This window comes from Cyprinodon tularosa, unplaced genomic scaffold (genome assembly GCF_016077235.1).
Source record: "Cyprinodon tularosa strain WSP-4 unplaced genomic scaffold, ASM1607723v1 ctg367, whole genome shotgun sequence".
NCBI lineage: Eukaryota > Metazoa > Chordata > Actinopteri > Cyprinodontiformes > Cyprinodontidae > Cyprinodon > Cyprinodon tularosa.
Window position 1 is genome coordinate 614,552 of NW_024039082.1, and position 72,089 is coordinate 686,640.

The window sequence follows — 72,089 nt, forward strand, 5'->3', positions numbered from 1 at the left end:
AAACTAAAACGAGCAGTTTCTGTTTAGAGCTCCTTTAAAAACATCCATCTGCTCATCATTCTGATGCTGATAATTTTACAGACAAAAACGTTTAACTGAACCGACAAAAATGATGGATTGTTATGTAGTTACTGCTCTGACTTTATATCATTCAATATTTAATTAAGCAACATTTGTACTGTCATAGTTTATGTTGTCCTGTGAACACACACCCAACTAGCTGTGTTTGGACAAAAGATGAAAGTGTGATTCGACCTCAAATTATGGTCAAGCAGATGACTGTGCACAGATATGGGATACATTCCAAACAACCTCCATTCAAAAATATAAAAATTTATTAACAAAAATACTTCAACTCCAGGTCTAACATATTTAAGTTAAAAAAAACCTTGACTGGTGAAACTCAACTAAACCAAGTAGCTACTATGTTCACACAGAAAAAAGTGCAATTAAAAATATTAATATCAATAAAATCATGCAATGATATCTCAGTTCAGCAGGGAGTTTGTGTTTGAAGGTTAAATTTTAACTCAAAGCGATTGGAATTAGGTCAAATTAGCTTTAAATTTCATTTAGAGTACCTGTTGAGTGTTAAAACCAATTTACAAAGCAAATTCAGGATCTTTATCATTATCTGGTAAATAACATTTCATTAAATTATTTTTTTTAATGAAAGATCAACATCCATTTAGATAATTTATCCTAAAATTATGTGATGGTTTTGGACAATTGAGGGTTCATCTGTCTTTCTGCCCTTTGGCTGAAAGGTACTCCTGGGGACTTGAAGAAAGAATTTTGGAGAGTAAGCAAACCTGGTTCTGCAAGCATTTTGCATGTCTGGTGAATTTCACTTAAATTTCTTTAGAGTGAAATCCCTCAGCCTGCAGGGAAAGCCAATCAGATATCTGATAATGCAGCCTGGGCAAGTTCCACAGAAAGAGAGTGAGAGGTGGGGATCTCGAGCCTTTATAGCAAACGCAGTAGGAGGCCTCATACTGTATAGGCCTTTTCCAATAAGCACCCTACCTACTTCTCACTTCATTTGCGTGAACCTGCAGAGGGTTGGCCATATTTAGCCCCATCTGAGAGCAATTAGGTATGTGTGTGAGTGGCTTATGTTTCCCGCTCATGCGGCAGGTGCAGCACCAAATTGTTGTCGGCATAGAGAACGGGACATAACCCCTGCAAATGCATTTTATACATTCACTGAGGAGAGATACACCTTACCAATATCAAGGCTATTAAAGTAAGCTTGAATATCATATCATTTATCCTTACAGGGTTAAAAGGTTAAACTCAACAGCACATATTGAGTCACCTGTTGATGCAGCAGTATTAATGCACATAAGGTGCTTGCAGGTCCATAAGAAGACTTTAAAAACTACTCAGGTCCACTGAAATATTTTTATAAAAGAAAAAAATATATAAAAACTGGTGCTTTATTATGTAATACATATACTTTGTGTATTACTTCATAAACTGTAAAAAAATAAATACATTTAATGAATAGAAACATTAGCTGTTATCAAAACCAAAAATCCTCAACATCAGTACAACTAAAAAACTTTACATTTACAGACTCTAGTGTTGAGAGTAAATCCTTTTTAATTAGGTCAGTCTAATAGGATGGGTTTGGGGCAAGTTCTTATATATTTGTTGCTTTTGCATTCATAATGTTGATGTTTTTCATTTGTTTAATTAAAAAGACATTTCTGATACTGCCACCTGTGGCCAACCAACAAAACTGCAGAACTCACTCTCATTTTTCTTGTAGCTTTCTTGTGTAGTAAACAAGTTTCTTTTCTTCTACTTTTTTTTTTTTTTGTTTTTGTTTTTTTAAATTTTCTCACCTAACATGGAGTCGCCATTGTTGTCCGAGTTGAGCTGTAATCCTTTTGGGTTAAATAAATTCTATTTAAATGTGTCTTTTGTATATGAACACCTCTTTTTAATTAAATATATAGTATATATATTTTTTCTCTTTGAATATTTGTGCCCCTCCCTCCCTTCGTGGTGAAGGGTTTTGAGTGTTCCAATGACCTTAGCAGCTATGCTGTCTGGGGGCTTTATGCCCCCTAGTAGGGTCACCCAAGGCAGACAGGTCCTAGTTGAGGGACCAGACAAAGAACAGCCTAAAGACCTCTTATGATGAGTAAGACAAATGGACCAAGTGTTCCCTCACCTGGACCGGGGTCCCATTCTGGAGCCAGGCCTGGAGGTGGGGCATACTGGTGAGTGCTTGGTGTCCGGGCTTTTACCCATGGAGCCCAGCCGGGCACAGCCCGAAGAGGAAACATTGGGTTCCCTTACCAATGGGCTAACCACCAGCGGGAAGGGCCTAAGGGGTTGGGTGCAATGTGCGATGGGTGGCAGTCGGGGGTTGGGGACCTTGGTGTTCTGATCCTCGAATGAAGAAGCTGGCTCTTGGGAGATGGAATGTCACCTCTCTGGTGGGAAAGAGCCTGAGTTATTGCGCGAGGTTGAACGGTTAGTCGGACTAGAGATAGTTGGACTAAACTTGACGCATGGCTCTGGTTCTGGAACCAGTCTCCTTGAGAGGGGATGGACGTTCTTCCACGTTGGAGTTGCCCCTGGTGAGAGGCGCCGAGCAGGAGTGGGCATACTTGTTGCCCCTCATCTTGGTGCCTATACGTTGGGGTTCATCTCGGGGAACAAGAGGGTGGCCTCCCTCCTCATATGTGTGGGGGGACGGGTTCTTGTGCTCATGCGCCAAACAGCAGTTCAGATTACCCACACTTTTTGGAGTCCTTACGGGGGGTACTGGAGAGTGCCCCTCCTGGAGACTGCCTTGCTCTTCTGGGGGACTTCAACACACCGGGGGCAATGACAGTGAGACCTGGGGAGGCGTGGTTGGAAGTAATGGCCCACCAGAAATTAACTCGAGTAGTGTTCTGTTGTTGGACTGCTGTGCTCATCATGGATTGTCCATAACAAACACCATCAGATAATTGGGAGGACTCTGCAGGAACCGACTGCATACTGAGGAGGTAACTCAGCCATTCTATTCAGGTGTGTTGGACCAAGGATGGATCTAAAAGTTGCAGGATACCGGCCCCCAGGAACTGGAATTGCCCACCCCTGCCCTAGGCCATAGTTCAATGATCGAATTAGTTTTTTCATCTTACCTGTGACCGTATATCTTAGATACTCGGGTGAAGAGTGGGGCGGAGCTTTCCACCAGCTACTACATGGTGGTGAGTTGGCTCAGATGGTGGGGGAGGACGCTGGTCAGACCTGGTTGGCCCAAACTTATTGTGAGGGTTTGCTGGGATCGTCTGGCAGAGTTCCCCGTGAGATGGAGCTTTAACTGCCACCTCTGGGAGTGCTTTGAACATGTTATGAGGGAGGTGGGGTACAGTAAGTCTAAGTGGACCATGTTCCATGCCTCTAATGCTGAGGCGGATAGTCGGAGCTGTGGTTGGTAGGTTGTCGGTGCATGTTGCGGCGCAAACCCTCGAACATGCTGGTGGACACCAGTGGTGAGTGAAGATGAAGAAGGAGTTCTATTGGGCTTTATTGACCTGGGAAATAACTTCTGTTACACACTCCAGATACAAACATTTTTACATGTATATATATACAATAAACCACACAAGATAATATTAATATATACACATATAACTCCTATATATGTATAAAAAAAAAAAAAAAAAACTGTTTTCTCACCCCTCGCGGGGTGGTATGTGTCATCCTCAAGCTCGGTTCCTCTACCAGAAGATATATATATATATATATATATATATATATATATATATATATATATATATATATATATATATATATATATATATATATATATATATATATATATATTGTATATATTGTATATATATATTAAATATATATATAATAATTATATATATATATAATATATAATTTCCTGGTTTTTAAGAAATTATATATATATATTTTATGCTTCCATCAAAACTGTACAAAACTACAGAACAGTAAACAGGACTTCAAAGTACTTCATAAACTTACATTTTTTCCTAAACATAAGACAAAAATAAAGATGTACTGTTAAAATAAAGTGCACACTCCGTTATGAAATACGGACTTAATTCAAATAAAATGAAGTTACTCACAAAATAATAAATAAATCAAACAAAATTACAATAGCTAGGTTTTGCAGTCATCTCAACAACATAACATTTTACATGTAGAACATTCTCAAAATGCTTTAATATTCCTTTGCTTTGAACAGGAACTGCAGCAGCAGCGCAGTCCACATGACTTAGTTAATTTCTTTGTCTTGTTTGCACTAAGCCAGTGAGACGCTAGTTTCTTCTGGATAACATAGACAGAGGACTCGGGTTTTGTCAAGAGAGCCTTCTGGCATAACTTTAAAAAGAAACTTATCATTCAGGATATGTTGTCTGCTGACCATTTTTGACCATTCAAGGCACAGGTCTGTTATGCTGTGGACTCTCCTGCAAACTTAGCATTCCTGGAACTACAGAAAGCGCAAAGGGTAAAACAAACAGTACAGAGAGGGCTGCAGAAAAATGAAGAACATGAGCGAACAATGCGTTTGTTTTGATGCGCGATTAACTTGCGTAAAAAAAAATGTCGGCGTTATAGTCTAAAGCAGTTGTTAATAACGCTTTAAAACTGAAAGCCCTAATATATATATATATATATATATATATATATATATGCATATGTATAACTATAAATTCAGATAAAGTGCTAGTGACATGCAAAAACAGTGCAAGGAATGAATAAATATAAATTTCAGAGGGGGTGGTGTCTGAATCACTTGACGGAGGCGTTTTAGAGATTGATGACCACAGGCATGAATGATTTCCTGTGGCACTCTGAGGTGCATCTAGGTAAAAGGAGTCTTCTACTGAATGAGCTCGTCTACTGGACCAGTGTGTCATGGAGAGGATGTGAGTCATTGTCTAAGATGGACTGAGGCCTGGACAGCACCCTCCTTTCTGCCACGGTGGTCAGAGTGTCCAGCTCCTCCCCAACAACAGCACCGGCCCTCCTGATCAGTTTGTTCAGTCTGTTGTTGTCAGCGACCCTTAGCCCACCCATGCCCCAGCATGTGACAGCAAAGAAGAGCGTACTAGCCATAACAGACTCATAAAACATCCTCAGCATCGCCCCACAGATGTTAGAGGACCTCAGCCTCCTCAGTAAAAACAGTCGGCTTTGGCCTTTTGTAGACCACCTCAGTGTTTCTAGTCCAGTCCAACTTATTGTTAAAGTACACTCCCAGGTACCTTTACTCCTCCACAGTATCAACAGGAACCCCCTGGATGTAAAAAGGGGTCACAGGTGTTTTCGTCCTTCTTAGATTCACTATTGGCTCCTTAGTCTTTGTCACGTTCAGCTCACACCAAGTGACAAAGTTGCCCACAACAGTGCTGTATTCACTCTCCTCACCCCTTTCAATGCAGCCAACAATTCTGAGTCATCAGAAAACTTCTGAAGGTGGCAGGACTCTGTGCAATAGATGAAGTCCGAGGTGAAAAGGGTGAAGAAGAAGGGGGAGAGGACAGTCCCCTGGGGGCCCCCAAGTGTTGCTGGCCACCCTGTCAGACACACAGTTCTGTAGGCGTACATACTGTGGTCTGCCCGTCAGGTAATCAACAAGGACATGATGGGAGCTTCCACCTGCATCGCAGTCATCCTCTCACCCAGTAGAGGCGGGCGGATGGTGTTGAAGGCACTGGAGAAATCAAAGAACATGATTCTCACAGTGCTTGCCGGCTTGTCCAAATGATTGTAGACTCTGTTCAGCAAGAAGATGATGCGGTCCTCAACTCCCAGGTGGGGCTGGTAGGCGAACTGTAGTGGATCAGTGAAGGGCTGCTCCAGGACTAGCCTCTCAAAGGTCTTCTTCATATGGCGCGTCAGTGCCACCGGTCTGTAGTCCCGCGGCGTCTTTGGCACAGGAACGATGCAGGACGTGTCCACACCACAGGGACTCTCTGGAGGAGCATGCTCAGGCTGAAACCTAGGCTAAGTACTCCCCACAGCTGATATGAACAAGCTTTGAGCACCCTGGGGAATACACCATCGGGGCCTGCAGCTCTGCCGGAGTGGAATCTGGTTAGCTGTCTTCTCACCAGGTCAGGAGTGAAGACACTGTAGAGGTAAAAATAGGGGGAGGGGTGAGGTCCTCAGGTTGTGGAGGACATGATGTGAAGTAGGGGGAAGGGGTGGAGTCGGTGGATGTGGATTGAGGTGGTGAAGAGCAGACAGGGGGTCTGTAAGGAGGAGGAGTGGGGGAAGGTGGAGTGGTTGTTGTAGGGAAGCCAGCAGTACAGGGTTGTGGGGGATGGGCCTCAGTATCAAACCTATTGAAAAATAAGTTCAGTTCATCGGCCCAGTCCACGCAACCCTCCAACCCCACACCAGTGGACTTCTGGAACCCAAAGTGGCAGGTGGCTCGCCTGGTCGCTGAGGCAAAAACTTAGGTGTGGGAAGAGTTCGGAGAGCTCTTGATTTACTGGTCGATCTATGTTCCTACTCTCATCTATGGTAATGAGCTTTGGGTCATGACCGAAAGATTGAAATCCCATATTCAAGTAGCTGAAATTAGTTTTCTCCATAGTGTGTCTGGGCTCTCCCTCAGAAACAGGGTGAGGAGCTCAGTCATCCAGGGAAGACTCAGAGTAGAGCCGCTACTACTCCACATCTAGAGGAGCCAGTTGAGGTGGCATGGGCATCTGGTTAGGAGGCCTCCTGGACGTCTCCCTGGTGAGGTGTTCCAGGCACATCCCACTGGGAGGGGGCCCAGGGAGAGACCCAGGACACGCTGGATGGACTATGTTTCTCAGCTTGCCTAGGAGCGCCTTGGGATTTCCGTGGAAGAGCTGGCCCAAGTGGCTCAGGAGAGGGACGTCCGGGCCTCCCTATTGAAGCTGCTACCCCCACGACCCAACCCCGGATAAGCAGAAGAAGATTGATGGATGGATGGATGAATATTTGTATGGCAGAGCAGAACAGTTTTCTTTTTCTTCATGTATAGCAACCTGAATGGTCATGGTACGGAATTGTGCTAATTAAAAACACTCTCTGTGTCTTACAAAGAGCCCAGAATTTAAAGTATAATACAAATGAATACAAAAAGTGTGGATTTTAAACATACTTACAGTACAACTAAAAAGCAAAACACATGCCCAAATGCAAAAGGTTGAAACAAAAGCAAAATAAATTGAAGGAATAATCAGAAAAGAAAATGGGAGCTAACATACCACAGTCAAAGTGGGTGATACTGTTATGTTTGCAGACCTGATCAGGTTTCAAAAGAATCTTAAACATTTACAGAATTACGGACTATCATGAAGAAAGTTGGACAAAACACTTTCTTACTAAACGACGGACGTAAGTGGAATGTTTCAAAACTTGCACACTTCCCTAAACAAACCATAGCTGGTTCAGAAAAGATAGTTTAATACCTTTTTACTGTCAGGAAAGACTAATGAATCTGCTACTACACTTAGAAGAAATCAGAGATCTAGAAATGCATCAAGAGAGTTGACAGGTTTTGTAAGATAATGTCAAAACTGTAAATCACTACTGTTCAGACTGGTATTAGTGTTCTATAAGACAAGTTGAGATATACTACTGTTCGGCTAAAGTAAAATACAGTAAAAATAAAGAGGTTTAAATATTCATACTATAATCCTTATGCTTAACAGTGAAACTTTTAATTTTATTCCAATACTGACATTTATTTAATGTACTGTTGCTGCCTTAGCTTGTTCATAAACTTTTCAGATTGCTATTGGTTTCTTGAATTGGTAATTTTACAAACTTAGCTTTCTGCTGTGAGTTACACAGTTCAAATGTTACATGCAAGTAATTGCTTCAGGAAAAGGAAAAATGTTATGTCCTGTAATAGCATGAAAAGTACAGAAGGAGAATACGAGAGTAAAGAGAAAACTGAAGCTGAGCTACATCTGATGCTACTTATTTTCCACCTCTTCAATATAGCAACAACACAACAGTTACACATTTATTTTGATTCTTAATCTTTTTCCTTTGAATATTATGTGTTATAATTGGTTCAGATATATTTTGCTCTCAACTGCAATTATTTTCCCCACCTTTGTTTGATCTTAGTTTCTGTTGTCATCATAATGTCTCACCTCTTTTGTAATTACTTCTCACCTCCTGAAGAATTCTTCTTATCCTCAAGAGGTTAAAACCAAATTAAAATCCCATATCTAATTACTCTTCTTTCTTGTACTTTATGTGATTTTCTCATCAGTTCTACAGAGGCCTTGGAATCCAAACTGGAGGCCTTGCAGTGCCACTTCACCTGGGATCTAGAACCTACCAAGTCCAAACTGAATAATCTCAGGTATGCACTGGAGGACATCGGCACAGATGAGGGAAACGTCTGGCTGGGTCACATCTCCAACCTGCAGGGATTCATCCAGTATAAGCTGGGCTCCTCTGACAAAGCCCTGAGCATCTTCAGACGAGCCAATGAGACCTTCCAACATCTTAAAAACTCTGATAAAGGTCCCTGGTTGATAGTGAACTTTGGGAATCTTGCTTGGCTGAACCATCTTATGGGCGAAGATAAGAAGAGTCAGGATTACCTGTCAAAGGTTGAAGCTCTAATAAGAGAATACCCAGCTCCACCTGAGGAAGATCTCCACCCAGAGGTCTGTGCTGAGAAGGCCTGGACCCTGATGAAGTTTGACAAAGAGAAGAAGCTGCAGGCTGCAGAGCTCTTCCAGAAAGCCGTGAGGATGCATCCAGACAACGTGGAATGGCAGACCAGCTGGGCCATATTATCAGCAGATCCCTTCCTAGACAACATGGAAGACATGACTCTTGATGTCTTTGAGAAACTGAGATCTGCCACTGAACGAGATCCAGGAAACTTGTATGTTGCTGCTCTTTATCTGAGGGCACGAGCTGCAAAAGGAGAACAAATAAGGAGAGAAGCTCGTGTTTTGGCTGAAAGGATCCTAGAAAGATCTCCAAGCAGTTACCATGGAATCAACCAATTAAGGCGACTGTACAGGGACTATATATCTAAAGACGAAACTATTAAGTTAGTCGATGAGTACCTGAGGAGATATCCTGACTGTCGTCATGCAAAGAACTCTGCTGCCATTTGCTATAAGATGAAGATCCTTTCACCAGACTTCACACCCAGTAGTCAAAGCGGCATGGTCACACGAGCCATTCGTCTCTGGGAGGAGAGAATGGATCTCTATGGTGAATCTAATCTTAAAGATCAAATAACTCTAGCTGATTTATATGCAAAGGTGGATAAAGAGAAAGCTGATCAGATTTACGGAGAGATGTTGAAAAGAAAAAATCTGGATTCAGCAGAGGAACAGATGCTTTACACTTATCATGCTAAATATTTATTCTTCAACAGAAAAGATAATTCCAGGTCTATTGAGCACCACATGATGGCGGCAAAGATTCCAGTAGAATCAAAGTATCGACAGACAAGCATCAACGCTCTGGTGAAGACCTTGAACAAAACCAAAGACCCTAAACTGTGTGAAAAAATCAGGGAGATTCTGACCAAAGACAGAATCAATGAATAATAAAGAGATCTCAAAGAAAGATTTTATAGAGTTCTGGTTCTGCAGAGTTCTGCCCCAGGCTCATTCAATATAAAAACCTGTTTATTAGATTAGAATATAATCAAAAGTGGGTTCATATCTAATTAACTAGTTTATAAGTTTTTTTTTTCAGAAGTAATTTAATTGTAAAAGTAAAAATCAAATTTACTGAATAAGGATGTAGATGCTTACCACACTTTTTAGATAATTTAAGATCTTGAAATTCATTTACCATCATAATTTAATTTATAATTCTTTATCACTTTTATTTATCAAATAACATGATTGAAAGTTTAATCAGATCCTTTTTGATATAAATTCAAAAATGAATTAATGGGGGAACATTAGTGAACTTGGCTTATGACCTAAAGTTTAGCTTAGGAATAGTCAATGTTTGTTAAATTATATTAAATCTGTTTATACTTATTTCAAATATTCTTTCATAAAGAAAACAGAACTATTCCCTTAAAAATATACAATTATATATGATTTATTTAGAAATAATTTTGCATTTCTAACGTTATCTTTTTTTTTTTACATTGTGATTTGTTGTGAAATAACTGTAATTCAATACATTTTTAGAAAGACAAAAAAATGTAATATTTTGTTTTTATATTGATTTTTCTCAGTTCATTTCAGATATAATTTGATTGTGGCATTTTAAGTTTATATTTTTACTTGTTATCTTTTCCTGTGTGGTAAGAAAAGGTCTTTATTTGATTAGATGTAAAAAAAAAAAAAAAAAAAATAAGTAGAGTCAAATTAAAATCTATTTAAAAAACAAACAGCAGGCTCATTATTGTTTGCTGTGAGACTGGAATCACCTTGTAGAAACACACCCCAAGAAAACTGTTGTTGGCATAAGATTATAATAAAATTAATAAAGCTTGTTTGTGATTCTTGACCTTTGACCTTATCTGAACATTTGATTTGGAGCTTTGGACATTTAGAATGAGAAGCCCTGATGTATATGAATGTATATGAAAGGTAGAAGTGGGTAGAGAAACAAAAAATGTAAATTAATTAAGAGTAGCACTACTTATAACTGTACATTTTTTTTCACACGAGTGAAAGTGAAATGTAGTCATCCAAGAAATTACTCAAATAAAAAGTAGGCTATTTCGTAAAAATGTTATTCAGATTATTGTTGGATACTAACATGTGATTTAATGTTTAGAAATAATGCATAGAATTTATGCACAAGTTCTGAAATTTTAAAGACTGAAATACATAAACATGCAAACAAATGTCATAAATATAATAGAACAAATTCATGCAGAAAAAGTTATTTTACAAATTTTTCACCACAAAAAACTTAGAAAACCAATCCTTACAGTGAGAGCTATATATATGCAAGGACAGGGTAAAAAACTTCCATTGATAATATCTACTGTTTACTGCGTTTACCTGATCATTTATTAGTTAATATATTCACAGTGGACAGAGTAGTTAAGAATTTTCCTCAAGTTGGAGTAGCAATACTTTTCAAGATGTATTGCATATTAAATTAAATTTAGAAGTATGGTACAGTAGAAATACTCCACAAAGTAATTTTCTTTTCAAAGTGTTACTTAAGTAAATGTAACTGTGTAAATGTGCAAGTTACTAGCCACATCTGCTTAAAGGTAATCAGAGGTGTCAAGTAACAAAGTACAAATACTTTGTTACTGTACTTAAGTACACTTTTTAGGTATTCTAGTGGGAAAAAAGTAAACAACTATTCATCCTAGTTAAATAAACAGAGATCGATGGATTTCACTCAGTCGACACATTTATTCATATCTTTGCAAAGAGAGAACAGTCATCATACAGCCCTGATGGCACAGCATTCTGCCCTGTTCTGCATGAGCAGCGTTCATTTCCCCTTACTTACAAAAATGGAAGTAGTCAGAGTCAAAACATATTACAGACACTTTGGTTAACTGTAACATGTTATGATAATCCTTGAGAAAGAATCTGATTTGTAATGGGAAGAAGCTATGTCTGGTCTACAAACACCATCCTGCAGAGAATGGTGTGGCCTTGAAAGTGAAACAGACAGAGTGAAAACTTTTATAGTGAGTAAATAGGATATATTACTATATAATAGAAGAGAAATCAAAATTTTCCGACAACAGTAAGCATCCAGCATTTTTCTCTGTCCGTTTACCTGATCCTCACCTGTTTCTGCCTCCAGATTTTTGAGCCTGTTGGATCTGTTTTTTTTGTGCCGCCTGGATCCCAAACCTGTTTCTGTGCCCTGACCTTGTTCATCGATTCTGTTTTGGATTCTCTGAATTTCTGATCACCAGGCTCTGACCCTGGACCTCCTTTGACCATGATTACTTACCAAGCATCAGTTAGAAAGAATTCTCAAAGAAACAAAGTTTCAGGAACCAAGACACCCCGCCTGTTTATTAAAGATAGTTAGTGGCTTAGCAGTCTGAACTTTTAATCATCCATCTCAGTCGCTAACCTGTTTTGTACCCTCCAGAAGCTCTGGTTCCCCTGATCCTGAATTACCTGCAGAGTTTCTTCAATAAATCTTTTAAAGTTATTACCCGTTTTGTTCTGGTTGTATCTGAGTCCTCAGACTGAATCGTACCAACAGCTCCCAAACTATAAATTGGTAATACAATTGTATTTGTATGACAGAAAGGCATTGAGGAATATGTTTCAGGTGAAAACATTATTTTAAATGTCCCCAACTCTGATTTATAGGTGATTAAACAAAGAAAAAATGAAAAATATTTAGCCTAGCCCACTTTTATTGATCCATCTTGATCCACATCTTGACTATTACTCAAGCAATTTTGGATCGAATAGGTTGAAGCATGTTTGTTCCACAAAGGTTGCAGTGGGCAGTGTGCTAGGCGAAAATTTTATTTTTTTGATACAATGCCAAAAGTACAAAAATACATTTTTTCCACTCATAAAAGGGAATCTGGCCAGACAAATATGGTGATTTACATTATTGTAGACCTTCTGCATAAGACAAAGCCTTATAGACAACGCTGTTGCTTCATTGAAATGTACTAATAATATCACCAAACTGAATAGAAAATAAGAATAACAGAGTAAGCTTTTATAACATATTCCGGTTACATCACCTGAAATGGAGGCATAATTACCTCCAACCCCTCCTTTGAAAGGTCTGAGCCTCTAGCTTCCATAAGGGGGTGTGGCTATGAAAACCTGCTATTGCATTACTCCTGCAGAGTAAGTCATGTCAGGTGGAATTTTAAATCTCATTTTATTTGTTTACACAGCTACAAAACACAAAGTATTTGTGAAAAAGTAATTTTGAAACATGTTTTAGAAATTTTAAAGCACAATTTGAAAGGCGTGTCGATGAAACACCATGTGACTGTGTTTTGGCCATTTCTTTAAATAGATAAACATGAGCAGGTGTCAGTTAGGTCCTGTATAGAGCCGGTCGGGCTTAAAAGGTTAAGAGTGGCAGTACTTATAACTACTAATTTTTTCACTAGTAAAAGTAAAACGTAGTCATCCTAGAAATGACCCAAGTTACGAGGAGGCTATTTAGTAAAACGTTTCTCAAGTTGTTGTTGGATATCAACATCTTATTTAATCTTTAGAAATGGGCAGACAGACTTTATGCACAAGTTCTAAGATTTTAAAGACTGAAATGTATAAATTAAATATAAAGTTATTGATTTTCACCAAAGCAATTCTCCCAAATTACCCCTAGAGTTTTTAATGAAGCAGAAATACAATCAGCTTTACTTTAACTTGTGAGCTGCGGAAGTTCATCGTTTCCAGGTGAAGCTCAGCAATAGATGTCATGTGACACCATAACATTTATTTTCCACACTCATAAAGGCATAAACAACGAACAGCCGTGCCTATCTGATTAGAACATTTAATAAGCATAACCATATAACCTTCAGGCCTTCATACAATTGATTTATGGCCAGAATCCACCTCCAGGATGTTCAAAATGTTGCTGTGAGTTTCTATTTCCTAGGAAATGAGAGCATAAACCTTCAGCTTTACATAATAAAGACCAGGGTAGGGATTACATAGGGTGCTGCACCTTTGGGATGAGAGAATAAATAAGAGCAGAACCTGAGAAGCTTTTATTCACTAGAGAGACTGAACAGCTGGAAGATGAGGTGAGTCACTCTTTCTGCTGATTTTATATGCACAGGTTTTCAATTAGTCAAGATTTAACAGTAATCTGTTCACAGAGTTAACATCAAACTAAAACTGGAGCAGTTTCTGTTTAAAGCTCCTTTAAAAACATCCATCTGCTCATCATTCTGATGCTGATCATTTTCCAGACAGAAACGTCTGACTAAACCAACACCAATCTCAAATAAAGGATCGTTATGTACTTACTGCTCTGACTTTATATGTTTTATAAAGTGCTCTGACTTTATATAACATATAAAGTCAGTTTATATACAACTTTTATACTGTCATAGTTAATGTTGTCCCGTGAACACACACCCAACTGGCTGCGTTAGGACAAAAGATGAAAGTGTGATTCGACCTCAAATTATGGTCAAGGAGATAACTGTGCACAGATATGGAATACATTCACAACAACCTCCATTCAAAATATTCAAACAGACAGATCAGAATGAGTTCAAACAGTCTTTATTTATAAACTGCAAGTGCCAGCTCGACAGCTGGAGCGGATGAACCAGATCTCCTGTAGAAACAGAAACTCAGGTCAGTGACTAAGGATAAATGGCTCATAACGACTAAGAGCAATAGTCACTGACCTGATTCAGAGTTCAGTCCGATCCCCGAGGGATTTTAGCAATCCGAGAAGGAGAGCAACCCCGGAGCTCTGTGAGATGAGTGGAGCTGATGCCAAGCAATGCCAAGGAGCAGCTGTGTCCAGAAGGGAATATCCAAGCCGAAGTTGTAAAAGAACCAAGTTCATAAACCAGACGTTCAGACAGCCGATGAGGTATCGATGAGGAAATCCAAGCCGTGGTCAGGAAAACAGTCCAGGTTCTGTAAGCCAGTTGAATCCAGGAAACAGTCCAGAACAGATCAGACTAATGGAGCAGACAAGTGCAAAGCAAAACTCGGGATCCACAATACAGAAACAGGTCACAATCAGGTAATCCGAACTATACTCAAAACCCTATAGAGTTACTATTACCAACAGTTTAAATAATCTGGCACTGGTAGCTTGAAAACAAACAGTATATATAAGAGCTGGAACCAGGTGGATCAGATGAGCGATATTGAGAAAACAGGCAGAGTTAAACAGGTGGGTGGAATGAGCAATCAAGCCAGCCACCACTGCCAGGACCATGACATTAAACTATTTTTAAACCAATTAATAAAGCAAAACCAAGAAGCAAATAAATCATTATCTGGTAAGTAATATTTCATAAAATTATTTTTTTAATCAAAGATCAACATCAATTTAGCTAATTGATTTTAAAATTATTTGATGGTTTTGGACAATTGAGGGTTCATCAGTCTCTCTGACCTTTGGTTGAAAGCTACTCCTATGAACTTGAAGAAAGAATTTTGCAGACAATCTGTTCAAAGCAACCTGGTTCTGCAAGTATTTTGCATGTCTGCTGAATTTCACTTAAGCTTCTGAAGTTTGAAATCCCTCATCCTGCAGGTAAAACCAATCAGATACCTGATAATGCAGCCTGGGCAAAGTCCACAGGAAGAGAGTGAGAGGTGGGGATCTCAAGCCTTTATAGGAAGTACAGTAGGAGGCCTCATACTGTATAGGCCTTTCCCCATAAGTGGCTACTGTCTCGCCCTACCTACTTTTCACTTCATTTGCGTGAACCTGCAGAGGGTTGGCCATATATAGCCCCATCTGAAAGCAATTAGGTATGAGTGTGAGTGGTTTATGCGGCCTTCTACAGAAAGTCAGCACCTGTTTCCCACTCCTGCAGCAGGTGCAGCACCAAATTGTGGTCGGCATGGAGAACATAACTTTTGCATATGCATTTTGTACATTCACTGAGAGAAACACCTTACCAATATCAAGACTATTAATGTAGGCTTGATATTATCATTTACCCTTACAAAAATTAAACTTAACAACACATATTGATTCACCTGTTGATGCAGCAGTATTAATGCACATAAGGTGCTTTCAGGTCTGTTGCAAGACTTTAAAAACAACTGAGGTCCACTCAATATTTTTATAAAAGAAAAAAATATAAAAACAAGTGCTTTATTAAGTAATACACATATTTTGTGTATTACTTAATAAACTGTAAAACAGATGGATAAACTTAATGAATGGAAAAATTAGCTGCTATCAAAACCAAACATCTTCAACATCAGTAAGACTAAACACTCATCTAAATTTACAGACTCTCCCATGGAGAGTAAAACCTTTTTAATTAGGTATATAAATTAGGATGAATTTGGTACAATTTCTTATATCTTTGTTGCTTTTGCATTCATCATTTTCATGTTTTAATTTGTTTAAAGACACATTTCTGATACTGCCACCTGTAGCCAAACAACAAAACTGCAGAACTCACTTTTATTATTCTTGAACAGTGTTGGGCACGTTACTTTGAAAAAGTAATTAGTTATAGTTACTAGTTACTTCTCCCAAAAAGTAACTGAGTTACTAGTAAAAGTAACTATTGCGTTACTTTTTCGTTTCTCGCCCCCATAACCCTCACCACCCGGCCCCCACCTTCTCGCTGTGTGTTTCAAAAGCCAGCTGAATAGAGTGAAAGACAAGGACAAGAACCTGCAGAGAGTTTTGCATTTATTGCAACTCAATGTAAATGACATCAGGGGTGAACGTGATGTTTTTTAACAGGGCATTCAGATCTAGTGAGTATATGAAATTAATAACTGGGGATGTCTAATTCTGAAATCCTTTGTGTTTGGGTTGTTATAGATACTGCAACATCTATCTATCCATCTATGTATCTAGATGTATACTCTGCGTGTGACATAAAATATGGATCTCCATCCCTGCCACAAAGACCGTCAAATAATGTTTAAAATAAAAAATACAGTAGGTTGAAAAGGCAGAGCATCCATCCATCCATCCATCCATCCATCCATCCATCCATCCATCCATCCATCCATCCATCCATCCATCCATCCATCCATCCATCCATCCATCCATCCACAGTGTTGGGACTAACGCGTTACAAAGTAACGTGTTACTGTAACGGCGGTATTTTTTTCACTAACTAGTACGCTAACGCGTTAGTTTTTAAATTCAGTAACTCCGTTAACATTGCTACATGATGCATTACTGCGTTATTTTATAGTCTCGGGATCAGCTAGAGTCTTAAAAGCTGCAGTGAAGTATTGTCTTCCTGTGTTAGAGAGAGGGAGACAGGAAGGAAACCAGAGGAGCCAAGGGGAAAGGAACACACACACACAAGAGGGCAATAGAGGACAACAGAAAAACATGAGAACTAGCATAAATCTAGAAATGACAACAAAACTGGAATTAAACCAATAAAACTAGAAAACAAGGAACAAAGTAAAGAACAACAGAACCAAGACCATGACAGTTTTCAACCATGTTTCCCCTTTCTCTTTGTATATAGTAGTTTAATTTAGTTTAGTTTCACTAGTTTTAGTTAAGAGTTTTAAACTGAAATATGTTTGACTTAGAGCTGAATGATTTTTGTTAATAAACTCTTATATTTTGAACAAAAGTTGTGGTGAATTTATTTAATGTGTGCTCAGAATTAACTGTTTTACCATGATTAGAACTTGCATCACTCTTTCATTTATTGTTAAAACACACAGCTAATGGGGCGTGTGTTCATAAAAATATATAACACCTGAAATAGGGTCTGATTAAATAGATGTTTACCACCTACTGGGGAGGGCAATGAATATCTTAGAGTATCAGAAATATAAATTCCCAGCTGGCTGGGAATTGAATAGAATATAAATCAATTAATGTGGCATCCTACCTGGATGGGCATTGAACATAAAATCACAACACACTTTTAAACCTCCCTGGTAAGGTCTATTCCGGGTTCTGGAAAGGAGGGTCCGTCAGATAGTCGAATCGCTGATTCAGGAGGAGCAGTGTGGTTTTCATCCCGGCCGTGGAACACTGGATCAGCTTTATACCCTTAGCAGAATCCTGAAGGGTGCATAGGAGTTTTCCAACCTAGTATACTTTTATTTTGTGGATCTGGAGAAAGCATTCGACCGTGTCCCTTGGGGGGTCCTGTGGGGGATACTCCGGGAGTATGGGATGTCTGTGTCAGAGTCTGGTCGGCATTGCCGGCAGTAAGTCGGACTCATTTCTTGTGAGGGTTGGACTCCGCCAAGGTTGCCCTTTGTCTGTGACTCTGTTCATAATTTTTATGGACAGAATTTCTAGGCACAGCCAAGGTGTTGAGGGGCTCTGTATTGGTGGCCTTAGGTGTGTCTCTGTTGTTCGCAGATGATGAGGTTCTGTTGGCTTCATCAGGGCGTGATCTACAGCTCTCACTGGAGCGGCTCGTAGCCGAGTGTGAAGTGCCGGGGATGAGGATTAGTGCTTCTAAATCCGAGACCATGGTCTTGAGCCGGAAAAGGGTAGAATGCCTTCTCCAGGTTGGGGGGGATGTACTGCCCCTAGTGGAGGAGTTTAAGTGTCTTGGGGTCTCGTTCACAAATGAGGGGAAGATGGAACGGAAGATCAATAGGCGGATTAATGCAGTGTCTACTGTAAAGCGGGCCCTGTACCGGTCTGTTTTGGTGAAGAGAGAGTTGAGCCAAAAAGCAAAGCTCTCGATTTACCGGTCGATCTATGTTCCTACCCTCATCTATGGTCATGAGCTTTTGGTCATGACCGAAAGAAAGAGATCCCGGATACAAGCGACTGAACTTAGTTTTCTCTGTAGTGTGTCTGGGCTCTCCCTTAGAGAAAGGGTGAGGAGCTCAGCCATCCGGGAGGACTCAGAGTAGAGCCTCCACATCGAGAGGAGCCAGTTGAGGTGGCCCGGGCATCTGATTAGGATGCCTCCTGGACGTCTCCCTGGTGAGGTGTTCCAGGCACATCCCACTGGGAGGAGGCCCAGGGAGAGACCCAGGACACGCTGGAGGGACTATGTTTCTTGGTTTGCCTGGGAATGCCGGAGGAGCTGGCCAAAGTGGCTGGGGAGAGGGACGTCTGGGTCTCCCTACTGAAGCTGCTACCCCCGCGACCCGACCCTGGATAAGCTGAAGAAGACCCATTCGATATTGCAGCCAACCCAGATTCCCAAAGTTCACCATCAACCAGCGACCTTCATCAGAGTTTTTAAGATGCTGGAAGGTCTCAGTGGCTTGGCTAAAGAACTTCAGGGCCTCTTCAGAGGACCCCAGCTTATACTGTACTAGAGGAATCCCCTCAGGTTGTAGTTGTGACCCAGCCAGACGTTTCCCTCATCTGTGCCAATGTCCTCTACAATACTCTGTGTAACAGTAAGTCTGTGACTTCCAGGATCGAGGTTCCAGGTGAAATGGTACTGCAGGGCCTCCAGATTGTTCTCCAGACTCTGAGCAGAACTGATGAGACAATAAACATGACAGATATTAACCTGCAGCAGCAGAAGTGTCACATATTGTGGGTAACAGGAAAAGAAATAAAAAAATTTTTGTAAAAACATCAGTTTCACTGTTCCTGCTTTTTGGTTATTTCTGTCATGTCCAGCATCTGAAGCTCTGATCCTGTGAGAAGGTCTGTCCTGCTCCAGGTTTTTAGTCACATGGTTTTATGATTAGGAGATTTTCTGTACAATTCGCTGATGTCATGATATTTGCAATCGGCAATTGGGTAAAATTGTGCTTTGGCTGAAAAGTCTTTTGGAATCAAAACAAAGCTTGATACTGATTGTAAAATGTGCCAAAACAAAAAATCCTCATCAGCTCTTCACTCATGTTGAAAGCAAAATAATTAAAGTTTTCTGGGTATTTCATTTGACAAACCAACACAGAGTGGAACAAAGCTGTAAGGAGAATGAGGGTTTTCATCTTCTAGTTTTCAGTCTAAACCAGGAGAAACAGCAAACAGGTGAAAGAAGGAGCTCTGGCCCTCATGGAAAAGCTGATCTTCAAAAGAATTCAGTGTATTATAAGACATCCAAATATATATTCACCCAAACGACATTTTTATATAATCTCCAAAGTGATTTATGTGCTCAAACTTTCTTCTACGTGTGCCTTCAGGACTGTCAAACATTCTGATGAACAAATGTAAATAGCAACTGCTAAGCGACTTATGAAACCTGAAAGCAGGTCCAGCTGTTTCATCTTTAATTAGTGTGTTTCAAAGGCAGGTGTAGGAGCAGAAAAAGATAACATTTCCTATAGATTATTTTTTGCAGCAGCAGCAATTTTTCATAGCATTTATTTTGACTGTTGGATTTGGCTTCTAATTTCAGGGGTTGCCGCATTTTTAAATGGCCGCATTTTATTTGTATATGTTTTTTCTGCTGTTTAGAAGTTTGCATAATACATGTGTTTGCTGTTCTTCTTGCACAATGCTGCGTGTTTGCACACGTCTACCACCACGGTTTTTACTTTTGTTTGTAGCATGTATACTCATGTTACATGCAATGTACATTATTTATTGTTATTATTGACTTTTAAATCATATTAAGTGTTTCTTCCATATTCATTGGTTAGAACTTTATCTTTCTTTGCAGACACTCAAATTCTGGTTGTATCACACATTATTTGTTCATATCAATGGAGCAGAATCAGTTCACTTGCCATTTTTGTACTTCACCCACAACACAATCACTTATTGCAAATGCCTTTTCCCCCCACCCACTTAATTTAGTGCTTATTTTTGTGAACTCAGGATCTTTATGTAGTGGGAACTAACAATAACTACCGGTGAAAACTTATCATGCCATCCCTGTGGTGGCAGCATCATCCTGTGGGGATGCTATTCTTAAGCAAGAACAGAGGAGCTGCTCAGAGTTGATGAGAAGATGGATGGATGGATGGATGGATGGATGGATGGATGGATGGATGGATGGATGGATGGATGGATGGATGGATGGATGGATGGATGGATGGATGGATGGATGGATGGACGGATGGATGGATGGATGGATGGATGGATGGATGGATGGATGGATGGAAATTTGTGTTGCCACAGCAGACCGGTTTTAATTTCCTTCATGTATGGCAACCTGAATGGTCATGGTACGGAATTGTGCTAAGTAAATAAACTTGCTGTGTCTTACAAAGAGCAAGGAATTTGAAGTATAATACAAATAAATACAAAAAGTATGGATTTTAAACATGCTTCCAGTGGAACTAAAAAGCAAAACATATGCCCAAATAGGAAAGGGTGAAACAAAAGCAAAATAAAATGAAGGAATAGTCAGACAAGAAAATGAATGCTTAAGTGCCAACAGTCAAAGTGGGTGATACTGTCATGTTCGCAGACCTGAGGATGTTTTAATAGGATCTTCAATATTTACAAAACCATGGACAGTCATGAAGAAAGTTGAAAAAAACATTTTCTTACTAAACGACGGACGCAAATGGAATGTTTCAAAACATGCACACTTCCCAAACCAAACCTTAGCTGGTTCATTGGTGTCAGGAAACACTAATGAATCTGCTGCTACATTCAGAAGAAGTCAGAGATCTAAAAATGCACCAAGATGGTTGACAGGTTTTGTAAGATAATGGGAAAATTGATGTAAATCACTACTGTTCAGACTGGTATTAGTGTTCTATAAGACAAGTAAAGATACACTACTGTTCTGCTAAATTAAAATACAATAAAAAATAAAGAGGTTTAAATGTTCATACTATAATCCTTATGGTTAATAGTGAAACTGGTAATTTTATTCCAATACTGACATTCATTTAATGTATTGTTGCTGCCTTAGCTAATATCATTCGAAACCTTTTACATTGCTATTGGTTTATTGCATTGGTAATTTTTACAAACTTAGCTTTCTGCTGTGGGTTATACAGTTCAAATGTTACATGGAAGTAATTGCTTCAGGAAAAGGGAAAATGTTATGTCCTGTAATAGCATGAAAAGTACAGAAGGAGAAGACGAGACTAAAGAAAGAACTGAAGCTGATGCTACTTATTTTCCACCCCTTCAGTATAGCAACAACACAACAGTTCCACATTTATTTTGATTCTTAATCTTTTTCCTTTGAATATTATGTGTTTTAATTGGTTCAGATATATTTTGATATAGATTAGCTCTCAACTGAAATTATTTTCCCCACCTTTGTTTGATCTTAGTTTCTGTTGTCATCATAATGTCTCGCTTCTTTTTAAATTTCTTCTCACCTCTTTAAGAATTCTTCATATCCTCCAAAAGTTAAAACCAAATTAAAATCCCATATCTAATTACTCTTCTTTCTTTTACTTTATGTGATTTTCTCATCAGTTCTACAGAGGCCTTGGAATCCAAACTGGAGGCCTTGCAGTGCCACTTCACCTGGGATCTAGAACCTACCAAGTCCCAACTAAATAATCTCAGGTATGCACTGGAGGACATCGGCACAGATGAGGGAAATGTCTGGCTGGGTCACATCTCCAACCTGCAGGGATTCATCCAGTATAAGCTGGGCTCCTCTGACAAAGCCCTGAGCATCTTCAGACGAGCCAATGAGACCTTCCAACATCTTAAAAACTCTGATGAAGGTCCCTGGTTGATAGTGAACTTTGGGAATCTTGCTTGGCTGCACCATCTTATGGGTGAAGATGAGAAGAGTCAGGATTACCTGTCAAAGGTTGAAGCTCTGATGAGAGAATACCCAGCTCCACCTGAGGAAGAGCTCCACCCAGAGGTCTGTGCTGAGAAGGCCTGGACCCTGATGAAGTTTGACAAAGAGAAGAAGTTGCAGGCTGCAGAGCTCTTCCAGAAAGCCGTGACGATGCAGCCAGATAACGTGGAATGGCAGACCAGCTGGGCCATATTATCAGCAGATCCCTTCCAAGACAACATGGAAGACATGACTCTTGATGTCTTTGAGAAACTGAGATCTGCCACTGAACGAGATCCAGGAAACTTGTATGTTGCTGCTCTTTATCTGAGGGCACGAGCTGCAAAAAGAGAACAAATATGGAGAGAAGCTCGTGTTTTGGCTGAAAGGATCCTAGAAAGATCTCCAAGCAGTTACCATGGAATCAACCAATTAGGGCGACTGTACAGGGACTATATATCCAAAGATGAAGCTATTAAGTTAGTCGATGAGTACCTGAGGAGATATCCTGACTGTCGTCATGCAAAGAAATCTGCTGCCATTTACTACAAGATGAAGGTCCTTTCTCCAGACTTCACACCCAGTAGTCAAAGCGGCATGGTCACTCGAGCCATTAGTCTCTTGGAGGAGAGGATTGATCTCTATGGTGAATCTAATCTTAAAGATCAAATAGCTCTAGCCGATTTATATGCAAAGATGGATAAAGAGAAAGCTGACCAGATTTATAAAGAGATGCTGAATAGAAAAGACCTGGATTCAGCAGAGAAACAGATGCTTTATAATTGTTATGCAAGATATTCATACTTTAATAGAAATGATCGTTTCAGGTCTATTGAGTACCACGTTATGGCAGCAGAGATTCAAGAAGAATCGAATTATCGACAGAAAAGCATCACAGAGCTAAAGAAGACCTTGTACATAATTGAAGACCATGAAATTTGTGCTAGGATTAGGAAGCTTCTGACCAGCCTGAAAAATCCGCCTGAAACACAGGATCAGTGAATACTAGAAAAGCACTGTGAGAGCGCAGACTTCTGCAAGCGTACATACAAGCTTTAAAGAGCTGGATAAGACATTGAAAAAAGCAAAGACCATAAAATGTGTGAAAAAATCAGGGAGCTTCTGGCCAGCCTGGAACACAGAAACAGTGAATATTAAACAGAATTTAGTTAAAAATAAGTTCATAGCTGGTTTATAAGGATTTATCTTACAAAAATAACATTTAATGTGAAAAAACACATAATCGAATTTATTGAATAAAGCTGTAGATTCTAACCACACTTTTTAGATAGTTTAATATATTAAAATTCATTCACCATAATATTTATATCACTTTTATTTATCGAATAACATGTTTTGAAAGTTTAATCAGATAAATTCTGATATGAATTAAGAATTGGAAATTGGAGCGAGGGCTAAGTGATGAGCAATACTGAAGGCAGCTTGTTGACATATGAGGCTGCAGCAGCTGCAAATGTTTGTCTTGTGAAAAACATTATACAGAAAAAAGACTTTTTGAAGATAAAGCAGAAAAAAGATGATGAATCAAGAGAATTTTAAAATATCAAATGGGTATATATATCTTTTTATCTCACGTGAATGTAGCTTCAAAAGAGTGGACCATACTCAGTTAAAGCTTTGAAGATTTTTCGAGATGGGTTTTCAGGTTCTGAGGCAGGAGTCAAAAATCCAACAAAAATATCTCACAAGACAGGAGTCAAAAAATCCAACAAAAATATCTTACAAGACAGGAGTCAAAAAATCCAACAAAAATATCTTCAGGACCAGAATCTAGGGAGACATCAGGGAAAAACCAAAACTAAGAACCAGGAAGAGACAAGGAAGGACGACAGAGAACTGACCAGAGGTTTGATGAGATGTAAGACGAGGATCCAGCAAACAAGAACTGAAGAGGGAGGGTTTTTAAAGGGGACAGAGACAAGGAGAGAGCTGACGAGGAAATTGGCAACAGGTGCTAGCAGCACAGAGAAAACAGCAAGGGAGGACAGAGCAGAGAACAGAGCTAGGGATAGAGGACACAAGAGGGCAGCAGAGGACAACAAATGGAAAACCTGGAGGACAGGAACTAACAAGAAAACAACAAAATAATAATTAGACATTAAAACAAGAAGCAAAGTAAGACTGAATACTCTCTAAAAAACATAACAAAACCAAGACTGTGACAGTACCACCCACTTAAGGGCGGATCCCAGACGCCCTAAAATGTCCAAAAACAAAAACAACCCACCCAGGGTGGGCGGAGGGGGAACCAGGAAGGAGGGAACGAAAACAAAACAGAGTCCAAAAAACAACCCACCCAGGGTGGGCGAGGCCAACAAAAAGTCTCTGGAGGCAGACGAAGAAGAGTCTCTGGAGGCCGGCCGCGGGGCCGGAGGCGAGGAAGAGTCTCTGGAGGCCGGCCGCGGGGCCGGAGGCGAGGAAGAGTCTCTGGAGGCCGGCCACGGGGCCGGAGGCGAGGAAGAGTCTCTGGAGGCCGGCCGTGGGGCCGGAGGCGAGGAAGAGTCTCTGGAGGCCGGCAGACGTGGCAGACGTTCAGGTGGCCGGCCGTTGGTCAGGCAACGAAGGGGGACCATTGGAGGACGATGTCTCCGTTGCAGCAGGAACCTCGGAGGAGGACGACGTCTCCGTTTCAACTGCTCAGCAACAGTCTCTGAGGGGACCGCGGACCGCGGCTCTGGAACAGGGTCCGAGGAGGCCGTCAGCTGCGGCTCAGGAACTGGAGCAGGAGGGGTCGCCGACTGCGACTCAGAAACAGGTTCAGAGGTGGCCGCCGACTGCTGCTCAGGAACAGCCTCTGAGGTGGCCGCCGACTGCGGCTCAGGAACAGCCTCTGAGGTGGCCGCCGACTGCGGCTCAGAAACAGAGGGGCCCGCCGATTGCGGCTCAGGAACAGAGGGGCCCGCCGATTGCGGCCCCTGGACCGGAGCAGGGGAGCCCGCCGTTTGTGGCCCCGGGTCAGGAGCAGGGGAGCCCGCCGTTTGCGGCCCCGGGTCAGGAGCAGGGGAGCCCGCCGTTTGCGGCCCCGGGTCAGGAGCAGGGGAGCCCGCCGTTTGCGGCCCCGGGTCAGGAGCAGGGGAGCCCGCCGATTGCGGCTCCACCTCAGGAACGGAGGAGACCACCGACTGCGGCTCCACCTCAGGAACGGAGGAGACCACCGATTGCGGCTCCACATCAGGAACGGAGGAGACCACCGACTGCGGCTCCACATCAGGAACGGAGGAGACCACCGACTGCGGCTCCACATCAGGAACGGAGGAGACCACCGACTGCGGCTCCACATCAGGAACGGAGGAGACCACCGACTGCGGCTCCACATCAGGAACGGAGGAGACCACCGACTGTGGCTCCACATCCAGCATGGAGGAAACTGCCCATGGCGGCACAGGTTCAGTCTCTGAGGTGGCTTGAAGTGCCCGCAGAGGGCTCTTGGCAGTTTGGGGCACCCGCTAAGGCGTATTTTCACTAACCCCGATCTCTGAAGCCTTTCGAAAAGTATGCTCAGAGGTCTCTGGACGGCACCGAGCTGGCTCAGGGGTCTCTGGACGGCACAGAGCAGGCTCAGGGGTCTCTGGACGGCACAGAGCAGGCTCAGGGGTCTCTGGACGGCACAGAGCGTGCTTACGGCGACGCCGTCTCTTACGTTGGGGGGTCTTAGAAGCTGGGCTAACTGGTTCACAGACTGATTCTGGCAACAAGCTATCTGGTATGCAAGTGGATTCAGGTTCTAGGCTAGCTGGGTTGCTAACAGGCTTAGGAGTGGGACTAACTGGTTTGGAAATGGATTCATACGCTAAACTGGTTGGTACGTGAACTGGTTCTGAGGCTAGAAAATCAGGCGAGGTAACTGGCTCTAAAACCAAGGGGAAAGATATACTAAAGCGATCAGAAGCTAGGTTTGGAGGTTCACTAACTGGTTCTGACTCGAGGCTAACAGGTCTGCCAACGGGTTCGGACGCTAAGCTAACTGGTTTACTGACTGATTTTGGCTGGGGAGGAGAACTACGAGGTGGCATAAACGGGAAAAGATCATCTCTATCCCCATAATAGAAATTCCAGAGATCAGACTCCTGAATGTGGGGAGCTCTGACTGTCTGGGGTTTTAAGGCTAGAGAAGCAGCAACGCTAACTGGAGATACAGAATTACTTCCGGGTTCTGACGCTAATGATTCTGGAATGCTAATGGGCTGAAAAACAGGAGATGCGTGAATGATGGCGGGTATTGAAGCTAGTGGAACAGAAACGCTACCGGGCTCTGGAACTAAAGGAAAAGAAGTGTTAACAGAAACTGGAGAAACAGGGTGACTGATGGACTCTAAAGCTAAAGGAACTGGTAAGCTAACTGGTTCTGAAGCTAACGGAAACGGATCGCTTCCGGGTCCTGAAGCTAGGGAAACTGGATGGCTAACGTGAGCTGGAGAAAACGGAACGCTGGCAGACTCAGAGGCTAGAGAAACAGGAAAAGATTCTGGTTCTGATCTGGGATCTGACTGACGGAGAGCTCTAGCTGCAGGGGTTTTGATAAGTGGCGTGAGTTTGAGTTTTCTGACCGAGGGAACAATCTGCTGATCTAACAGGTGCTTACTGGGATGGAATTGACTGACCTGGTGAGGAAGAGGACTAAGACCTGCTGCTGGCTGAACAACAGAGGAGTGGAGGGGTCAGGCTGACCCACTGGAGATGGAAAGGCCTTCTTGCCCCGGCGGCGGTTCCTACGCCTGGAAGAGGCAGAAGGCAGAGGCGAACCAGCAGCTGCAGAAGATGGAGGCTCGGATTCGGAGGTTGGTGGAAGCTGAGTTATGTCTCGGAGTGGTGGTTTGGGTGGTGAAGGTTTATTGTGTAGCTGAACAAAAGCGTCCTGTATATTCCACTCAGCTACAGCAATGTAACCAGTTTGGAGAAAAAAGTCATGGAAGTCAGGGAATTTTTCCAGTCTCTCCTTTACCTGCCTTGCTGCACTCACCCGGTTCCAAGGTGGGCTGATCAGAGGTAGGCTGTCCAAAGTAGAGATGAGCAGAGAAAGAAAATCTCTTATTTTATTTGGCTCTGCTGGGTCCATGCTGTTGGCTGGATCCTTCTGTCACGGTTTGGTGGTGTTGGTAGAGGACCCAAATGCAGAGACGAGTTGGTTGAGATGAATTTATGTGTTTTAATGGGTTTTCAGGTTCTGAGGCAGGAGGTAATCAGGCTCTGAGGCAGGAGTCAAAAATCCAGCAAAAATATCTCACAAGACAGGAGTCAAAAAATCCAACAAAAATATCTTACAAGACAGGAGTCAAAAAATCCAACAAAAATATCTTCAGAACCAGAATCTAGGAGACATCAGGGAAAAACCAAAACTAAGAACCAGGAAGAGACAAGGAAGGACGACAGAGAACTGACCAGAGGTTTGATGAGATGTAAGACGAGGATCCAGCAAACAAGAACTGAAGAGGGAGGGTTTTTAAAGGGGACAGAGACAAGGAGAGAGCTGACGAGGAAATTGGCAACAGGTGCTAGCAGCACAGAGAAAACAGCAAGGGAGGACAGAGCAGAGAACAGAGCTAGGGATAGAGGACACAAGAGGGCAGCAGAGGACAACAAATGAAAACCTGGAGGACAGGAACTAACAAGAAAACAACAAAATAATAATTAGACATTAAAACAAGAAGCAAAGTAAGACTGAATACTCTCTAAAAAAACATAACAAAACCAAGACTGTGACACAAATAAAGTCATTACTGAAAACTCTCAAAAATGTGTGGCCCAACTTGAATGTTTCCTGGCGTCTATTAAAGTAGCCTTGATGTTATCTGTCAGGGACTAAGCAGTAAGGCAAAGGGACACAGGAGGTAATTTCAAAAGTCAGGGTTTTATAGACCCCACAAAAAAGATTAACAATATCCAAAAGAATGCAAAAATCAGCCGGCCCATAAAAGAGGTCAACAGAATCTAAAAATACTTAACTTTTAACTTAGCAAACAAAACCAACTTAACCAAGGAAAACTGATCTAGCACAATGACACATGAGGGCAACATATACAGTGGTTTGGCCAAACCAAAAAACAAAGACAGGGGGAAAAAAAATTGCTGACAATTAACTAAAGCAAACATTTAAATGAACTAAACCCAAATTACCCCATAGTTCAGTGGTAAACTTTAAAAAAGATGAATTAATTTAAATAATAGAAATATTAGCTGTTATAAAAACCAAACATCCTCAAAGTCTGTACAACTTATACATATTAATATAGATTTACAGTCGCTGCAGTTGAAAGTAAATCCTTTATGATTAGGACAATAAAATATAAATTTGTGGCAATTTCCTATATCTTTGTTGCTTCTGATTTTATAATTTTCATGTTTTAAATTCGTTTAAAGAGACATTTCTATTCTGCCACCTGTAGCCAAACCACAGAACTGCAACACTCTCTTTTCTGCTTAATCCTGAAGCTTTCCTCTGCTTTTTATTTTATTTTATTACTTTTACTTTTTATCACCTTACATTGAGTTGCCATCGGGATCTGAGTTCACCTGGATGCTGGTCCCTTCTGAGTATTTACAAAATCCACTAGAATATATCAACGCCTCTATTATTTGCTAAATTGGTACCATTCAACATGGACGTGCTTGACCTCAAATCTGCAGAAACAGTAATCCTTTTGGGTTAAATAAAGTATATTTAATTTGAACCTTTGCATATAAACACCTTTTTAAAAATTATACATTATTTCCTCTTTGATTATTTGTGTTGCCACTAAAATGCAGTTTTCTTTTCCTTCTTATATATATATATATATATATATATATATATATATATATATATATATATAGCACTTGTCATAGTACGAAATGTGCTACATAAATAAACTTGCTGTGCCTTACAAAGAGCCCAGAATTTAAAGCATAATACAAATGAATACAAAAAGCATGGACTTTCATTTGGAGAGTTCTTTGTTTGGCGTTTATAGAGAAAAGGACCTTTAAGTTGCTAGCACCATCCATCCATCCATCCATCCATCCATCCATCCATCCATCCATCCATCCATCCATCCATCCATCCATCCATCCATCCATCCATCCATCCATCCATCCATCCATCCATTCTCATCAACTCTGAGCAGCTTCTTTGTTCTTGCTTAAGAATAGCATCCCCACAGGATGATGCTGCCACCACAGGGATGACATGATTCTGATTCTTGATTTTTTAGTAATTATTAGTTCCCACTACATAAATGTCCTGAGTTCACAAAAATAAGCACTAAAGTAAGTGGGTAGAAAAAAAAATAGTATTTGCAATAAGTGATTGTGTTGTGAGTGAACTACAAAAGCTGCAAGTGGAACTGATTCTGCTCCATTAATATGAACAAATAATGTGTGATACAACCAGAATTTCAGTGTCTAAGAAAGATAAAGTTCTAAAATAGGAAAATGGAAGATATATTTAAAAAGATTATATGCTATAAACAAAGTAAAACACTAAAAACTGTGGTGGAAACCCAGTGCAAACATGCAGCAGACAGCTAAATGAACCATAAACGTGTAAGGTGCGAACTCCAAAACAGTAGAAAAAACAAATGCAATAGAAAATTCAGCCATTTAAAAATGTTCCAACCCCTGAAAAAAGAAGCCAAAACCGACAGTCAACAAAATAAATGCTATGAAAAATTGCTGCTGCTGCTGCAAATAAAATAATCTATAGTAAAATGTTGTCTTTTTCTGCTCCTACACCTGCCTTTTAAACACACCAAATATAAATGAAACAGCTGGGCCTCCTTTCCGGTTTCATACGTCGCTTAGCAGTTGCTATTTACATTTGTTTAGCAGAATATTTGATGGTCCTGAAGGCACACGTAGAATAAAGTTTGAGCACATAAATCACTTTGGACAATATATAAAGATGTGGTTTGGCTGAAAATACATTTAGATGCTGCCACCACAGGGATAACATGATTAGTTTTTAGTAATTGTTTGTTCCCACTACATAAATGTCCTGAGTTCACAAACATAAGCACTAAAGTAAGTGGGTAGAAAAACAAAGGCATTTGCAATAAGTGATTATGTTGTGGGTGAACTACAAAAATGGCAAGTGGAACTGATTCTGCTCCATTGATATGAACAAATAATGTGTGAGACAACCAGAATTTGAGTGTCTGCAAAGAAAAATAAAGTTCCAACCAATGAACATGGAAGAAACATTTAAAATAATTTAAAAGTCAATCATAACAGTAAATAATGTACATTGCATGTAAAATGAGTATACATGCTACAAATAAAAGTAAAAAACTGTAATGGTAGACATGTGCAAACACACAGCATTGTGCAAGAAGAACAGCAAACACATGTATTATGCAAACTTCTAAACAGCAGAAAAAACAAATACAAAGAAAATGCTGCCATTTAAAAATGCAGAAACCCCTGAAATTAGAAGCCAAATCTAACAGTCAACAAAAACATCTATAGGAAATGTTGTCTTTTTCTGCTCCTACACCTGCCTTTGAAACACACTAATTAAAGATGAAACAGCTGGACCTGCTTTCAGGTTTCATAAGTTGCTTAGCAGTTGCTATTTACATTTATTCATCAAAATATTTGATGGTCCTGAAGACACACATAGAAGAAAGTTTGAGCACATAAATCACTTTGGACATTATATAAATGTGGGTGAAAATACATTTGGATGTTTTGTAATACACAAAAAACTTTTGAAGATCAGTTCAGAAGTTTTTCCATGAGGGCCAGAGCTCCTTCTTTCACCTGTTTGCTTTTCTCCTGGTTTTAACTGAAAAATAAAAGATGAAAACCCTCCTTCTCCTTACAGCTTTATTCCACTTAAAGTTACTTACTTAAAGTTTTGTCAGATGAAATAAACACAAAACTGTTATAAAGTGACAGAGTTAACAGGATCTTATTTTGCTTTCAACAGAGTCTAGAGATGATTAGTATTGATTCTGAAACACATTTCAGTCAAAACAGGATTTTATCCAATTGCTGATTTCAAATATCATGACATCAGCAGATGGTAAAGAAATTCTCCCAATCATAAACCCCTGTCACAAAACAGCAGGACAGACCCTACAGGATCAGAGCTTCAGATGCTGGAAAGGACTTAAATAACCAAGTTCTACATTATATAAAAACCTTGTGGTTCAATGAACAATGAAACAGATGTTTTTACCGCATCTTTTCAACTTTATTTCCCTGTTACAACCAATATGTGACATTTCTGCTGCTGCAGGTTAATATCTGTCATGTTCATTGTCTCATCAGTTCTGCTCAGAGTCTGGAGAACAAACTGGGAGCCCTGCAGTGCCATTTCACCTGGAACCTTGATCCTGGAAGTTGCAGACTTACTGTTATACAGAGTATTGTGGAGGACATCGGCACAGAGGAGGGAAACGTCTGGCTCGGTCACATCTACAACCTGCAGGGATTCATCCAGTACAAGCTGGGCTCCTCTGAAGAGGCCCTGATCTTCTTTAGCCAAGCCACTGAGACCTTCAAACGTCTTAAAAACTCTGATGAAGGTCCCTGGTTGATGGTGAACTTTGGGAATCTGGCTTGGCTGCACCATCTTATGGGTAAAGATGAGAAAACTCAGGATTACCTGTCAAAGATTGAAGCTCTAATGAGAAAATACCCAGCTCCAACTAAAGAAGAGCTCCACCCAGAGGTCTGTGCTGAGAAGGCCTGGACCCTGATGAGGTTTGACAAAGAGAAGGCTGCCGAGCTCTTCCAGAGAGCCATAGAAATGCAGCCAGAAAACGTGGAATGGCAGAGCAGCTGGGCCATATTATCAGCGGACACCTTCAGAAGGAGCAGGAACAGAATGAGTCCTGATGTCCTGGAAAAACTTAGATCTGCCACAAAAAATGATCCAGAAAACCTTTATGTTGCTGCTCTTTATTTGGAGGCACAAGCTTCACAAATTCAGCATGAAATTAGAGAATTGGCTGAAAAGGTCCTGGAGAGGTCTACAAGCCGTTACAATGGCATCGCCCCACTTCTACGTCTCTACAGAGAGTATATATCTTAAGATGAAGCTGTTGAGTTAGCTGAGCAGGCCTTGAAGAGACATCCTGACTCACGTGTTTTAAAGAGATGTGCAGCTATCTGCTACGTGAAGAAGATTTTTCCTCCAGACTTCAAACCCAATACTCCAAGAAGAACAATCACTCGAGCCATCACTCTCTGGGAGGAAACGTTGAAGCTCTATGGGGAATCTATACTTAAAGACAAAATAACTCTAGCTGATTTATATGCAAGGGTGAATACAGAGAAAGCTGACCACATTTACAGAGAGTTGCTAGACAGAGAAGATCTGGATTCAGCAGAGAAACAAATGATTTACCACTTTTATGCTAAATATTTATTTTTCAATAAAAATAATAGTCGCAGGTCTATTGAGTACCACATGAAGCAAAGATTCCAGTAGAATCCAGTTATCGACAGACGAGCATCAATGAGCTGGAGAAGACTTTGGAAAGAAACAAAAATCCATCAAAGAGCTGGAAAGGAACTCAGACAGACCCTGAATTGATTAAAAAGATCACGGAGCTTCTGACCAGCCTGAAAAATCAGCCTGAAACACAGAATCAGTGAATAATAGAAAAGCAATCTGAGAGCGCAGACCTCTGCCAAGTAGCAAATTTTGCAACCAATTGTGACTTACACCTATAGCTAAAACTCGCACATGATCTGGATTTTCAATTTATCCTGCTAACAAACTTTTCTTTTGTTTTTTTCTTTAGTCTTCTTGCCTGTTTAAAGCTCTCTGTGCTTTTGGTGCTTTTCCTCCTCACTTTAAACCAGAGGTTCTCAATCCTGGTCCTCAAATAGGCTACCACTGCCCTGCATGTTTTAGATTTCTCCTCTCTGTCACCCGATTTATATAAATGAATGATTAACAGGCTTCTATAGCGCTTGTAGGCTGCTGAGGAGGTCATGTAATTATTTGTATCAGGTGTGCTGCAACAGAGAGACATTGGCTGCATTCAAATTTATGGGCTGCGTCTTCCAAGAATGCACTCTCCCTGGACTGGATCCTTCGAAGTCTGCGAAAATAAGGAGACTGGAAGAGTTTTGGCTGTGAATTCAACAAGGTCTTGCCTTTCGCAGCTTTCACCGCCATTCGCTTTGTCGCCTAGCAACCGTGACATTTGGCACACAAAGCAGGAAAAGTATGAATAACGAACTTTTCAATACTGTTTCTTTTTTAATTACTTTTTTTTTATTGTAAAGTGAACAAAGACTACACTCATGGTAGCATGAACAACAATGGATGTATAAAAATATATATGCAAAATATCTTATATTTAACAACAAAAATACTTAGTTAAGCAAATTGTGCAAAATAGCAATAAAAAAGTCACCCAACACTGCTGATATATTAGATTCTGTCCTTAAATTACAGTCTAACCCATTTACACAGTAACATATAAAAACCGCTCAAAAAAAGAAACATTACCCGCCACATATCTGACTCAATAACCATTTCAAAAACAATTTTCATTAATTTCAGACGGAACTATTTATATACTTGTATTTAATTAAACTGTACTTTGAATATTCACCACTGTTATGTGGCAGGTATGGTTTTCCTCTGATCACGGAGCAGCCGCCTTGCTTGGTCTCACAATGAATCATGGGATATCCAAGGTTACGTAGGCTACACTGGACCCATCCTTCAAAATGGGCAAAAAGAAGGATGCATTTGTCATCTGCATAACGAGAAGTCTTGGAATCCGAACAGACCTTGGCACGACACTATGACATAATCGGCCTACGAATCTGGCCTTCAAAGGACGCAGCCCCTGAATTCGAATTCAGCCATTTAAAACATGAAGGGCAGTGGTATTATTAGATGTGAGAACTAATGCTTTAAACTATAAGATTGCACCAGTTGTTGAGTCAATAATAATGGTAGCTTATCCTCTGGGGTTGTTCCAAGGAACCTGCAACTCTAAAATCACGAAAAAGGTAGTTAACAAGCAATTAATGTCTTTATTTGAACAACTTGACATTTTAGAAATACTTCAATCTAGTTTTAAGGGTTTGCATAGTAAAGTATGCCCTTCTAAGAGTTTTCAATGATGTGCTCCTAGCAAAGACTCCATCAACCTTCTTGATTATTGTGCTCCTTGATCTATTTGGCACAATAGACCATGCAATTTCAATCTCCCGTTTAGAACAATGTGTAGGTGTTAAAAGTAGTGCACTGCATAGCTTAGTTATTTGACTGACTAAATTTTCTTTGTCAAAGTGGGTGATTTAGAATCATCCTCTGACTCTTTTGCGGGGTCCCACAGGGCTCATTGATGGGCCCTCTTGTTTTCTCAATCTACTACTTGGCTCTACTATAGGTTTAGGAAACAAGCAGTTTCCATTTACTGTTTTGCAGAGGATTCCTGAATTTATCTTCTCCTTAAATAGGACCACTCACTAGATCATCTACTTAAATGTCTTCATGATAAAAAGGCAACAAATGAAAGGGAAAGTGCATGAAAATGTTTTAAGTTGAAAATGGAGAATTAAAAAAATTTATGCTATTTGATACCAATTATAGTGAAAGACTACATAAAATACACGAAAGCACTCAAACCAGTGGATATGCTTATAAATAGTTATATAAAACAATAAACAATTGTATCACTAAGAATGAATTGGTGCTAAATAAAACTTGAATAAATTTCGTTTCAAGGATAAATGATTAGAATACTTATTAAACATAAATGTTTAAGGCTCATTGTTAGCTAAGGTGTGTTTAGTAAAGGCAAATATACATACAAATCATGGTTTGAATTATTATTGTAAAACTAATGTCATTTAACAATAAAAATTTAATAAAAGAAAATGATCTCCAAGGTCCCTGAATTCTTGAGTGTTTTGTCTCTCCACAGAAACATCACAGAGCAATAAACAACATGCAACATTCAATTTAATTCAGTTCTCATACTTGTAGCCATTTGCAAGTCATCTTACCGATTCATTCAGGACCTGATAGGGACCAGCAGTCTCAGCAGAGACTTCAAGACTACCCTCTCCCCAGACACTGAATACAGCTCTGCTGTGGGCAGTGAGAGACACAGTTTCTCCATCATATTCTGGCTCTATGGTGTCAGGATTCTGCCAAAAGTCCCCACACACAATATTCCTACAAGTATCCTTACTTCATACAGACACTCATAAACTACTCTGTCATGATCTGGCCTGTTTGCTCTCCCTTAATTAGTAGTTCCTCTCACCTGCCCTCTTCCCTCCCTGCCTCATTATAAGTAATTCCTCTCACATGTTTCCTCGAGTTTACATTCAGTTCAGCCTGAGCATTCAGTGCCAGATCATTGCTTGTCTTTTTGTTAGTCTGTCCAGTTTTATTTGGTTCATGTGCTGGATCTTAGCTGCCAGTGGAAAGAGGGTTTTAGTGTTTGTCTTGTCTCCTGACTGTCCACTGTTCCTCCCCCGTGGAGTCCTCTGGGTTTTTGGCTCATTATGGGGGGAGGTTCAGTTTTTATCTAAGTAAGCCTGGCTCCAGGAGGAGACCAGTTTAAAGTCTGCTTCAAGTTCTGGTTCCTACGTCCTGTCTCGGCTACCCTCTTCCACTGTGCCTGCCTGCCTGCACCTGATCCTGTCTGCTCTTGTGCGTGACCACCTGGTCATGCTTCTGGTCCCAGTAAGACTCTGAACCCTCCTGGAAGCCTGTGGATGCATGGAAGTCTGGATCCTGCCACCTGTCTCTGTTCCTGCCTGATCTGGATCCTGCCTGTTTCTGTCTGTTCCTGTCTGTTCTGGATCCCTTACCAGGATCAGCTTCCACCATAACCTCTGGGTCTGCAGCACTGGGGAGACTCGCAGTGGATCATACAACGGCAAAAGCTTGTGTGCCTAAAAAATTGCCATTATGGATATCATGAATGTGAGGGATGGAGATGAAAAGCATGAGGAGTCACAGGAATTAATACAATTTTTTATTTTTTTTATATTCTGAACCCTAAAAAGAAACTTACAAAAAATACATGGGTTCAAGTCATAAAAGAGGCCAACCAAAAGGAGAAAATTTAACTCAAGCAAACTGTGCCCAAACTAACTGGCTGCATCAACAAACATAACGGGCCTCACAAAGAAATGACACACAAGGGTATATATATACACTGGCTGATCAGACCATTAACACAATAGGGGTAATTCAAACTAAACAAACAACCACAAATTACAAACATTGGCAGTACAGTTAGGTTTGGCAAAAAAAAAAAAAACTATAACTTTTTTTTTTTTTTTTTATGACCATAGCCAAGAGCTTCACTTAATTAAGCAAATCAACTCAGCAGTTCTTTTCTGTGTCATTGCTCAACACATGTGGACAAAAATGTTTGTTATCCCCTCACTTAATGGAATAAAACCCCACCATGGTTACAGGAATACCTTAAATCTGATCAAAGAAATAAGCAAAGATTCTATGAAAATTAACAAATGAAAGTCACAGATTGCTTTTCAAAGATGCTTTAATAGAATGATTAAAATAAACTAATGAAACAGTCCATTAAGAAAATGATGGAACCTTTAGAAAAGACACAAAATAATGTGACCAAAAGGACATGCTGAATCAAGGTGTGTCCACTAATTAGCATCACAGATGTCTACAATCTCGTAATTAGTCAGTGGGCCTATATATAGGGCTAAAGGTAGTTACTGTGTTGGTTGGTGACATAAAACATGGACCAGAGAAGTGAAGGAAAGGGTTATCTTAACAAATTAAAAAGAAAATTTTAGACATGCATGTTAAAGGTAAAGGCTATCAGACCATGTCCAAGCAGTTTAATGTTTCTGTAACTACAGTTGCACATATTATTTTTATTCAGAGATCCATGGGACTGAAGCCAACCTTTGATGCAAAATGAATACCATTTAAAGTTTACTACAAGTGGTAACAAATGAGTCCAGAAACACTTCTGCAGTGATTAATCAGTGTCAGCTAAAACCATATGTAGATGTTTAAAGGGATAGTTCGGGATTTTTGACATGAATCTGTATGGCATCCCCATCACCAGTGTCATGCAATCACACTGACTTACCCCTGGCAGCATCCTGTGAGCAGAGTTCTCGTCCAGCTTTGGTCAAGCCGAAAGTAGTCCGGCAGGTTTGCTAGACCCAGCGAAATAAAACGTTTCTCTTCCCAAAACATTATGTGTTCAAAAGAGTGATATTTTTGCATCCCAAAAACATTGTAGTGGAAAAAGTCACACGTCGTTATCACTTGGTCCTATTTTCTCTCTGTTCGTATCAGTGCGCGCGACATCATGACCTGACAGCTAGGGCCTACTAACCTGACAACAGCCAGATGCATGTCTCGCTCCGCCTAGCTCCTAGCTGGGCGGAGCGAGGCATGCATCTCGCTGTTGTCAGGTTAAGGGCCTACCTGTTTGATTCGCGATTGTTTACTACTGGGGAAGATGTCTGACTACGAGAGCAACGAGGAAAACATCGACTTCCACTTAGAGCCAAAGGGATATCTTTATGAACCCGAGTACACTGACGATGAACTTCGACAAATGGAGTTAGATCGGGCAGAAAGAGAGAGGGTGGACAGAGAAGTGATGGAAGCTGAAGCCGGAGCCGCAGGAGCCTCAGCTGGAGCTGCGATATCCAGGGTGGCCGAAAAATCATGGTGCACTTGTTTCAAGTGCGAATTAATGCAGACAGAGGTGGATGCTACTGTTGCCACAAGTGGGATTTAGTAATGCCCGAGATACAGAACCTTTCCATTGATGAGGATGTCGGAGTTGCAGCAGCTGCTGTCTGCATCACAAACAACAGCGACTTCCCTGCCCTCCTCAAAGTTGAGCTCGCTGTCAGAATGACGGCGCGCACTGATACGAACAGAGAGAAAATAGGACCAAGTGATAACGACGTATGACTTTTTCCACTACAATGTTTTTGGGATGCAAAAATATCACTCTTTTGAACACATAATGTTTTGGGAAGAGAAACGTTTTATTTTGCTGGGTCTAGCAAACCTGCCGGACTACTTTCGGCTTGACCAAAGCTGGACGAGAACTCTGCTCACAGGATGCTGCCAGGGGTAAGTCAGTGTGATTGCATGACACTGGTGATGGGGATGCCATACAGATTCATGTCAAAAATCCCGAACTATCCCTTTAAGCAAAAGTGGACTTAAAGTGAGATGACCAAGGAGGACACCATTTAAAAAAAAATTAAAAGTCGAAAGACATGAATTTTCCAAACTGCATGATTAAAAACCTTGCAGCAAGAAGGTTGCGGGTTCGATTACCGGCCTTGGGGCTTTCTGCATGGAGTTTGCATGTTTTCTGGGTTCCTCCTACAGTCCAAAAACATGACTGTTAACTGTTGTCTCTAACTGTCTTTAGGTGTGTGCATGCATTGTTGTTTGTCTCTGTGTTGCCCTGCGACAGGCTGGTGACCTGTCCAGGGTGTTCCCTGTCTCTTGCCCATAGACTAATAGAGAAAGGCACCAGCCCCACCACTAGAGAAGATGGATGGATCAAGATAAGAACATTGTCCGTACTGTGATACATGGAGGAGGCTCTAGCATGCTCTGTGGTTGCTTTGCTTCAAATCTCTCCAGGATACAATCAAATCTCAAGAGTATCAAGGGATTCTGGAGAGAACTATGCTCCCCAATGTCAAAAAGCTTCGTCTCAGTCACAGATCATAAGTCTTACTACAGAATAATGACCAAAAAACACACAGTTAAAACACCCAGGAATTAGTAAGAGGAAATCTATTCTATAGTGGCGTTCTATGAGCTCTGATCCAAATCCTATTGAGCATCTTTGAAAGGAGCTGAAAGATGCCATCTGGAAAAAAGGCAGCCTTCAAACTTGAGACAACTGGTGCAGTTTGCTCATGAGGAGTGGGCCAAAATCAACAAGGAGTTGGCCAAAATATAAGATTAGAGGAGCAGAAGTCTCATTGACAATTACATGAATTGAATGATTTGCAGTGGAGTAGCTGCCTCAAAAGGTTGTGCAACAAAATATAAGTCTGATCTTATTGTATTATTTTCAAAGAATATTTTTTTGTTTATCAGGTTCAAGTCGTTTCTGTGATCATTGTGGGTTTTTCTTTTAATAAATGAGGGTAACACATACTTTTGTCCATGTGTGTATCTGTTAACTAAGAACTAAATTCCAGTTCATTTAAGTTAATCTGCATTTTCTTTAGTTAAAAAAAAATCTTAAAAATTTTTTTTTCCATTTCTTTTGGGTATTTTTGCTGACACTGGTCAAATCTGATTTGATCCAGGCCTGGTTGGATTTAATTCAGAGGGTTCTGCTATGGATTTACTAGCATACCCAACATATGGTTGAAGTGATGATTTATTTCTTAATTTAAAGACACTAAAGACAAGGGCGTAGGTTTGATTTAAACTTTGGTAGGGACACTATTGGTCTGATGTCATTGGCCCAATGCAAAAATATGCATGCTTGTTTTTTTATGCTTGATGGGAAAATCAGGGTGTATTTCATTTAAAGAGAAAAGCAGCATTTCTTGCTACATTTACACAAATTTTATAGGCACTACACACACTAGGTGCTGTTTATCAATGACTGAAGCTTAAGTGGTTCTGATTAGGGGTGTAAATAATAATCGTTTTGTATCGATGCATCGATCCAAAAGCCGACGATCCGATGCATCGACACGTCCGCAAGATACTCGATTAATGTTTTTTTTTTTCCCTCCGGTCTATTTTTATCCATTTGCTCCTGGGCGTAATTCTTCCTCCCGTGCTGCGGTGGCGCTAAACCTATTTTCCCCTCCTACCGCGCTTCCTGGTTATACTCTTACAGCAGTTTGTTGCAGCAAGCTTCACACAGACATTTTTAAATTATGCTCAGTATTGAAGCGTGGTCTGGGCTACACGCTGTGGGTCTAGATACGGCCGAGGCGATGAGGAAGTGGGGGCGAGTTTAGTCCGACGACGGAGGGACAATGGGGCAAAAAGAGCGGAGATTCAGCTGGAAAAAGGCTCCCAGCGTTCTCGCGCACCTCGCTCTTCTAGCGGGTCAAACTTCACGAGTTGTTTTCCGCAATTTCGGTCATAAAAACAAAACTAGCCGGCCTCCTGTCTGGTGCACTGTTTGCGGTCAGCTACAATCTGGGAGAGGTGCAGCGGAGCGTCTCTCAAGGGGCGGTGACGTCAACACTCTGGAGCCTTCTTCTTCTTCTTTTTTTTAATGGCGGTTGGCAAACAACTTATAGCTGCATTACCGCCACCTTCCAGAATGGAGTATGGACCAGACAAACTATTATATTCTCCCTAAAATACCCGTTCTTCTTAGAAAATTAAAAATACCCCCAAAAACTACATCCCCAGATGACCTTTGAAACAATTCCCTTATATGTAGTTTATTTTTATTCCTGTCTAACTCTCTACACAACATCTCTCTTTCCTGAGTATATTTATTACATTCTAAAAAAATATGTTGGACAGTTTCTCTGGAGCCGAGGTATTGCATTGAACTCATTACACTGATATTGTGAAGTATTTTTGCAGTATTTTTTGATGCAACTTTTCTACTTCTGTTATTTGCTGTTGTTTCTAAAGAAAATGCATAATGATATTACAGCTTTCATTGATTTATTTCAAACTTGAAACTTTGTTTAGCCTGTAAGGTGTAAAAAAAAATAAAAATAAATAATAATAAAAAAAAAATTAACCGATTAATCGAATCGAATCGAATCGAATCGTGGTGTATTCTTAAGTATCGAAAATAATCGAATCGTTGGATCAGGAAATCGATACTGAATCGAATCGCCATGATGGATGTGATTTACACCCCTAGTTCTGATGAATGAGGAATTAGGACTTTTTTCCACTTTGAAAAGGTTTGCATTTGAAATTACCAGCGACTTAGGCAGTTGGTAAATCTGTGCCTATTCAACAGAATATAGTCTAAATATGTCTGTTATATTTGGATTTATACTTTTTTTGTATTTTGAAGATATAGAATTGTGCAGAGGTAAATAGAGGTAAAACCCGCTCTTTTAAATGTTCTCTTTGTATCATGAAACAAAGCGAAATATTAGATTCAAGGGGCGCCAAATAAATGCATTGTATTTACATGTGCCCTGGAACTAGAAGAGGAACTGACACTGAGCATTTCATATATTAACCTCACTTTACAATTATTGAAATAATGTCAACAAATTTAGTAATCAGTTAATCGTTAACTGGAGTATAGAGACTCTAAAACATGTCTTAAGCTCACACAGCGACCCACTTAGAGCAGGAATTATACTAATATTGAAATTTTAGATAAAACATTTTTTTCGTCTGTCAATATTCTGCATCCAAAACTCCTCTACTGCTGCAACAATGTTGTAATGTAAATTATAAACAAGTTATTCACATGTAATTGTTGCCAGGGACAAGTAGGTCGGTCCAAAATTTTGATAGGGACATGTCCCTATGGTCCCTATGCAAACCTACGCCAATGCGTGTAACTTCGCTTTTGACAGAACTCCATTTCAGCGTTTTCCAGTTCTGCAACTGTTAAAGAAAAACTCTGGTCACATTCAGAATACAAACTTTTTATGCATAACCCTGACCCAATTAATTACCTATCAATTATTGGGTAAGATTGTAAGTGTGAACTCTATTTTTGCAGAAAAAGGGGCCAATAAATCTGATTCATCTTAGACTGACCGTCTAAAAAAACAAACAGCTGGACATGTGTTTTCTCTTACATTTCTGGTTAAAAAAAGAAGTAATCCTGAATTGTGTATCTATCTGACCAATGCTATATTTTTGTTAGTTTTATATTCCTTTGCAGGCCTGCTAGCCCACTTCTAAAAAAGGAGGAAACTGACTTTGATGGATGTGTGACATTATAAATTGTTCATTGTGTGCTTCAGAGCTGGAGCATGAATTCATCTTTTAAATTCTAAAATAATTGTAATCAACTCTTAGACATAACTCAGGCTCATATAATAATTTTTTTATTTAATAAATCATTTTTGTATTTATGTTCAGTTTTTTTACACAAAGGACAAATTTAAATAACTCATAGAATGTTTACTTTCTTTGGCTCCGCCCATTTGACAGTTGAAATGGAATGTTCAGCAGAAACTAACTGACCTCAGAGCTGATGACATCACAAGGAATAATCAGACGGAATAGATAGCAGGCATATTTCTGTTCCAGACATTCTCCAGCCTTTGTTCGAGACAGACCTCTTTTCACAGAGCTTGTTCGTCTTAGCTGACATCAGCGAGATATTTATCCCACATTTTACTGCTTTTCAGTTAGAAAAGAAAATTTGTTGTAAGTTAGAGATGGAGCACCAACAGATTGTTAGTGAACAGAAAGCCTTTGAAGACAAACTTTCATGGTTAGAAATTGTTGACCTGAACAGCGAAGTCGACTACAATGCAATTATTTTCCCCATGAGTCATGAAGAGGAAACTTTGACTGAATCTGCAACCAAGGGGCAAGAAAATACTTCAACTGGCCTTGATATTTCCCCCTCAATGGAAGCCCAGCAGGAAACATCTTTACCTGGTAAAGTTAAGAAGTTTCCTTCAGTTGAAGCCCAGCAGGAAACATCTCTACCTGCTAAAGTTAAGAAGTTTCCTTCAGCTGAAGCCCAGCAGGAAACATCTCTACCTGCTAAAATTAAGAAGTTTCCTTCAGTTGAAGCCCAGCAGGAAACATCTCTACCTGCTAAAGTTAAGAAGTTTCCTTCAGCTGAAGCCCAGCAGGAAACATCTCTACCTGCTAAAATTAAGAAGTTTCCTTCAGTTGAAGCCCAGCAGGAAACATCTCTACCTTCTAAAGTTAAGAAGTTTCCTACAGCTGAAGCCCAGCAGGAAACATCTCTACCTGCTAAAGTTAAGAAGTTTCCTTCAGCTGAAGCCCAGCAGGAAACATCTCTACCTTCTAAAGTTAAGAAGTTTCCTTCAGTTGAAGCCCAGCAGGAAACATCTCTACCTTCTAAAGTTAAGAAGTTTCCTTCAGTTGAAGCCCAGCAAGAAACATCTCTACCTGCTAAAGTTAAGAAGTTTCCTTCAGTTGAAGCCCGGCAGGAAACATCTCTACCTTCTAAAGTTAAGAGGTTTCCTTCAGTTGAAGCCCGCCAGGAAACATCTCTACCTGCTAAAGTTAAGAAGTTTCCTTCAGTTGAAGCCAAGCAGGAAACATCTCTACCTGCTAAAGTTAAGAAGTTTCCTTCAGTTGAAGCCCAGCAGGAAACATCTCTACCTGCTAAAGTTAAGAAGTTTCCTTCAGTTGACGCCCAGCAGGAAACATCTCTACCTGCTAAAGTTAAGAAGTTTCCTTCAGTTGAAGCCCAGCAGGAAACATCTCTACCTGCTAAAGTTGAGAATGTTCCTTCGGTTGAAGCCCAGCAGGAAAAATCTCTACCTGCTAAAGTTGAGAATGTTCCTTTGGTTGAAGCCAAGCCAGGACCATCTCAGATTGTTAAATTTGATTATTCTGGTTTTCTCAAAGCTCTTTCTGAATCATCTGTAACAAGCCTTTTACCAAAATCAAATCCTGCTGACCCCAAAACTTTCAACTCAACAGTAAACCAACAACCATGTAACCCTCATCCAGCTTACTATCCCCTGCCTTTGACCACAAAGGCTCCAATGCCACATCACTCATACCACCAGCCAATGCCTCTCCAACCCCAAAACCAAAGCACACAAGCCTCCTCTGAGCCTGAAACCCCTCGCTCTCAACGCGCTATCAGGAGGTGTAGACGGAACCAAAATGCCTCAACTCTGACGGCACACAACCCAATGTACATCGAGCAGGCTACAAGTCATATCAACAATCTCATGGAGCAGGTGGATGACCTAAAAAAGCAGCTTAAAAATAAAACAGATGTTCTTGATGAGGAGAGAAAACAAAGGATCACAATTCAAGTTCAATGCACAGCCTACCTGCAAAAGATCAAAGAACTTGAAGAAATGTTAGAAAATGAACGTAGCATGAAAGTGAAATGTGAACAGAAAGAGAAAGAACAGGAGAAAGCAGTAGATTTGGAGGTCCTTAATGAGCTGAATTTCCTGAAGAAGCAAGCTGAAAAAAATATATTGAATGGTGAAAAACTGTCAGCAGCTTTGATAGAGGAACGGCAGCTTAGACTGAAATGTGAGGACCAGCTTAAAACTTACCATGAACTTCATACTAAATTCGAGGAACAGCAGGAATTAGTAAAGAAACTGCAGGATCACATTGTAAATCTAACTTTGGAGTTGAACCTTGGTTCAAAAGTGGATTATCACAAAGTTTCGACCAAAAAAGACTCCTCTAAGCAAGCAGAAGTCAACATGCCGTCACAGATCCCAACACCATCAGAGGTCTCCAGACCTTCACAGATCCCAACACCATCAGAGGTCTCCAGACCTTCATCAGAGGTCTCCTATGAGGGGCCGTTTAGGACAGAAACTATTTTTCCTCTCACGTACACCAATAAAACCATGCACACACCTCAGTAGACACACACACACTCTCAAAAAAAAACTATGTTTTCCTCTCAAACACACTACTATGACATGCACACATCACAGTAGAAACACTCACACACTCTCAAAAAAACTGTTTTCCTCTCAAACACACTACTATGACATGCACACATCACAGTAGAAACACTCACACACAATCACAAAACTAAAATTGTCTTATGTGTGTGTGTGCACTAATACTAGACTGTATGAGAGGGCATAAGTGTGTGTGTGTGCACTAATACTAGACTGTATGAGAGGGCATAAGTGTGTGTGTGTGCACTAATACTAGACTGTATGAGAGGGCATAAGTCTGTGTGTGTGCACTAATACTAGACTAAATGAGAGGATATACATATGTTTGTGTGTGTGCGCATATGTGTGTGTGGGTGTGAACTAATACTAGACTGAATGAGAGGCTATACATATGTGTGTGTGTGTGTGTGCGCGCGCGCGCGCGCGTGTGTGTATGTGACTGATATCGTAGCAGACTGAATGAGAGGCTTGTACTTGTGTGTGAGAGTTCAACCTGTCACGGAAGAGGCGGGGCAAATTGGCTAGCGCATGCGTGGAACCCAAACTGAGCAATATTATGTAAAACGGGGTGGGCAATAGGGGGCAGCACACAAGCCAGTTACCTGCTGAGCCAACAATAATGAGCTTCCGAGAAGAAGACGTAGCATGGCTGATACAAAACCTGAAAATTATAGACCAATTGCATTAACCTCAAATATTTGTAAAATAATGGAGAAAATGAATTTTGAAAGCATGATTTATTATATAGAATCTAATGGATATTTATCAAAATATCAAAGTGGTTTTAGGAGGGGTAGGAATACTATGGATGCAGTTTTGAGTTTGGAATTTGAAATCAGAAAAGCTCAAATTAGTAAAGAAAGTATTGTAGCAGTGTTTTTTGATATTGAAAAGGCAAATGATATGTTGTGGAAAGAAGGTTTATCAATAAAAATGTTAAAGATGGAAATTACTGGTAGGATGTATTGGTGGATCAAAGATTTTCAAACTGAAAGACAAATATAAGTTCAAATAGGTAAATATCATTCTGAGAAATATATTGCTGAAAATGGTACTCCACAGGGAAGTATAATAAGTCCTTTATTATTTTCGGTAATGATAGATGATGTATTTCAAAATATAGATAATGGAATGGGTTTTTCTCTTTTTACTGATGATGGAGCAATGTGGAAGAGAGGTAGGAATTTGGAATTTATTACTAAAAAGATGCAACAAGCAATTGTTTAAGTTGAAGAATGGTCATTAAAATGGGGATTTAAATTCTCAGTGGATAAGACTAAAACAATGTTCTTTTCAAGGAAGAAAATTAATGATCGTAAATTAAAATTATATAATCAAGAAATAGAAAGAGTGAAGCAATTAAAATTTTTAGGGGTTTGGTTTGACGAAAGAATAACATGGAATATACACATTCAAAAAATTTTAGACAAATGCAAGAAAGTAATAAATATTATGAGATGCTTAATTGGTAGGGAGTGGGGAGCAGATAGAGTAGCACTAAAGAATATATATACAGGATTAATTCGATCGGTGATAGACTATAGTATTGTGTATAATTCAGCAGCAGAGACAAATCTTGAAAACTGGATCGGATTCAATATCAAGCATTGCGATTATGTACAGGAGCAATTAAAACTACTCCAACAGCAGCATTGTTAGTAGAAATGGGAGAAATGCCACTTGCATTTAGAAGAGAGCAATTAACATTAAACTATTGGGCTAATTTAAAAGGTCATAGAAATGATCACCCAACTCTGCAAGTAATAAAACCCTGTTGGGAAAAAGAAGTAAAAGATATTAGAAGTTTTGGTTGGACTGTGCAAGAAAAAATAACAGAATTCAAAATAGATCAGATTAGTATAAGCCAAACAGTTCCATTATCAGTTATACAACCATGGATAATTACAGATGCTAGGGTAGATTTTACTTTGTTGGAAAGAAGAAAGGATAAGGAATTCATATTAAACTCATATATAGTACAGGATTATATTAATCATTATTATTAGTATGTAAATTTATACAGATACCTCTAAAAATATAACAAATCAAATAGGAGTAGCCTTTATCGTACCAGAATTTAATGTTAAAATTAGGAAAAGGATAAGTGATGGACTTTCAGTTTATACGGGAGAAATGATTGCAATATTATTAGCTGTTCAATAGGTGGAAGAAGTTAAGCCATTAAGATCAGTCATATGTTCAGATTCTAGTTCATCTTTAATTAGTTTGCAGTATAGTCACTCAGAAAGCAGGCCAGATATTTTAATAGAAATTCAACAGACACTATATAGAATAAATATGATGGGTTTAGTTATAAATTTTGTATGGAAGCTCATTATTGTTAACCTGACAACAGCCAGATGCATGTCTCGCTCCGCCCAGCTCCACGCACATACATCTGGGAACCCGCTCATTGAAAGTGATTTCCCCAACCGAATTTATGGTCTGTCCAATCAGGACGCAGGGTGGGTGTGTCCTGGAGTGGAGAAGCGACTATTGCCTATTGCCCACCCCGTTTTACATAATATTGCTCAGTTTGGGTTCCACGCATGCGCTAGCCAATTTGCCCCGCCTCTTCCGTGACAGGTTGAACTCTCACACACAAGTACAAGCCTCTCATTCAGTCTGCTACGATATCAGTCACATACACACACGCGCGCGCACACACACACACATGTATAGCCTCTCATTCAGTCTAGTATTAGTTCACACCCACACACACACACACACACACATATGCGCACACGCACAAACATATGTATATCCTCTCATTTAGTCTAGTATTAGTTCACACACACACACTTATGCCCTCTCATACAGTCTAGTATTAGTGCACACACACACACTTATGCCCTCTCATACAGTCTAGTATTAGTGCACACACACACACTTATGCCCTCTCATACAGTCTAGTATTAGTGCACACACACAGACTTATGCCCTCTCATACAGTCTAGTATTAGTTCACACACACACACTTATGCCCTCTCATACAGTCTAGTATTAGTGCACACACACACACTTATGCCCTCTCATACAGTCTAGTATTAGTGCACACACACACATAAGACATGTATTCAATTTTAGTTTTGTGATTGTGTGTGAGTGTTTCTACTGTGATGTGTGCATGTCATAGTAGTGTGTTTGAGAGGAAAACAGTTTTTTTGAGAGTGTGTGAGTGTTTCTACTGTGATGTGTGCATGTCATAGTAGTGTGTTTGAGAGGAAAACAGTTTTTTTGAGAGTGTGTGAGTGTTTCTACTGTGATGTGTGCATGTCATAGTAGTGTGTTTGAGAGGAAAACAGTTTTTTTGAGAGTGTGTGAGTGTTTCTACTGTGATGTGTGCATGTCATAGTAGTGTGTTTGAGAGGAAAACATAGTTTTTTTTGAGAGTGTGTGTGTGTCTACTGAGGTGTGTGCATGGTTTTATTGGTGTACGTGAGAGGAAAAATAGTTTCTGTCCTAAACGGCCCCTCATAGTCTCCAGACCTTCTCAGATCCCAACACCATCAGAGGTCTCCAAGCCATCAGAGATCTCAACATCAGTGGTCTCCAAGCCGTCAGAGACCTCAACTTCAGAGGTCTCCAAGCCGTCAGAGACCTCAACTTCAGAGGTCTCCAAGCCGTCAGAGACCTCAACTTCAGAGGTCTCCAGGCCGTCACAGATGTCAACCACTTCAACCATCCCCATGAACACAGAGGGGTCTCCACAAACAGAATACAATGGATGCAGGCGTCCTCATACAGATGGCGGCTCACAGAGACACAGAAAACAGTATAATAATAAAGGCTTCCATGCAAACACAGGTACTCAGCCAAATGCAGGATATTCAAATAGAAGATTTCCCCCACATGGAAGTTCCCAAGGAAACCAAGGCTTTTATGAAAATCAGGGACGATACCCAAACCAGGGCCAACATGCAAACCCGGGCCCACACCCAAACCATGGTCGTTATACAAACCCAGGTCAGTACACAAACCCAGGCCATCACCCACATCCAACCCAGTATGGAAACCCAGGTTCATACCAGAACCCAGGACCTTATATGAACCCTGGCCCCTACCCACGTCCAACCCAGTATGGATATCCAGGTTCATACCCAAACCCAGGACCTTATACAAACCCAGGCCCCTACCCACATCCAACCCAGTATGGAAACCCAGGTCCATACCTGAACCGAAGACCTAACATGAACCAGGGCCCCCACCCACATCCAGCAACATATGGAAACCCAGGTCATCCCCGAAATACGAACTTCCATACAAACAGAAGATTTTAAACTCAAAGAGGCCCCGAAAGACTCAAGCAGGCATCATTACAAGAAGAAAAAACAAGAAAATTAAAAAGAAAAATTAAGATGCTTAAAAAAAAAAAAAAAATCCCCCCCAAAAAAAGGAAAAAAATATTTTCAAAACAAAAAAATTAATAAAATAAAATATACATTAAAAAAACAAAACCAAAAGCACAAAAAAAAAAAAAAAAAAAAAAAAAAAAATATATATATATATATATATATATATATATATATATATATATATATATATATATATATATATATATATATATATATATATATACAGTATATATATATATATATATATATATATATACAGTATATATATATATATATATAGATATACAGTATATATATATATATATATATATATACAGTATATATATATATATATATACAGTATATATATATATATATATATATATATATATATATATATATATATATATAAATAAAAAAGCAGACTAGCGTGGGTTCTCTCCGGGTGCTCCGGCTTTCCCCACTGTCCATAAACTTGACGATTAGGTTAATCGGTTTCTATAGAGTGGATTTTGGTTTGAATGCATTGCTGTTTCCCTTTTTTTGCTCAGTCATGGACTACGGGCCTGTCCAAGGTGTACTTTGCTTCCTGCCCAGTAACTAATGTTAGAAAGTAAAAAGACTTAACAAAAAACAACTAAGACTAAAAATAAAACAACTAAAGGATAACTGGAAAGAAACAAAACAACAGTGAGGAGGGTAAGGGAAAGAGGAAATAAAAAATGTGCAAAATAAAGAAAAAGATAAAAAATGAAGCATCCAATCAAATTAAAAACAGCAGAAATGAATGTTGTGCAACTTTAACATATTTATTGCCCATGGTAAATATGTTGAGTTTATTAACAAAAATCTTTCAGCTCCATTTCAGAAATATTTCACTTGAAAACCTCTCATTATACCATGATGATAAGATACTATGTAGAAAGACGAAGAAAAAACATGGCTGAAAACCAAAATCAATGAGATGTTGCAAAGATATCACAGCTTAGCATGGATTTTATGTTTGAGAACCAAAGTTTCATCTAAAAGAATTTGGAATATGCTTAAATTAACGTCTATCTAATTTAGAGCACTTGGACTGTTTTCTAACCAAATCACAATGCAAATTAGCCTCGTGAGACCATCCTGATCTCGCGAGCTTTCAAGGTTTCACTCGCAGATCAGTCTGGCTACTTTCCGTTAAAGAAAATTGGAGCAGTTCACCAAACGAACGTCCAATGAGCGTTGGCTTTGAGGCGGGTTGAGGTGTGACGCAACGAGAAGCGTGACAGTTCAGTCTAAAGAACATGGCGGCTTCAGCAGATGAAACTAGCGTTAGCGTGGCTATCGAGCAAGTTTTATCGGAATTACAGAGTATTTCTTCACTGAAAGAAGAGCAAAACACTGCTCTGGAGCAGCAAGAGTAGCCTGGCTTGTGGTTGTGTTTTTGTCGTCCAGTGTTGCCAACTCCTCAGTAAGGAAAGTAGCTATTGGCTGTGCTATAAGTCGCTAAATGACGTCATTGCCTAATTTGCATAATATATATATATATATATATATATATATATATATATATATATATATATATATATATATATATATATATATATATATATATATATATATATATATATATATTAGGGCTGCAACTAACGATTATTTTAAAAATCGATGACTCGGCCAATTATTTTTTTCATTAATCGATGAATCGGACAAAAATTTTTTTTCATATTAACCTCTTTATTCCAAACTAAACATTTTAGACAGAAAAAAACAAGCACACAAGTACAGGTTGCTCATTAACTGTACTGGTGCAATATGAAAAATAAATGTTTGTGTTAAAACTACGCAAACTTACATTAGAAATTTAGCTGTTAATCTGGCGACTTTTTACGGTGTCACTGGCGGCTTTTGGAAACTCTTACGTGAAAGCATGTATCGTTCCTACTCTGCCGTGGGGGCGACTGCAATTTATGGAAGTAAAGCAGAATAAAATCCAGCAAGATCAGTAATATGTCAATTAATTATATGCCACATTTCCATGTAAACATTTCCAATGCCCATGCATCATATCTTAATATGATGCATGGGCATTGGTTCCCAATGTCCAAAAGTGTTATTATGGTTTATGACACGATAGGAATAATGACAACAACTCGGCTCCCCTTTGGAGCTATAGTTGAAATCCTCTTTTAATGCCATGCCTATCAGGAACTTCTCTTGATTGTAACTTCTGGAAGTTTAAAACCTATTGAAAACCGTTAAGCATAAAATTTCACCAGTAAAATTTTTTCCACCATAGACATGTTAGACATCATTGGAAAGCTTAGATTGATCCACAACTCAATAACCAAGTTCATTTTATGGACACAGCAAGCACCAAAGCACAATTAACACTGATATACCAGCATGTGAAAATGTAAACCTGACAAAGCAACCACAACTACATACCTTTGAAGGCATCCATAAGCCGTTTTGTAAATCCTATCTTCAATTATTTATACTCCACTCATCCATACGGGTCCACTGATTAAAAGTAATCCAGCATATTCCTAATAGAAATATTCCATGAAGAGAAAATTGCCCATAACCTTCAGTAATTGACACCAGGCTCGGCTGGATCGAAGCGTGCGGCCCCAAGCTGAGTGACACTATTTTTTTGAAGTTTGGACGCTGATTTAGTTTTACTACAATTCAGCTCAGAAAAGGCAAAGGGGCTTATTTTAGCTTGAAAAGCGGCATTTTTTTTACTATTTTTTAAATAATAATCTTTTGTGTTTCTCTCTTCCACCACCAGAAGGCGCCTGGCTCCGGTTCGCCTTCTCACGCACCTGCAAGCCTTTACCTCATCACCGGACTAATCTTACGCTGCTGGTTGCCACTACTTCGACGCCAGAGTGTTTGCCAGTTTGGGGTACTCTAGCCAAGCCTTGTTTTATTCTGAGTCTAGTCTGAGTTTTACATTTTGAGTTTAGTCAAGCTGAGATCTCATAGAGTTTTACTGAGCGCTTGTTTCTCCCTGAGACTAAACCTTGTTTGTTCTTTGCCTTTCGGCAGGACGCCTTCCTGCAAACTGGACCCTTTTGGACCGCCTCCTCCCAAGTGGGATCAACTGAGCCTTACACTGAGCGACGGATTCAAAACAGGAGGTTTGGATCCAGCCACCTTTGAGCACGCTGAGAACTCTCTCTGAGTAAGGAAGTCATCTTCACCACGACCCGTTCAAGTACCACAGGAAAACTGAGTTGCAACCAGCGGCTACATCATTAAACTCCGTCCGAGTTCAGGGTAAACCCTGTTCCGCCTTCCATCGAATCAAACATTCTCTGGAAGACCATCACACAGACTGAAGTCTAAGTGTCTCTACTTCTCTGGAAACGTGAGTGGCAACAAATCCTCTCCTTCTAGATTGAAAACTCCAATTTCCCACTGAGCCTGAATCTAACAGCCTGTCTCCCCTTCGTCTTCCAGTTTCCGGCTGAGCAGAGTTCGGAGGAACCTTCAATATACCCTTCAATAAAACCCGTTGAACTTTTATATTGTGTCTCTCTGTTTTGCTTAATTGCATGTGGGTCCGAGCCTTAGAAAGAATCATGACAAGATTCTACATTTTGTTATATACAGTGATTCTGAAAAGAAGCGGAAAATAATTACCTCATAAATATTTTGTGGCCATCAAAATGCTTCAGTGTTAGTCTATGGGTGAAATAGTAAAACAAAGCATTGTAGAAGCATTTGGCACATTTGGAGAGGTTTGGAGACGCGGGTGACACCAAAAGTTCAAAACCCAACAGATCTAGAAATGTTATAGCTAGAGGTCTGAAATGTTCTGCATTTTTGGTTGACATGATGTAGAACAAATGTAATACAATGAGACCTGCCTTTTCTCAAGCATGTCTTTATTACTGCTGTTCAAAAAAGACCTATAAATCGGCATTGGCAGCCAGCCTATACATGGGTGCCACCAGGAATTTGGGGGCCCGTAAAAGGGACATGCTTGCAGAAATAGGAAAACAATAAATAATCAATGACTACTGCAAATCTGAACCTTTCCTGTTAAAATAATAGCTTGACAAATTTTTTGCTGCCCAGCCATTTTGCTACTGTAACATACACTGTGTTCTCTTATTTTTAAGGCTGCTGGCATCATTTATGCAATCTTTAGTCTCCAAAGCCATATCCATTGACAACCATCAGTGGCCCAAAGAGCTAAGCTCAGTTTGACTCCCCAAGCACCCAGCGACAAGCCTTCTAAGCGTGCAAACTTATTGATTAAGTCTTTGAAGTCCAGCTTGGTAAAATTGCAAGCCTGTCCTAGGATATTGTTGACTTCTAATAGTTTTTCATCAGCTTTAGCTTCCTGAAAGCTATCTCCCCACCAGCAACAGTTACAGGCAATGTACAAGATATCCTTAAAGCAATGCAGACCTCTCCACATATGCTTTGGAACTGCAACTTTTTTATGGCATTTAGGAGATCAAGAGGGGACAAGCTAGGAGAGAAAAAGACAGCATACACAGCATTCAGGGGTCTTATTTCATTCTCAAGGTGAGGTATAAGATCTCTGGAATATTTCCTGATAGTGGCTGGCACACAGGTTTGACTTCATCCTCTGTAATATTCCAAACAAAATTAAAATAGCTGTGAATATGTCAGCTATTTCTGCAGTGGTGTTGAACTTGGTGTCCAAGTCATCTAAAATGCTGTCCATGGCAATGAAAACCACTGTTTTTCTAAACATTGTATCTGCATTGTCCTGAGCTATCCCCTCTAGAGAAGTCTCATCATGAAACTCATCATGAAATATCTTCCTTTTCTTTTTCCGTCTGTTTTTCTTTACAAACTGAGATTCCACATCCAGACATGAGTGCCTCCAATCCATCTCTTAGAGATTGTAAAAGCACTGATATTGGCTATTTCTGTTTCAAAACAGATTTTCCAAACTGGATGATCAAATTTCTGTCATCAATGCACTGTAGAACTTTGAGCCAGACAGTAAATAGCACAATGCAGTCAAATGACACAAAGTAAATCCATTGGCCTCTGACTTGCCTTGATTGGTGAGGCTGCATGTTTTGATTTCATGCTCAAGGTCTTCAATGACAGAGGGAAGGATTTTTGCTAGATGCTTAGCTGCCATGATCCTTGAACTCCAGGAAGTATCTGAGAGGCGACGCAAAGTGCAACGGGTTTTCTCAGCGAAGATGGCCCAGCGTTCTGGACAGGCACTGAAGAATGTGTAAAACCGGCCACAAGATATAACGTGTGAGAAGCACAGGGGAAAAAAAGCTGCTAAATTATTTTTCTTCAGTATCTGGGCTTGGACTCCCTTACCTTGCCATCTACAGTCTCAAATGTCAATTCATTTTTCATGAAGCACTTTTTTAATCATCTCTGCAATCTCACTGTCTGTCTTTTTGTGAAAGTCCTTAAATTCCAAGAACCGTTCTTTGATCTCCTAGTCATTAGTTTCTTTTTTGTAGATGACACATCCTTTTAAATTGTGTTCAGGACTTTTTGGCCACACAAATCAATAAATTCATTCTGAAGGTCAAAGGTCAGGTAATGAGTCAGTCTAGTTCCTTCCTTATGTTCCTGACTTTTTCCAAGTGCTCACTAAGCAGTTGATCGTACAACGGCAAAAGCTTGTGTGCTAAAGAAATTGCCATTATTGATATCATGAATGTGAGGGACCGAGATGAAAAGCATGAGGAGTCACAGGAATTAATACAAAAAGAGTTTTTTTTTTTTTTTTACCCAAAAAAGAAACTTACAAAAAATACATGAGTTCAAGTCATAAAAGAGGCCAACCAAAAGGAGAAGATTTAACTCAATCAAACGGTGCCCAAACTAACTGGCTGCATAAACAAACATAACTGACCTCAGAAATAAATGACACACAAGGGTATATATATATACACTGGCTGATTAGACCATTAACACAATAGGGGTAATTCAAACTAAACAAACAACCACAAATTACAAACATTGGCAGTACAGTTAGGTTTGGAAAAAAAAAAACAATCTATAACTTAGAAAAATGAGAACACACCAACTGCAAACAAATCCTAAGTGAAAAATGCAAAAAATTAGAAAAGGAAAATTCAGATTCCCCCTATGAGACCGACACATGCTTTAATAGAATGATTAAAATAAACTAATGAAACAGTCCATGAAGAAAATGATGGAACCTTTAGAAAAGACACAAAATAATGTGACCAAAAGGACATGCTGAATCAAGGTGTGTCCACTAATTAGCATCACAGATGTCTACAATCTCGTAATTAGTCAGTGGGCCTATATATAGGGCTAAAGGTAGTTACTGTGCTGGTTGGTGACATAAAACATGGACCAGAGAAGTGAAGGAAAGGGTTATCTTAACAGATTAAAAAGAAAATTTTAGACATGCATGTTAAAGGTAAAGGCTATCAGACCATGTCCAAGCAGTTTAATGTTTCTGTAACTACAGTTGCACATATTTTTATTCAGAGATCCATGGGACTGAATCCAACCTTTGATGCAAAATGAATACCATTTAAAGTTTACTACAAGTGGTAACAAATGAGTCCAGAAACACTTCTGCAGTGATTAATGTTGAACTCCAACCTCAAGAAACATCAGTGTCAGCTAAAACCATATGTAGATGTTTAAGCAAAAGTGGACTTAAAGTGAGATGACCAAGGACACCATTGTTTAAAAAATAAAAAGTCAAACGACATGAATTTTCCAAACTGCATGATTAAAGACCTTGCAGCAAGAAGGTTGCGGGTTCGATTCCCGGCCTTGGGGCTTTCTGCATGGAGTTTGCATGTTTTCTGGGTTCCTCCTACTAGTGATGGGTCGGGCAACACCGATGCGTCGGCGCATGTGTCGGTCTCATAGAGCGAAACCTGTGTCGACGTGTGTATCGCTACGGAAAAGTCACGTGACCGAAACAGCTCCTGTATCGGTCACGTGACCGATGTTTCGAACTGATTGACAAGCCTTTATAAGGAAGCGCATCTGCCAAAACAATCTTGCGTGTTTTGCGAATATAAAATTCATCAAAAATTATGGAGCTTCCTCAAGCAAAAAGAAAGGTTTCTGCCGTGTGGGACCACTTTGATGTCATTTCGGAAAACAAGGTATTTGTTTTAATTTCCTTGTTTCATCCTGTTCCTCTCAGAGTTTCCACTTGATTTTCTGAGTAGAAATTCATTTCAAAGTGACCTTTAGTTTACTGTTCGTGTTATTTTCTACAGGTTAAATGTCGCAATTGCTCAACAGAACTTGCATATTTAAATAACAGCACCTCCTCAATGCTGAGGCATTATAGGGCCAAGCATGAGAGTGAAATCCATGATACACCCATGATGAACTCAGGTATACAGGTATTTTACAACTTACTGACTTTGTTTTATTGATAATTCTGAATAATTTACACTTTCTCATTTTTAACCATCAAGCTTCCAGGGAGCAGATGCTTGATGAGGCTGTGCTTAATTTCATTGTAAAGGACTGCCAGCCCCTCGCTGTTGTGGAGAATGAAGGGTTCAGGGAGCTGGTTCAGCTCCTTGAGCCCTCATATGTTTTGCCAACCAGAAAGGTTTGTGTGGAAATTATCTTAAGTGGTAGTTTATTCATCAAATTTATTTTAAATATATTGATTTTCTTCTGGTTTGACTTGGTGTGGTTTTCAGACCATCAAACAACTGTTGGCCAAAAAGTACGAGGAGGAACGGGAACGAGTGAAAATGGAAGTACAGCAGGCTGCGGACAGAATGTGCCTCAATAGTTGGAAGCTCAAATGGTTGTGCAAAAGGTTGTGCAACAAAATATAAGTCTGATCTTATTGTATTAATTTTCAAATAATATTTTTTTGTTTATCAGGTTCAAGTCGTTTCTGTGATCGTGGGTTTTTCTTTTAATAAATGAGGGTAACACATACTTTTGTCCATGTGTGTATCTGTTAACTAGGAACTAAATTCCAGTTCATTTAAGTAAATCTACATTTTCTTTAGTTAAAAAAAAATCTTTAAAAAAAAATTTCCATTTCTTTTGGGTATTTTTGCTGACACTGGTCAAATCTGATTTGATCCAGGCCTGGTTGGATTTAATTCAGAGTGTTCTGCTATGGATTTACTAGCATACCCAACATATGGTTGAAGTGATGATTTATTTCTTAATTTAAAGACACTAAAGACAAGGGCGTAGGTTTGATTTAAACTTTGGTAGGGACACTACTGGTCTGATGTCATTGGCCCAATGCAAAAATATGCATGCTTGTTTTTTTATGCTTGATGGGAAAATCAGGGTGTATTTCATTTAAAGAGAAAAACAGCATTTCTTGCTACATTTATACAAATTTTATAGGCACTACACACACTAGGTGTTGTTTATCAATGACTGAAGCTTAAGTGGTTCTGATGAATGAGGAATTAGGACTTTTTTCCACTTTGAAAAGGTTTGCATTTGAAATTACCAGCGACTTAGGCAGTTGGTAAATCTGTGCCTATTCAACAGAATATAGTCTAAATATGTCTTTTATATTTGGATTTATACTTTTTTTGTATTTTGAAGATATAGAATTGTGCAGAGGTAAATAGAGGTAAAACCCGCTCTTTTAAATGTTCTCTTTGTATCAGGAAACAAAGCGAAATATGAGATTCAAGGGGTGCCAAATAAATGCATTGTATTTACATGTGCCCTGGAACTAGAAGAGGAACTGACACTGAGCATTTCATATATCAACCTCACTTTACAATTATTGAAATAATGTCAACAAATTTAGTAATCAGTGTTAAGGAAGAAAATATTCTAAAATAGTTAACTTTGGAAAAAGGTTGGCTTTTCATTCTTCCTTTCCCAGGTCCACTCGGCGAGCTGCGTGTGGTCACAATGAAAACCAGCAAGGCGTGTTGACGTCACAGAATTACAGAGTTTAATCCAATATAAGACAATGCATAAACTTAGAAATAAGACAATGCACAAACCTACACCAGAAACTGCAGAACAACAGAGACATACATTCAATTACCTGACATAAATGGAGAGAAGAAAAGAAAGCAAAGACGTACAAAGACATCTTTGGAGAGTTGCAAGAGCAAATCTGAGTTGTTACTTCTATGTAGAAAGCTTTATCCTCTTGTATCTAATCCATTCAAAAAAGGCTGGCCCTTGCTCCTCCAACCAGGAGCCATCTCTGACACTGCCTAGAGCTTCACCTAATTTACTGCAAACATCTGGGGTCATTTGCTTCTTTGTTTTAACAAGAAAAAGCGGAAAGCCTGTCTTGGCATCTAGAATTCTTAAAGTCATAAAACACAAGATAAGCTTTCACAGAGGGGGGGCCTCTTTCCTGATTCAGTTTCACACCATCCCAGATGTTTATTCTGGAAGACTTTTGACCTTCTGTAAACCAGGGAGAAATCTCTCCTCCAGGCTCAAATAATGTTCGCCCCCCAGGAGATACTCATTTTATGGCCTGGTGCTTTAAATACTTACCCCTCAATAGCTTAGTTTTGAAATCATTAACACAACCTTGTTCAAAATTAAGAAATATATTCAAAATGAGAGTGTTCAAAATACCTTTTACACATGCCATAAGATTAACTGTATTAAAGACTAAAAATAATCATTTTTCTTTAACAGTCCCCGTTTTGAGGTCTGAGACACACAGACCTCACAAATCTAATTGATTAAGCCTTCTAATAGAGGAACCAAAACACTATACTAAAAAACTAAAACATTAGCCTAATTATATAACAGTCCCCTTTTTAGACAGAACCTCCTAGCTCCACTGCCAGGTCATGTGTCTGAAGCTGAACTCCATTATCTGAACTTATCAAATGTATCTTGCGTTATCCAACAATTTAATACTCACCTGATGAACCACAAAATTTTAACCAGTAAAAACTAAACTAAAAATACATTTCACTTATCAAACATGAAAAATCATAAAACTCAGTTATGGCAAATTGAAGAAAACACACAATAGAAATATCAGCCCAAGTATAAAATTAGAAAACCAGAGTAAGATATCTCGAAATTACTAAAAAATGTCCAGGAAACTTAAAAAACAATACTCGCCACAAAAATTACAATTTGTCAATACAAAACAATAACAACATCAAAAAAGAAAATAAATCATAAACACATAAAAATTACAAAAGACCTTTTTTTTCACAATTTAACAATAAGAACTTAGAGTTCGTCTCTATGCTCCTTCAATAGTCCTCCAAAAATGAATATGAATTCTTCATCAGGAAACGATCCAAAAATACGCGCAAAAAGAAACAAATGTTCTTGAAGAGTTCGCAAAAAAAAAACGAAAACCCGCAATAAAGAGAAGATAAGTTAATGATGATCTTGTAGCCTGATCTTTCACGTGTTCCTCCTCAGTTGTAAACCTCAGGTTTCCACCTGAGTTTCCGTTGCTCACTGAAAATTGGAGTCTTGTGCCAATATAACAGTGAGTTTAAGGAGAGGTTGCAATCTCCTTTTCTCAATGGAAGGACACCGGAACAGGATTATTGTGCCTGTCCGGGCCTTTTAAGCCTTGTAATTCAGAAAAACGAGGTGGTTTTGGCAGGAATCCCTGCCACACTTCTGCCCGGAACCGCAGATCCTCCTCCGCGCTGCGATGTGCCCGCAGACACTCCTCGACCGCAGGTTGAGACTGTAGATTCTCCTGTATGTCTCTAAGTTTAGACCTTCCTGGATGTCTTAGTTAAACAACTTATTTTAAAACATATGAATAGAGATGCAACAATCCAACAATCACCTTCCTTAGTTTAAGAAACACTATTTTATGTAAATTATTTGATAGGCAATATTTTGTTTAGTATATTCAATTTATAAATTTTACTTATTTCATATCCAAATAGTTAGCTCATCTTTAATGCTGCTAATACACAGTAAAACATTTAATGTATTTTGATTTAACTTCAATAACCTCTTTTTCCAAAAAGTAAAGAGAGATCCAAACTAAAAATTTGCTTATTAGATCAATTCCATTCATGTCCCCCTGTTTCTATAACAGAACAAATGTTCTGTCATAGAATACAATAAAAATCCTATACAACTCATTGAGATGAAATCCGCTATCACCACTAACTTTAGCCTCATGTAACACATTTGGATGCAATTCAAACATGGTGTCCCAGATGCTGTTACAATCTGCACACCTCAATCAAAGAATTTAATGTTTGATTAAATTTATGAAATCAACACAGAACTTGGTGTCATTTGCTCAATAAGCTCTATAGACACCCATCAATCCACTTTAACACCTTAATTTTAAATTCCATTTAAATTTAAATTTAGTTTTACTGAATGGTAGCCTCTGTACTATGTAAATAAAATTTAGATCATCTTCCTTAGTAGATGAAGCGTAACACACAATGCAATTCAGCTATAGTTAAGAAAAAATATATAATTTTAATAGTTAGTCCCTGCCCATTCTTTGCAGGCAGGAAGGGAAAAAAGACACATTAGCATTTTGTGAGACAAACAGAGTGAATCATGGAGGAAGTTAATGCATTTCCGAGGAATGCAGTGTCGTAACAGTTGGTGCACACCAACCCCCAAACTGCATTGTAAAACCTCTGACCCCAGGGGATGGGGTGTTCTTAACACTTAGAATTACACTGCAGGGCTTCAGGACGTGAAGACAACAGGGCGCATCAGTGCTATAACTAAAGTAAGAAGAGAAGAATGGCATCACACACTACAAAAAAAAAAAAAAAACTTATTCACCACTACTAAGTTTAGTTGGCACCCATTTCGTCTCCAACCTGCAGACTGAAGGGAACCCCAGGAGTGGGCTTTGGCGCCCAGGTCACATGATCAGAGGTGAGAATCCAGGATCAAACATGAGAACACACAACAGGACCACCGCTGAGCGACTTGCCATGCCCCAATTCTTTATCTGCTGAATCAGAAGGTGTCCAGAGTAGCAGTCATTCCTGCAGTGCAGAAACATCTGGATACAGTCCCGCTTTGATGAACTTTGGTCAGCCTTTCGTGGTCGACAGAGCAGGACATAGAAACCAGCAGACCAGTCATCCACTGAAACCCCCGTCCGGGTTTGTACAAAAGGCTATGATCTTTGTGGTCCCGACTCACTGCTGATTCCCAGCCATAGAAGACTCCCACAGATAACGCCTGAGTCCCTTTTGTTTTCAGCCAGGTATGAAAAGCAACACTCAAAGGAGACATCTGTTGCCAGGTCCTGTGAGCAGCACTTTGCCCTCACGTGACAGCAGGAGAACAGTTCGTCTTTGCTGACCTTCGTAATCGTTCAACAGCTTTTGGCTTTCATACAGCAGTCCAGCAGAAGATGGGCACAGTTCAGCATCATCATGTCTTTGTTCAGCAACAACAGCGGCCTGATGCGGTAATCAAGAAGATCCCTTCAAATACATCTTCCCATGATCTCTGAGCTTAAAAGACCCTTCCCCCAAGATCGCCATCAAGTCAGAAGGAAGGAGAACTGCCAGAGAAAAAATAATACAAAGTAATTAAAAAGCAAAACTTATATTTGCCACATTTTGTTACTTTCACTATTATAAATAAAATGTATCTTGTGATGCATCCTCCCATGTGGCTCTAGATTTGTTGTTGTTATAGCACAAACGGCCAACTGCCCCAAATCCTGAACTGCAAAAAGAATAAACATAGAAATGTGTTAAAATAGTCCACGATCAGATGTGCCAGAATTAAGAAAATGATGACACTTACTGTTCAAAATCAATAAACGTCAATACCTCGATGACATTCACTCTGCTTGTGCCAAATATCAACTAAAAATTTTACAAGCACAACCTCACAAACTCATTAAAGAATTAGAACAAACTCTAGAATGTCCTAGTACTGATACCAATAAAAGTTGTGATTGAATTGTACTTTGTCAAATAATTATGAATTGCATATTGTTCTACTAAATACCAAACATCCTTATCATTGTCCCACGCTTCAAGACAAAGTCCTATTTTAAAATTTCAGAAATCATTTACATTTTATTTGAATTTCGTAGCAGTTTTAACCAAAATTTTCCTCAAAATTAATAATTTACACCCAACTGTACATAATCAAGTCAGCAGTGATGCAGAAATCTATCAACAATTTTAAATGTAAATAAACATGGCATAGATGTTATTTGAAACCGTTCAATTTTAGATGATCAAATCTAATTTAGTAGAAGCTTCTATATCACATACACCATATTTTAGCAAAGCAGGAAGGCCATATGACTCTACATTAAAGAAATCCATAATTCACTATTGTTGAATGAAAAAAAATCAAAATTATTGATTAACTAATTTACAATTAACCATATCCAAAAATTTACCAGGAATTAGGGTCTACTTCTCCTTCTCCCCCTGTTGATATAATAAAATTATAATTTTAAAAACAATTTGGAATCTATGTCACTGTTATATAATAATTAGCTGAAAAACCAAAATATTATAAGATGTTCCACCATTTCTCCAAATCTTCCATCTAGTATTCAAACTAGACTGAGATGATGTAAATTTCTAGTTCCATCTGTAATATCTTATCTTTATAACATCCCCCTGTGTTTTCTTATTTCCAAAAGAAAAACAATTTAGAGGTGGAAAACAAAAATGGAAGAACTTTCCCCCATTATGCTAAAATTTCTACATGTCCAATCAGTCACCCATATGAAATATTAACCAAGTTTATTTAGTTAGAATTTAGGTAAGTGTGTTAGTGTTGGTAGTCAAAGTGGATAACACAGTTTCCTAATAACTACATCTATCTGCTTTAAGCCAAGGCTGAATTCTCGTTTCATATTAATTTCACTGCACAAGCAGATGATTCAGCTTCAACCAGATTGTGACACCAAAATATGTAATCGTCTTTACCTTAAAATTGTCCGTAAAGCAGTAATAAAAACATATTTATGAAACAAAACCTTTACTGTCCCTAAATAGTTTAAAATAAGAAAAATATCACACAGCTACCCACTAAACTGAGGTCATATTTCAACACAGTCTCACTCCCAACTCGTCACATATTGACGATTTTCCAGGTACCCTCGGCGTCACATATTGACGCCGAGGGTACCCCCTCGGCGTCAATATGTGACTTGAAGGGTTCTCTCATTGAATGTTGTACCGTTCCCTAAGCGTCCGATATTTACGACTTAGGAACGAATAAGATGACGTATCTATCTTTTTTAAAAACCTTTATTTACAACGTATGTGCTAGTTTGAACAGGATATTAATAATATTTACTACATAAACGTTCATAAAACTTTAATTTGGTATTTAAAAATAACTCAGTAAAATATAAAACCGGAGGGTTTTTGTTGTGGTTGTTAAGTTGATTTAAAAGCCTTTTTTTTTAGCTTGATTTAAAATCCTTTATTTTAAATTTACCAATTTAATTTAAGTAAAAATAAAAATGATTTTCTTTTGTGATTGCATGCAAACAGTTCTGTGAACGTTTAATATTTTTCATTGAAATAATAAAAATAAGTATGTATCCCGCAAAAACCCACGAAGAAGAAGACGCTGACGTCATCGCATGCGACGCTTGCACCCCTGTGAGTACGAACCTAAATCTTTCCAGAATGTTTCTGTACTATAAAACAAAAAAATAACTAGAGTGTAGCGTTATAAAGTTGATGATTGCAGTTTTAGGACTTAATGGCAGTCGGACTGTGCCGCGAATGGTTGAAGACATTTAGACACGTTTGTAACATTCATAATAGAAATTTACCGGAAGAACTGGACGGGAAGCTAGCTACATTAGCCTCTTGGAGTCCATAAGCTTCAACTGAACCTGCAGTTAATACATTTAATTGGCCATGCTAGAGTCGCAGAATTCTTTATAGTCATGCTTGTTGTAAAATTTGAGGATCGATATAAACGCCAGTGACCCTAGGCTGTAATGATCCTTAAAAGTTTGTCTATGAGTCCCTGTCTGTTTGCAGCTAAGCCATTTACTTCCAATTAAAACGAACTTGGATCATTACAGGGAAAGATCTCTACACCTGTCTATTTTGTTTATTGCTGTTGCAGCTTATAAAGAGAAATCAAGAATTTCCTAAATCTGAATATTTCTTTTTTTTTTTATGTCAACAGGTTCTTCTTTGATCTCATCACCTCACGTATCTTTCTGCTCTTTTATATAGCACCCACAAAAGGCACTTTTAAGAGCCACATCTGTTTTATCTGTTTGTCATCTTTGTTTCCTTAATTTGTCTATTCTTAACTTGTCAACAGTTCTGTCTGTCTGTCTGTCTGTCCTTCACCATGAGTGTCTCAAACATCTCTGATCCATTAATGGACCTAGAAACTGAGATACAACAGCAAAAAATAAATCTCGAGCTTCAGCAACTTGATGACTTGCTTGTTGAGCTGAAGAAAGATGATCAAGTACCTATGAAGATACCTGAACCAACAGTAAGGTGGATAAAAAGGGATAAAGATGGTAACAGAGTTTATAAAAGGGCAAGATAAACAAGAAATCAATTACCTAAGAGTAAGTACTTCTTTCAAAACATGATCACTGACAGATGTAGACTATTTTTTTTACACATATTAGTAAATTAATACATATATTAATTGATATTTTGGCAAAATATATTTCTTCTAACAAGTAATTAATTCAGTTTGCTTTTACATCCAGAGAAGTGGATGTAAAAACATTTATCTGTTAAAGGCTGATATCTTTCCCCAACACAAAATTGTTTTTAATTATACGGTAAGAGTATGTTGACTAGAAATTACTCAATAACAAACAGCAGGTTAGTTATATAACAAAAATGAGAAGTTTTACTGTTTTGACACACAGTACAATGTGGTTGCAACAGAGTGAATGCTTTTCCAGCAGTTGATGTACATGTATTTAGTCATTGCAGCCCTCCAGCACTTGTATTAATTTTCAAGTTTTTTTTTTATTTTGTTTGATGTGGATCATCAGTCAACTCAATCATTTTGATCACCATAGTCACCTTGATTACTTTAGTCACCGTGAAAACATTCTGCTTTCACCGGGGACGACTAAGTGTTGATAGTGCCAAGCACTTTTGACAGTTAATTCAAGTCATTGAATGTTCATTGATACAGTGATTCTGCCAGCTTTTATCCGACCTGCCCTCATTTATCTACGGCAGCCCGTGAGGTACATAACACACAAAAAAAACTTTACAAAGTGCAAATACAGTTAAACAAAACAAAATACAAACCACCAGTGCTCATCAAAATAGAGAAATATTATTAAACAGTCTGCAACATCCTTTAAATAATTTACAAAAAATAGCCTACAAATTTGGATAATTTAGGCAACATAATTTAAATGGTTCACTATCCATTAACCATACCTTATTAGAAAAGGTTCCAAACAAATGTGTTTTTCCTCCATTTGTCTGACAATCTGAATTACTTTCTTAATTTTTAGTTAATATTGTCTACTACAAATTTGAATCTTGAGATATGGGAATTTAAGACGGTTATTACATTGGAATTGGACATCCAAATGTGGATTTAAGTAAGATGTTAGATATACTCCTTACTTTTATATTTGTTTAATTCATTATTATAGCGTCCCACAGTGAGAAGACCAGATGTCCCTCTCATCCCTCTACCAGTCAGTGTGAGGCTGCCTTTGCTCCAGAGACTGTTGGTATGTCAGTAGTACATCTTATTTTATTTTTTCCATATAATAAAAGTATAGCACATACTTTTGTAACATCAAAAAAATGTTTTTATTTTTTAAAAGAGTCTTTTCTACAAGAACTCCAGAGTTCACTGAATGATGCTGCAGGTCAACCAATAGTGCCAAAAGTTCCTCTGGCGTCCACTAACTGGAGCACAAGAAAAAGCATATTTTTGGAGAGTTGGAAAGCAGAAAGACCCCGCCTGGTTAACACCATAGCAGCTCAGCACAGTGTGTCAGCCCCTTTTTGCCAACAATGTGGAAAAAATCCATCTGCACTTCGGTGTCGTGATTGCCTACCACACCCCTTCTTTTGTGAGAAATGTGATGTGATGATGCACACCAGACATGTCTTCCACAACAGAGAAACCATCATAGCTGGGTTTTTCCAGCCATTACCTCCAACTACCTATGTTTTAAATACAACTCTTTGCAATGATGGTAAGCTTTTTATTTGTACTGTTGAAACACTTTGTCTTACTGTTAACTTTTGACTGTATTTTGAATGTTCTGTTTTTCTGTTTATCTGGTTCTGCATATCTTATATGTAGTTTATGTGAATTTATATTTTAAACATGTCAATCTCTTTAGCACGATTCGTACCTGTGGAGATCCCAGTCAGAATTTGTGATTGTCCATCAGAGTGTTTGAAGATCAAACCAGGAAAGGCAGTCACTGTGGTCACAATCAATGGTGATACGTTGATACAAGGCAGGATGGATCCATGCTTTCATGTTGTAGACGCCAAATTCTGACCCTACCATCCGAATGTCGCAGCAGAAATCGAGACTTATCAGACCAGGCAACGTTTTTCCAATCTTCTATTGTCCAATTTCGATGAGCTTGTGCAAATTGTAGCCTCAGTTTCCTGTTCTTAGCTGAAAGGAGTGGCACCCGGTGTGGTCTTCTGCTGCTGTAGCCCATCTGCCTCAAAGTTCCACGTACTGTGCGTTCAGAGATGCTCTTCTGCCCACCTTGGTTGTAACGGGTGGTTATTTGAGTCACTGTTGCCCTTCTATCAGCTCGAACCAGTCTGGCCATTCTCCTCTGACCTCTGGCATCAACAAGGCATTTCCGCCCACAGAACTGCCGCTCACTGGATGTTTTTTCTTTTTCGGACCATTCTCTGTAAACCCTAGAGATGGTTGTGCGTGAAAATCCCAGTAGATCAGCAGTTTCTGAAATACTCAGACCAGCCCTTCTGGCACCAACAATCATGCCACGTTCAAAGTCACTCAAATCACCTTTCTTCCCCATACTGATGCTCGGTTTGAACTGCAGGAGATTGTCTTGACCATGTCTACATGCCTAAATGCACTGAGTTGCTGCCATGTGATTGGCTGCTTAGAAATTAAGTGTTAACGAGCAGTTGGACAGGTGTACCTAATAAAGTGGCCGGTGAGTGTATATTTCATTATGGAAGAACAGGTTTGAAAAACTTTTCTCCTCAAGGTACTTTGGTCTAAACAGCTTTATTTAAACTGGCGCTGATAACATTGGATCATTTAAGGAAATGTGGCCAGCAACATCCGGGACTTAAAAAAGGACTTCTTTTGGTAGTTACTGGTCAGAGCAGGAATATATAAATGGTTAATATATATATTACAGGCTTAGTAATTAATGTATGTTCTTCAACATGTGCATGACATTTGCAACATAGGTTTATTTAAATGTATATATGTGTGATGTGTTATATGGTCAGTTGATCTGGACATTAAAAAGGTATTTAAATGTCCACTTCATCAGTAACTACACTTAAAGCTGCTGTGTTCAAAAATAAATGTACTGCATTTGAAAGCAATTTTATTAAAGCGTTTTACAAATACAATATTGATAGACAACATAAATGATACAAAAAAGCAGATGGTGAAATTATAGGTTCTTGGCATAAAACACTTCAAAGAACTTATATTGAAATTAATGGGTTTTTTTTAACAAAATTGTATGGACTTGAATTTGGAATTCCATATCAACCTTCAAAACGCTCAAAAACAAATGTGTAAAATGCCATGTTTAAAGGATTTAAGACTATCAACTGTTACTATGTACAAACAGTCCTGTTCAAAATTTTAAACCTCTACAAAGGCAAAGTAAATAGTTCATGCATTGACTCAGCCAGTCACAGCATGTCTTAAGGCTTTTACAGAATATGACAAAAACGTATCAATGAACAGCACAAGATGATCTTATTACTACTGCATTACAACAGTAACATTAATTGCAGTGAATTACAAAAACAATATAAAACAAAAAACGTCTCACTAAAGTGAAACTGCAGTTATAGAAAAAATGAAAATTAGAACTTTGTAATACAAAAAAAAAAAAAAGCAACATCATCCCGCTTGCTTGTTGTCTGAAGGAAGTGGCTCTTCTTGGGGGACAGCAACATGTGAGAACTGACATGCAGGTTCCCATGTGTCTTCCCAGATTTTCCCACTAGAAAAGATGAACAACAGTAAAATCAAGTTATGGAATTTTTTTGTACTGCAAGGTAAACATTTTTCTCTTTCTAAAAAAGTTTCTGTAGCCAAATACTTTCCCCTGACTAAATCACCCCTCCCCCAATTAACAGCTTATTGGGACACAACAGCATCTTGTTGTGTCCCAAACAATATGATCTTGAATTATTAAGTGTCCGATGACAAACTGACTGCTCAGTAATTTCACCACCACACAAACAAGAAAAATCTCACATAGTGGTTTGGATTTTTGGTAGAATTTTTTCAAAAACTAAACACAAAGAAAGTGACAGTTTCAGATTTAATTTCCAGCTTGTATCAATTATAAAAAGAACATTATTAAATAATTTCTAGGACCATAGTGCCTTTTCATAATATAATAAAGTAAGACTGTTACCTTCAGTTGTTATACAAATGTTGTACATATCAAACAAGACTTAAATGAAATGTCACTTTGTCATTTACACACTATAATGTATAGAACCCAGGAAGAGTAGCCATGTTTAAGCCAATGTCTACTGGAGATCTTAATGAACCCCTTTTCAAAATGGGTCACTGTTTCTTTAAAAAGCACCTCTTCTGACACTGGCTTTAGGATGTCATCACACCTTCATTAAGTGGTTTACAGCCATTCTCAGTAGCGTTGCCCCGAGAAGCAATCCCTAAAATGAGCTCAGCAGAGCTGTTCCAGCAGGCGTTTGCTAATTGCAGCTGCCATTAGCCTTAAGGGATTGCATCGGGGGAGGTATGCTTTGTAGGGCGCCATCTCAGCTAGGCTGAAAATCTAAGGAAAAGCTCTTGTAACAAAAGGCCACAAAAAGCTTGATGACATAACGTAATATACATCTCCAAATTTTACATTTCCATTATATTTCCCCATGACATAGCAATATTATATTTCTGATAGGTGCAAAAAACACTTCTTACCAAGCAGAGCAGGGTAACCAATGAATTTTTACTTCCTCTTTTCCCTAGACAGCATATAAAATAAAAGACAAATCAAATAATTAAAGCAATCAGAAACATGTCCATAAAGTGTTTCTAAAATACTTAAGCGGGGAAGGAGTCTTCAGTCAGTCAGGATGAGTGGTGAATCATGGCTTTTATAATAAAATGCCTAATTATGTGATTTTGTGTTCCATTTCTATGCTTCTGTTACTGTGCCAATGCTGACTTTGTGTGAAATTGTTTTGCTCTGACTTATTGTAATGCCCCTTTTTATCCTTATAATAAAAAAAGAAAAACAGAAAGCAATTGAGTCTTGAAAGTAAATATGATCAAAAAGTTTATGAGTAAACAAATGTTTTTTTGAAGACCACAGTCCCAATTATCTAGCCTGGGTGCCATTCCGAACTTAGTCCCGCCCACAAGGTTTGAGGTCGGGAAGTTCGGTCTGGCTCTGCTCCATAGTAGCGCGAGTATTATCGCCCACTCTCTGGCGATCCAATCAAATTGTCAGGGCGGGCTTTATACGATGATGGACAGATGATCAACAGTAGCGTAATCAACCACGTCACCAAAGCGCGCTTGGGTGACAACAACAATGGCTTCCGCTGGAGAGTTGAGGTGAGTAGATTCTGCTATTAGTGTCATAATGCTAGCTCTTGGACTCTTAAGTAGGCACAAGCACAGAAAGAAGCAGATTTAAACAGTTTATTTTCAGGAAAATGTGATGACAACTGAGTCTGGAAAAAGCTGAGGGAGCGGGGGCTGGGAGCAGGCAGGCACTGGAAGGGAACACAAGTTGTTTAAAGGGGATGAATGGATTAAGAAAGATTGTTTTAAGCAGTTTAAGTCAGCTTACACTGAGTGTGAGTCCATGAAGCCCGGTCTTGCTGGTTGGTAGATGTTGGAGGTTGGGAGTGGAGACACTGGTCTTTCAGTTTGTTTGGAGATGAGGGTGGACAGGTTTGAGCCAGGGGTTCTGAAGGCCAAGTTGGTGAGCCTGAGCAAGGAGCAGAACAGCAGCCTTGGGGGAGGTGGATCCAACATCCGTCTTTGCCAGAAGGGATCCTGAAGCAGAGAAGGACAATATGGTCTTAAACAGAGAAGATCCAACAGGAGGGAAAAAACAACAATGCTGAGATTTCTCTTAAGTTGGCTTGTTACCACTCTGAGTACATCAACCATCTGCCGTCTGCTTGAGGGAGACTGCTCCTTCTTAAAGGCAACCACTGATTGAGGGAATGGAACCCAGCTGGACTCAATTAGCCTGCCACCCTGGGAGAGAAAAAAGGGAAAAGACAAACAGCCACTCCACCCAGCTCTGGAGACCTGACAGTACCCCCCCCCTAAGGGACGCCACCTGGCGGCCGACCAGTCGAAGAGGAAGCTGAAAGGCGCTCAAAATCTGTTACAAGGGAAGGATCAAGGATGAAAGAGCGCGGGACCCAAGAGCGCTCTTCAGGACCGTAGCCCTGCCAGTCAACAAGATACTGCCGACCCCGCCCACGAGGGCGCACATCCACAATACGGCGGACGGTGAAGGCAGGGTGACCATCTATGACCCGGGCGGGAGGAGGGGGCTCGGAAGGAGGGCACAAAGGACTAGAAAGGAAAGGTTTCAGTAAAGAGACATGGAAAACAGGATGGATTCGAAGGTGATGAGGGAGCTTAAGGCGAACAGAGGATGGGCCAACGACAGCTTCTACAGGGTAAGGACCCAGAAATCTAGGAGAAAGTTTCCTAGAACAGGACTTGAGTGGAAAATCTTTAGAGGAAAGCCAGACCATTTGACCAGGAGAAAATTTGGGAGCTGCAATGCGCTTCCTATCAGCAATCCTCTTGTTCTGACCTGAGGTCCTCTGCAGGGCTGCTGTGGCCTGTGCCCAGATCCTGCGACAGTTTTGCACATGGGCCTTAACTGATGGAATTCTGACATCAGGGAAGGTATTGGGGAGAAGAGAGGGCTGGTAACCAAGGGAGGCTTCGAAGGGAGAAAGACCAGTAGCTGAGGAGACATGGGAATTATGGGCATACTCGATCCAGGGTAAATGAGTAGACCAGGAGGCTGGGTTTGAAGCACAAATACAACGCAGGGCATTCTCGACTTCTTGGTTTAGACGTTCACACTGACCGTTTGTTTGTGGATGAAACCCTGATGACAGCCGAGCTTTAGCCCCTAGAATCAAACAGAACTCCCTACAGACTTGTGAGACGAACTGAGGCCCCCGATCAGAGACCACCTCCGTGGGGATACCATGAAGTCGAAAGACGTGGTGAAACACAAGTTTAGCTGTTTCTATTGTAGAAGGAAGCTTGGTGAGTGCGATCAGGTGGCATGCTTTGGAGAAGCGGTCAAAATCACACTTTTACCTTTTGAGATTGGGAGGCCTGTGACAAAATCCATGGAAATGTGAGACCAAGGGCGGCTAGGGATAGATAGAGGTTGCAGTAGGCCCGAAGGAGGTCGATGGGAGGTCTTGTTTCTGGCGCAGATGGTGCAAGCAGAGACGTATTCCATTACATCCTTGTTGAGGGAAGGCCACCAGAAATATCGCCGTAAAAGGGCCACGGTTCTGCTAACCCCTGGGTGGCAGGAGAAGGAGGATGAATGAGCCCAGTTGATGGTTTTGGACCGGACAGACATGGGAACATATAGACGGTTCCTGGGTCCACCTCCAGGGTCTAGTTCAGAAGCTAGGGCCTCTTGAATAGCTCTTTCTAAGTCCCAAGTGAGAGACCCTATGGAACAGGTGGCTGGCAGAATGGGAATAGTAGTTTCTGGGTGGTCATCAGAAGAGTATTGTCTCGAAAGGGCATCAGGTTTCATGTTCTTAGAACCAGGACGGTAGGTAATGGTGAGGTTGAATCGAGAAAAGAAAAGAGACCAACGGTACTGCCGTGGGTTCAGGCGCTTAGCAGTCTGGAGGTAGGCGAGATTCTTGTGGTCTGTCCAAATGATG

The 72,089-nt window shown here is 39.6% G+C and overlaps 3 protein-coding genes, 1 long non-coding RNA gene and 1 pseudogene across 6 annotated transcripts in view; 4 read left to right on the top strand and 1 right to left on the bottom strand.

Moving 5' to 3' along the window:
* Positions 1-8,240: 8,240 nt before the first annotated feature.
* On the top strand, positions 8,241-9,557 carry LOC119790520 (interferon-induced protein with tetratricopeptide repeats 2-like; the record flags this gene model as incomplete). Its single annotated transcript, XM_038296062.1, has 1 exon — positions 8,241-9,557. A coding segment is annotated over one exon (1,317 nt), but the record flags the coding sequence as incomplete, so codon positions are not given.
* Positions 9,558-21,892: 12,335 nt separating this feature from the next.
* LOC119790521 (interferon-induced protein with tetratricopeptide repeats 2-like) lies at positions 21,893-23,663 on the top strand (the record flags this gene model as incomplete). The annotated part of the gene is made up of 1 exon (XM_038296063.1): positions 21,893-23,663. A coding segment is annotated over one exon (1,332 nt), but the record flags the coding sequence as incomplete, so codon positions are not given.
* A 3,257-nt stretch (positions 23,664-26,920) lies between these two features.
* LOC119790522 lies at positions 26,921-32,915 on the top strand (annotated as a pseudogene).
* A 30,638-nt stretch (positions 32,916-63,553) lies between these two features.
* LOC119790533 lies at positions 63,554-66,428 on the top strand. The gene is made up of 5 exons (XR_005281736.1): positions 63,554-63,608; positions 64,150-64,549; positions 65,612-65,692; positions 65,789-66,166; positions 66,317-66,428. It is a non-coding gene; the product is annotated as an uncharacterized LOC119790533 (long non-coding RNA).
* Positions 66,429-67,546: 1,118 nt separating this feature from the next.
* Positions 67,547-72,089, bottom strand: part of LOC119790525 — a 16,056-nt gene continuing 11,513 nt past the window's right edge. For 2 of the 3 annotated variants that reach the window (XM_038296064.1, XM_038296066.1), the window contains 2 exons: positions 69,112-69,155; positions 67,547-68,161 (listed from right to left, as the gene is read on the bottom strand). In XM_038296064.1, coding sequence (XP_038151992.1) covers positions 68,059-68,161; positions 69,112-69,155 — 147 coding nt within the window. In that variant the 3' untranslated portion in view covers positions 67,547-68,058. The remainder of the gene's footprint in view (positions 68,162-69,111; positions 69,156-72,089) is intronic. The other variant, XM_038296065.1, reaches the window with a different exon arrangement.